Below are 72,089 nucleotides of genomic sequence, written 5' to 3' on the forward strand. Positions count from 1 at the left end.
ATGAAATGGTTAAAAATGCTGGTTGCCATCATAATGAAAAAGAGGGGACGAGGAGGGGGAGCCAAATATTGAGTTGAGCTTTTTTTTTTTTTTTTTCCCTTCTCCTTTCTCTGTAGCTTCTTAATTACACATTATGATACTGAACGTTACCTGGATCGATGCATTTGGGCTCTGCACTGAGCAGGAGGTTGGGAGCAGCGCTGGCTGCAGCACTGTGCTGGGGACAAGTTGGACCTTCACCATGTCCTTGTCCTGGGGCACAGAGAGACAGAGGCTGCCTGTTCTGTTTTCTGGGGGGGTTTATTCTTTCCAACCCCCAAATACAAGGCCACAAACCCACGGGATGGCCATAGAGGCTGGGCTCCTCTGCCAGTGATTTTGGGCAGCCAGGCATGACCTTGAGGGCAGCAATCTCTAAATTCCGCTCAGGGTGGAGCTGGGCACTGATGATGAGAAAGGATCTGACTGAAGGGCTGAAATGAAATGCAGTGTGATGCTGTAAAACTGAGTTTCAATTTTCTGGAGACATTCAGGATTCATTTCTAGGCCTTGCAGTTTATGAGATAATGGGCTGGGTACCAATTACTCATCTCTGTGACTAACGGCCCCTTTCCTGGCTTGCGTCCTGGAACTCAAAGCAGTGCAATTTTTAATTCTTTATATCACAACTAATTATACTATTACAACTAGATGTAATATTACAACTAACATTATTCATCTTAGCCTTGGTCGTCTTTTCCCTTTTATAAATCCTGCTTTTGCGTAGATTAAATTCTGAGGCTATTAACACTTTGATTACAGTTTAGTCACATTAAATTATCCCCTGGTAGTAAGGTTGTCCTGTCAACCCCTATGATACCTACAATTAATTCAGAAGATAACTAGTGGTTTTATGTGAAAGCTGTGTGGCGTTGGATAGCAATCTTTGTGGGAACCTTGTGCTGACTCTCATGTACCTTTCTCCTTCCTAGCAATGAGGCTGGACACAAAATGGGAATGCTGGGCTGTGAGTGGTGGTGAGATTCGGCTAATGCCTACCCTGCCCCTAGCAAGGTTGGGTGGCCATGTGTTAAAGCGTGCTTGGGTTCCTAGGGCTTCTTGGATGACTCATGAAGGAGAAATTTGGGGAACCAGGAGTCGCTTTACTGTCAGATTTCCTGTTCAAACCTTGGATAAACCTTCAAAAAATGCCAAAGGGCTTGATGATTAGAGGACTCTGTGAGCAGTGTTGAGTTGCTGAGGGCTGGAGTTGGTGAAATAAGCAAGGGGATGGCCATGCAGACAAGGATGGATGCACAAACCACCTGTAAGCCAGGACCAGTAGGACATGCAGTGGCCAGGACAGTCCCTCCATCCCCACAAGACATCTTGCAGTATTCGGGGAACAAGAGTCATCAACTTTGAGTGCTTCAGTGCTGGCATATGGTACCGCTGTCCACCCATACATGCATCTGGTAGGGCCCTACTTTACCAGGTGTTTAGGGGTGGCTGTTAATGTGCCACAGAACCTCTTATTAGGAGGAAGACACTGAAATGATTTCCAAATATCTGCCAATTCTTTCCTTAACAGCCTGAGGGAGAACAGTCAATGGATGCCTGAATTTGTCTGCTCTTTCTCTTGGGTTAGAGATGCTGTAGAAGGGCTGCTCACTGTAGGCATAGCAGGAACAATTCCTCTGGTGGTGATTTCCCTCCTCACTGGGATTTTTTTCCCATAATTATTGAAGCAATGGCTTGTAAATGTTTTGTTGCCTTAACACCAGTCTCAAGGTTACCTTGTTAACAAGGAGATTTTTCAGATATTCACCACCAGTGTTCCCCTTTGTCTTTTAATAGTTGCCTGATGCTGTTCACGTGGGCAGGCAGCAAGATAGCAGGGGAAATGCCTGTCTGCTTCACTGACCAGGGTTTGCAATAATCGCTTTGTGCTACACACTCAAGTCCTTATGAACCCAAAGGCGTTTGCCATTTTGTCTGGCACATGATGGTGTACATGTTGTATCTCTAAAGCAGTCAGGTATGGTATTTTGTGGTAATTGCAGATAAGCTTTTTTTCTTTTTTTTTCTTCTCTCTCCCTAGTATGGGAGGAATACCTTTCAGAGTGCCAGCAGCAGGCAGTGCAATTTTAAAGCACCTGGGAATGCCAATTATAGCTTATTTATGTCATGATTGAGCTGCCTTAGAAGCCAGTGCCCAGTAGAACACACTGTGCCCTTAAAAGATGGCAAATTTGTTTTCCTGGCTGCATCTGATGAGGGAGACTTACATGACATGTTTAGCTACAGAGAGCTGTGATCATCAACTCAAATCTTTGCACATGCAGAAAAACATTAGCAGGAAACCTAAATGGAGGTTGATGTAGACAAAAATCAAGAGAGAGATGTGTTTATTTTACATAAAGTATCAAAAAAGTGTCTCCAAAGGAATTACTATTTGATTTTACTAATATCAAAATATATCAGCATTAACTGAGGTTTCCTCTGGTTTATTTATTGATTCCACTAAAGAGGGCACAATGGATTTCTTTGCTTGCTTGTTATTTGTTTTACTAAAGGGTAGGATCCAGAGGCCCTCACTGCAGCATTAAATGTACGGTGTCTTGGTTGTGTGCTCCATTGCTCAGCCTGAGATGCCCTGTTGCCTCTTCTAATCCTCAAGTAGGGAGGGAATGTGTCACCTCTTCCCAAATCATGACATGTTTGCATAGAGCTGAAGTGCTTCTTCTGATGCACTGTGACCTTCCCCACACCACCTTTCTGCACGGTGAGCTGGAGAGCAGCCTCTTCTGCACAAAAACTCTGTGAGTCAACTCCTTTCCCCTAATCTGCCTACTGGTCAGGTGTCGTGGTGGGAACCCAACTCAGCTCTTCTGCAAGAGCTTGGCCCAGCAGGAGAAACAAGAGACTCGGTGCGTGGTAGGGAGGGGAGAACCTGCCAAGCTGGAGGTTGTCACAGCAGCTCTTCAAGCCCAGCAGCTCCTGGTTTCTAGCAGAGAGAGGGTCACATGGTCCAGGAGGTTTATGAGGGCACCCCACTTCTCGTGTATCTCTGGATGTGGAAGATGCTTTAGGATTGATAATAGCAGAAGACAAAGTCACTTTCCCTGTCCCTTGCCCATCTTAGGTGCAATAATCTGTAAAACAATGTTCCTGTTCCTGGAGTTTTGCAAGAACCTATTGCTTCATTGCATGTTGCATCTCTCTCTCAGATTTCCAATGCTTTTTATCCTTCTTGTTTGGTGTTTCCTGAAAGCTCTTTAATTTGGATGTACCTGGGTCCCATTGCCATCTTGGCACAGCAGGTGAGAAGAGCAAAAGTGCTGCTGCCTTCGTGCCTGGACACTGCGAGCACCTGCTGGCCATGCTGTGAAATGGAGTGAGATCTTATCCAGGAGAATTCAGTCCAACATATATGATGCTCGTTTTCTATAAATAAGTCGCCCACATATGGCAGGGCACGAAAGGAGGACAACAGTGTCAAAAGATATTTATTTGTTTCCTGAGGAGCAGTCAGTTTAAATAAAAGCTCAGCTTAAATGAAAGGCCACAACTTCCAGAAGAACTTGCTCTTTGGTGGAGATTGGCTCCCATTTGGCTGCTAAAATTAGTAGCTGGGCTTCCAGAGAGACTGACTATTTTGGGTTCTAAACAGCTTTGACAGTCTGGCCATAAAAGCACCAGTAAGGGTTGTGGGGCACTAAAAAAGGGAAATTGGCTGTTCACGTAGTTACTCTAATGGGAGGGGAAACGTGAACCTTATGTTGCAGTTCTTGAAAATCCGTTTCTGCCTTGTATGCAGTAGTGACAACTTGGTTTCACACATATATATGTATGTATGTATACACATATATTTTTGTATGGATATCTGTGAAGGAGCTGGTGGCATGGACCAGGAAACCAGGATACACCAGTCTGCCTGTCCCAGGTCCATGTGGCCAAAGATAAGGTGGTGAGCTATGAGAGCAGCAGCTATGGGAGATGCTGAGCACTTGGCAAAATAAAACTAAATAGAAGTAGTCAATACTGCGTGTCTGTTCCCTGTCATAAAATAACCAAGTGTGAGAGTACAGCACTGCTTTTTCTTTTTTTTTTTTTTTTTCTTTTTCCTTTCTCCAGGAACAGTAAGTTTATCTTGTCTTCTTACTCCCATTTTGTGTTTTTAAAACTTAAAATACATCTCACCCTTACCATTGTAAGGAAAGTTTTGGGCACTTAAGGCTACAGTAAAGGTCTTATGATGCTAAAGCTGCACCTAATAAAGGAAGGGCTAACTGGTAGCTGTCAAGAGCTGGATGATTGTGTTCTACAAAATATCCTGAAAATATCCCATGGAATGGAAGGAGAAACAGTTAGGACTAATAAAAAGGTCTCACTTTCATCTCGATTTCTTAAAGTCGATAGAACAAGAAATGTTTGTTTAGAAATGGAAAGCTAAAATAGTAATTTTATTGATTTCTTCTTTCCATATAAAACATTGAATTCATTATATGCCTGTAAAATATTTTATTTTCCTGAATGTTCTGAGGGAATCTAGTGCTTTAGAAAATACCTGTTTACTCTGTATTGATCTGTGTCAGATAATCTATGATACTTTACTGTAAAATTGCATGATTTGGCAACGCTGGCAGAAAATGAAACTGAAGACCTTCTCTGACATGCTGGTGGCAGGACAGCTGCACAAACAAACATAAACAACACTCCTCCATGCAGAATTCCATAAATAATAAGCTGGCCCTCCATCCGCCCATCGTGTGGGTGGGAGGGAGGTACCATTTCTACCCCTCATTTCCTGTGGCAACTCTGGGCTTTCCATCCAGCTAAGTCTTTGCAAGGTCTCTTAAGGTCAAAACTCATTTGCAAGGACAGCGTTTATCTAATGCATATTTCACCATTTGAATGAGTCAAATTTGTCAAGGCAGGATATGTATTTTGATTCACATCTGTCCCCATTCTCTCCATTAAATATATATATATATATATATATATATATATGAAATTAACTCTTTCTTGTGCAAACAATCAATAGGAGGAAAATTATTTGCAAGATTAATACTTTAACCTGCCATCTTCCTTCTCCTCTTTGGAGAGTGAAGAAAGCAAAAAATAGTTCCACATTTATAGAGTCCAGCCGATCCATCATATTTGTGCATTCAGGGCATTTACTGTAAGGGCTTCCTCATCGGCAGCCTCAAAATCATGTCCTTTAATAGGCTGCTGCTACAAACATGAAAAATGGTAATTTCCAGGCAAATTCAACATTTTGGAGCCATTTTGACTGGGAAAGCACAAGGAAAACCAAAGCAGTCCCTAATGTAGATGTATTGTGGATAAACTTGGAGTGGGCCTCAGCGGAAAGGCTGTTGACTATATCTGCAGGGGCATATGCACATTCATGCATGACTTATGCAAACAAATATTATTTCTATCATGAGCTAGAACAGATATTTGTAATTAAGAGAAATGCAGGAAACTGTTTCAGAACCTTTTTTCCTTTTTTAAGATAGCAATGGAAAAGCTTTTTTCAAGCTTTATACTCGCCCTCCAAGATGACCTGAAGTGGGCATTGAGTGATAAGACCAGGGATCATCTGTCAAAATTAAATCTTGCTGTGCTTCCTCACTGGGTGAAGTTCAGCACTCGGATACACTGGTAGTTCTTACTAGAAACATGTGCTTGGGAGTCGAACATGGCTATGGCAGTTCTAGTTCAAAATCCATTCAGAGCATAAAAGCAAATTTTCTCTATCTCTGGTGTGGAAGGGAGTGGTATAGTACCAATGAATGAAGTCCTGCAGAGCTGCTGATAAAAAATGATGTTTATGTGAACCATTAAATTGGGTTTGGTCATCTTGGGTGTGTTTATTTTACTATTATTTTTTATTAAATCTTTGTCAGCGATCAGCCTAAACAGGAAAGTTTTCAGACTTTTCAGGAAATTAACTGAAGATCAGTTACTCCGCTGTCTTCCAAATTTATGGCTCTGCAACTAACTACAGACATACTGCAATAAATAATCTCTTGCATCCTCCAGCCTTATCAAATAGAAATCTGCTTCCTTGAGAGTACTCGATGAAATTTGTGCATTACAAACACATTTATTAAAAGGTGTATTCAATCTTTCACGAAAAATGAGGAATCTTCAGTGCTTACTACGGCGTGAGGGTTTGGGGTGGTTCTTTGTTTGATGTTCTGTTTTTTTGTTTGTTTATTTTGTTGTTGTTGTTTGTTTTTTAATATAAATATGTCTAGGGAATTCAATAAGATAACTTGCACAGAGTCAGTTTACCTTCTGAATGTCAAAAGCAAAGGGCAACCTGGAGCTGATTAATGGCTTCATAATCTATCAGTTTAGAATTATAGCTAAATTATTTGCAAGGTAATTTGGCTTGATCTTAATGAGGAATAAGGTCCTTCAGCCCAAAGAAAAGTCTATTAATCTCTCTGGCACAGTGAGCACTTGAGGGTATCTCTTACTGTATCCCTGCAAATGCATTTGTCTTCTGCAAAGTCTTGGGAAGGAGAAAGTATAATAAATAAAAACATAGCGACAGAGGTGGCAAACACTAGCCTGGGGGTCTGGTTTCAATTTTCATCTTTTGTGCTTGGGCTATTGCACACCCCAGGTGAGGTGCTTTTTTGGCACACAGCTGAGCAAAGGTCCTCCAGGCTAACAGGGGCATCTGAGGATCTTAGCTGGGAGATGTTAGTGCTTAGCAGAGATCTGGAGCTTTCCAGGCTGATCGAGGATGTGGTCCAAGGTGAGGAAAACAACCATGTTTCTGGGAGCTCAGCAGCTATTCAGTCATGGTGGCTGCACTGGACCCTTTAAATAGTGGCAAAAGCAGTTTAATTGGCTAAAAGGTGGCTGGGGTATAAGGGTGTTTTCTACAAAGGCAGACTTATAAAATCCATGTATTTTCTTTGGTCTGCAAGAGGAGTGACGTGGGATGAGGATGCATGTTTATGACACTTCTGGAAATGAGGAGGCAATGGTATTGGATGTTACATGGTGGTTTCTCCTATAGTATCTGAGCTCTTATTTGTTTTCTTGCTTCATGCTAAGCGTGACTGCTGTATTGTCTTGCATTTGATCTGGAAGCAGAGGTCACACAGCAAAACCATCTAGTTGTAGCCTTTATAGTTGCTAATTGAAGCTTTGAAATATGAATCAACACTGGGCTGTCCTCTGGATTGTGCAAGCTAAGGACGGGCAGTGGATTGCCCCACTGGAGTCCTAGGGTCCTTCAGTCCTTCAGGATTTGAGAAAATAACAGGTTGCAGAGCTAGTTCGAAGTTCAGACTTGCATTGACTTTAAAAGGTTTTGAGTCTAAGAGTGTGGGAGTTTTGGTGTGTTACTTTTAATTCTGTTCTGGCTTTTTTATTATTATTATTTTAGCGGGAGCTATATTCCTTATTCTGAAAAAAAAATTAGCTGTTTCAATACCTCACTACTTCAGGGAGCTATCTTATTTCAGTAGGAAACTAATTAAGTTGTGTAAATCTATATTCGTTATATTTTGCAGACTGTTTTCAATGGGGAAATCAAAGATAAATTCAACACAGTGCAGGTCATAATAATATAGAGCACTTTCTTCAATCCCTTTTTTGGAGCAGACCCACCAGTCAGCATTGCCTAATGCTGTCTGATGGGAGAAGGACAAGCAGAAAATGCTACCATCCATCTTTGCCTGTACTTAGTTAGGCCCATTGATGTTCATGGAATATAATAGGAGAAAAGCTTTCCAAAGCTGTTTGATTCCAAGAACTTGAGTTGTTATTGTCCGTGTGACAGATAAAATGGTTCGTTGATCAAGGTTTGTTACTCTCCTCATGGAGACCTGAGGTTCACACCACCCACCTACTTGGGGCTACGCTGGCGCTGGGGCACCACTGTTCCCAGTCTAGAAGTTGTCCTTAATCCTTAATATCAGCATCAGCAGAGACCAGCCGGCCAGGGGAAATTTGCGAGCTCTTCTCCTGCATGATGTTGGTCAGAGATCAGAGCGGCCCTGCGTGGGCTGACGACAGCTTGCATCTTGTTCTGCGAGCACGTATGGGCTTGAGTAAATCTACTTGTGGCAATGGCCTTATTAAGCTCAAGCCAGTATATGCTACAAATCCACACAAAGAGAAATAAGTGCCCAGATTAGATTAGTCACTAAAGGCTCTGAACATACAGCTGTTTGCCAAATGGCACGCTGAATTTTTATTTTTGCATAGACTTTAACTGATAGCAATTTGAAGGCAGTCATTACAGCCATCAGCCTCTGAATGAGAAATTTCAAGGGACGTTTCAGTATAAATCAGTTCCTCTGCTATAAGAAATTATTCCTGATTTGCTCTGGGCTATGGGAAGCAATTACATGAATTTTGTACAATAACCTGTTTTTCCCAAATAGAGGTAGCTCTTTTGGCAACAAACACACACTTTTACTTCCAATTAAGTGTGTGGGTGGGTAAACAGAAGGAAAACTGCTTTTTCAAGTTCAGTGTAATAACTGGAAAATAGTAGGAAGAAGGAAATGCCATTTGCAGTTAAGAGTATGAGACTTTGACCATTCTTATTCCCTTCCTTTGCAACACAGGTGAGTTTGTGAAGACAGACACACGTTTCCCAATTAAGTCATAAGTATTACAGAATTAATTCCTTTCCTGCTGGTAGGCTCCTTAGGAAAGAATGTGTTTTCAGATGTAAACTTGCTGCAATTCATGCTTCTCCTGTTTTTAAAATCCAGCGGGTGGTTTTATTCTATCCTTGATACTCCAGGGACGCCTTGTAATCCCTGAACCGTGCTGAATTCATAACCTTGTGATAGATACATGTTAAAGGGATGCAATTGGTAATTCTTCCTGGCCATTAAACAGCCTTCTGTAAGCCTATTTCTAATGGCTGCTTTCAGTGTACGTGTACATTTGCCCCTCTTTCAAGCAACAGTGAAGATATTTTAATCTTGATTATTAGTATTATAAAAAGCAGTCATTACAAATATTTAAAAAGATAGTTATCTTTTCCCCCTTTCAGCCCACTGCATTACATTATTATCTCTTTTGTACATATGAGTCAGGTCTTTGGTGTCACTGAACTTATTTGAAAATCCTGAGAGCATTTTCTTGAATAAGAAATGGGTTTAGAAAGAAGAAGGTCCTTTTATTTACTTTCAATTTTTCATCCTTTAGGACTTTCTCAGTGGGTGTTCTTGGGTCGACTCTGCAATTAGAAGCCACTTAATTGATTTTTAAATGAAAGCTGAGATTCTTGCATTCCCCAGGAGCCAGAGTTTTAATGAAAACCACCACCCAGTACCAGGAGACTCACAATTAAGTTCCTGAGCTGGCAGCACAATTTCACAACAGTTTGAAAAACTGGTGTAGTACAAATATGGCAGGAGGACAGGCTGCTGGGTAGTGTAGGCTGCGGCATCTACATCTGCTTTATCCGAGCTCTGGTTATTTGCTTAAGGACATGGCACTGTCCAGATCTGACATTTAACTGGGTGTTCAGCCAGGCTGGGACCAGGCCAGCACATACCCATGCATGAAGGATTGCTTCTCTGGGCTATGAAGCGATGCTAAAGTTGGACATGGGGCTTTGAGCAATGTATGTTGGGTGGGTTGTGCTGGTCAAGGAAAGGTCTGGCTGTCAGCACAGTGTTGGGAAGGCCCCATGCTGAACTCTAGTTTTCCTTTAGTGGAAAGGAAAACTGAGGCAGAGGATCTGTGGAGAGCTAAATGGAGCAACAGGTGAGACCTGGGTTTGCAGGGCATGAGGACTCTTGCTAAACTGTGTCTAGGAGTTTGGCAAGGCAGGGAGAATGCACCATGAAAACATCAGTTGCATCATATGGGACTTCTGCAAAGGTTAAGCCTCCTGCAAAGCTCTTCATTCCAAGAAGCAGCAACGTTGCAAAGGCAAAAGTAATTAATATGTACTGCGTCCATGCCACCCTCTGAGCTCAGCTGAGGAGAAAGTGAATTGCATAAACTCTTCTCCTAGTTATATAGCTTAGTTCAATGGTGTTAATGCAGCATGGTTCAGAATTGTGCTTGGCAGATTAGTACATGGACTGATATGTAAAAAGTAGGAAAAACTCGGGCATTTTAGAGGAGAGGGTGCATTTTAGTTTCTCTGTTACTCTTGCATCTTGCATGAGATAGGATATCTGAGTCAAAAAAGGCTGGACCAGCAGGGAAGTGCTGGCTCTTTGAACACTGATACGTAGATACATGAGTCCTTGATCCAGATGCCTCTTAAATTGGGGTGCTGCGGAATGGTTCGAGGCACTCAGGAGGTCATTTGAAACTGTGACAGTGAAGTGAAGATCATTAGGAAGCTGGAAGGAGGAACCATTAAGAACTCATTGGAGGACTTGGCTTTGGGTTGGGTGTCAGCATTAACCCCAGAAAACCTATCATGATACCAGTTAATTGAGATATCATGGGAATGTGCAGTGATGTGAAACAGGCCAAGGTTTTATACGAAGAACCACCAGAATAGCAGCTGAGATTTTCTTTTTTTCCCTTTTTCTTCTTTTTTTCCTTCTTCCAGCAGTCATGCTACTTTTAAGACTTAAAAGAAAGACCTGTTCCTTTGCTCCACATTGTGCCAGTCTGCAGAAAGAGTCTACAGGGAGATGGGCAGGGGCTGGGAGCGCTTTCATCTTCACCGGGCTCTCTGCGCACGCCTCTCCGGGGGGGAATCCTCCCGCGGGAAGAGCTTCAGAGCAAGCGGCAGTGCGCGGCGCCGATAAGGAGATGAAACAACAGCAGCGACACCGAGAGCGTCGGCACGGCTGCTCGCTGAGGGGGTGACGGAGTCAAGTGCTTTGCGCGCTTGCTGCACGGAACGAATCCGCTCACTCCTTAGCGGTTAACTCCTTCCCTTCTCTCTCCTTGCTGTGTAACTTAAACTTATTAACTGATTGCTTGGCTTTTAAGTGCATCATTGTTTGTCTGTTCCTTGTGTATTTCTCCTGTGTGTTCCCTCTCCTTTTTTTTTCTTTTTTTTTTTTTTGAGAAAAGGAAAAAAGTAATTGGCTTTGATTTGAAAAGCGGGAGACTGTCATTTTTACATATGTGGCTATCCAAACAATGAGTCTCTGAAATGCTTATAGAAACATCTCAATCCCACTGACAAAACCTCTGATCCCTATTAAAAAAGGTAATTAAAACTCTGATTAGAAAAAAAAATCTCTGCATGCTAAAAAAACAGCACTTTGAGTATTTCTTGCTACCTGCAGTGTTTGATATTTCCCTGCGTCCAGGGCCACCACGACAACTCTAAAACATCTAAGTAGAGCGTAAGCCCCGTGTACACAGGGTTTAGTGAGGCACAAGCTGCGCTCTGGTGCACAGCTCAGACGAGAGCTGAGACAGAAATGGAGCCAAGGAGCCATTCCTAAGTGGCCCGTATTAATGCTGCCTTGTTTCCTCATTAATGCCAAGGGAATTCATGTGAAGGGACTCACGGTGCTAATGGAGTTACCTAACGAAATCTGCCCGCGCTGATGGCAGAGACTGCTCCAATTCACTGGCCCTCACATTAGTGCCAGGTGAGTAATTGAATTATTCATTAGCTAGCAAAAGAAAAAATCATCTCCTTTAGGTTTGTTTTGTGTGTGTGTGTTTTTTTTTTTTTTCTGTTGATAGTGTTAACTTGAGCTTCAATTATAATTTGAAACATCGGTTTTGGTCAATTGGCTTTTGTGGGTGTGTGGGGTAGCTAAAACATTGTTCTGCAACACTTCACCTAGCAGTGTTTAACTGCATTATATGGTTCTGAAGTATCTTTGAAATGAATTTGGTTCAGTTCCCATTAGTGCTAATATCAGTTACATGCCTGCACTGGTAGAATAAGACTTTGTGTCCTTAATCTGCTCTTCTGCAGAGCATGTCATTGGTTGAGTGCAAGGAAGACATTTGTTTCAGCAAATCGGAAACGAGCGGGGCCTCTTCCAAAGAGTGAGTGGAGAGAGGTCCAGCTATCTCAGCCCTCCGGATGAGGTGGCGGAAGGGTTGCTCAAGGCCATAGCAAAGATGAGGCATGGAAAGACCCTCCAAGCGAAGCCCTAGCGAAACGTGCATCTAAAAATGCAAGTTAGTTTTCCGAGATGCTCCGTGTTTGCTATTCAGGCCAATGAACTGGCTGCGCTGCCTTAAATCAAGGAGGATAAAAGGGACGGTGAAATTTAATAACCTCCAGCCTAGTAAAAATAGGGATAAATCTGAAAGAAGCAGCTTCTAAAACCAAGACTAGATGGTTCAGCTGGGGCAGGGTAACTACTTCTAATTTAAGTGTGCGAGGCAGCTGGAGGTGACTTGCTCATTGCAACGGGCCTAATCCTGTGCAGCTGCAAGTGTTACTGGTGCCCAGCTCAGCTTCTCCATGCAATAGAAGGAGAGCGCACGTCTACTAGAGGAAAAAAATACAGGTTCAGGAAGCTGGAAGTACGAGATTCTGGAGATTAATGACAGAAAAAGGTCATGTGCTTCAGCAAGAGGAAGGTAAGCAGGAAACAGAAGTCTGAAGTCTAAATTAGGAAGCAGAGGAGCCAGGGCATCAGCAGCCACGTTCTGTGGTGCTAGTGGGAGCTTTCTGGGCTGCTCTTTTTTGGGTCGGTGGGAGCTGCTGTGTGGCTAAACGCAGCAGCCCACTTAATGGCACAGCCTGTCCTTTAAAGCATCACAGCCAGGTGCTTTGGTGTGGGGAAACGAAAAGTGCAATCCAGCCGCTGGTTCAAATGACTGGTTTTTCTCTAATCAGGAATAGCTCCACCCTGGGACTTGCCTGAAGTGTGATACCAGCGCTTCCAGTGCTGGGGAGTACAGCAGGGTTTTCTTTTTTTCCTTTTTTCTCTCTCTCTCTTTTTTTTGGTGATGAAATAACTTTACTCAACTTTTAAAGATAGGAATACAAAAAGTTAACTAAGGCTGTGGTTTTAAAAGTTAAAAATACCAGTAACTCAGATGACAATGGTGAGATTTATATATATAAATGTATATATTTATATATATATGTGTATGTATTTTCTTTAAAGCTCCTCTCTGGGAATTAATTTCCCAGTCTCTCTGCCGTAGCTCCAGACTTAAGTAACATATTTGTATTCATGTTGGTCCCATGTATTCTTCCGTAAATATTGTGTGCAATTCAAGCTAAATGGACAGTTAAAGTAAAAATGACACTGAGCCAACCAGATTGCAAGTCATACCTATAGTCAGGAATATATCCCATTGCTACATCTCCTCCATGCCATCAATTCTGTTCTGTCTGGCTGCACTCTTTTTTGTGGATTGTTTATACAAGGAGGCTGATTGTTGTTGTTCTATTTCCATACATGAATCATTATGAGATCAGCACAGATATCCCCATGGTGTTAGTATAAGTTTTGCTTCTGCCTTGGCTGAAAGATGAGGCTGGTTATGTCATGCTTTGACCTGTAGGAAGGATATGTGTAGCTGATACATGGGGGCTTTTTAGCTCTAGGGTGGGAAGAGTTATTTGCAAAGAGGAGGCTATGAATAAGTTGCCTGTGTGCATATGAAGAGTTTGGGAGCTCTCTGGATTTTTTGTTTGTTTGTTTTAAACTTTGGTAAAGGAATCTACTGAATGGAGCAGCATTTTCTCCCACTACTTGATCTGAATCTCCCCCAATGAAGCAGCTTCCATTTAGGTCTTTCCATTTCACTTTCATTAATGTTGTTGGACAAAATTACAGAGAGTCCCAGGATTGAAGCAGAGACTCAAGTAGCATGCATGGGCCCTGGGATAGGTGATAGTTCAGACTCCTGCTTCCTGCAGGTTTGCTCAGAGCCATGTCTAAACAAGTTTTGAAATGTCTAGAGACAGACTCCCACATCACCCTGGACAACTTGTTTTACCACCTCCATAGTCTTTAAAAATATGTATGTATTATAGATTTCACAGAACTACAGAATGATTGAGATTGGAAGGGACCTCTAGAGATCAGCTAGTCCAATCTCCCTGCTCAAGGAGGAACACCTAGAACACGATTTGCCTTTATATCTTGTTGGACTTTTCCATGTCCCAGGTTGTATCCATTGCATCTTGTCCTTCTTGTTGATTTCCTATGGGAAGTTGTGAAAGGGCTGTCAGATGCCCAAATTAGAACAGAGGTGGCTACCTTATTGCTATTTGTATCTTCAAATTCCCCCTTCAGCTTATCAGCAGCTACAGAATCATAGAATCACAGAATCCTTAAGGGAAGGGACCTCTAGAGGTCATCTAGTCCAAGCCCCCCTGCACACGCAGGGTCACCTAGAGCACGTGGCACAGGACTGCGTCCAAGCGGGTTTTGAAGATTTGCAGAGAAGGAGACTCCACAACCTCTCTTGGCAACCTGTTCCAGTGCTCTGTCACCCTCACTGTCAAGAAAATTTTCCTTAAGTTCCTGGGGAGCTTTTGGTGCTTCAGTTTGTGGCCATTACCTCTAGTTCTGTTGGCCACCAGTGAAAAGAGGCCAGCACCATCCTCCTCACTCCCTCCCTTGAGGTACTTATAGACACTGATTAGATCCCCTCTCAGCCTTCTCTTCTCCAGGCTGAACAGGCCCAGCTCCCTCAGCCTCTCCTCATAGGGCAGATGTTCCAGGCCCCTGATCATCCTTGTAGCCCTGCGCTGGACTCTCTCCAGCAGCTCCACATCCCTCTTGTACTGTGGAGCCCAGAACTGGACACAATACTCCAGATGTGGCCTCACCAGGGCTGAGTAGAGGGGCAGGATCACCTCCCTCAACCTGCTGGAGACGCTCTTCTTGATGCACCCCAGGATCCCATTGGCCTTCTTGGCCACGAGGGCACACTGCTGCCTCATGGTCAACTTGTCGTCCACTGTGAAGCCCAGATCCTCCTTGATCGCTCTCCAGAAGGTCAGTCCCCAGCCTGTGGTGGTGTCTGTGGCTTATTCTTCCTATGCACCTAATGATAAAAATATGCAACAATATTAGACAATTTTCTAAAGCTGCCAACCACAGTGATTGAATAAAAGATGAAGTCACTGATGCGTTTTAGAATGAGATAGTATTGGTGGCCACGCAACTTCATCTGCTACTGACCCTACTTGTAAGGAAGAATGTCTTGTGTCTCTGTAGAGGATTGGGATATCAGGATAGCTAAGTAAAATTCACTGTCATGGAGAAAAACAGCACCAAACTTCTCTCTCCTCCCCGCCATACACACACATCTTTCAAATCTTATTTAAAAGTAATAATTTTAAGGTTAAAAAAAAGTCTGTGAGTTTGGACTTAGGAAAACACTAGCCTTTCTAGTAGCCAATATCCAGAATCAGTATCAATATTGTCCTTGCTTGGCCAACCAGGACTTTAAAGTAGGTCATTTCTGGAAAGGCTGGACCAGTGCTTTCTGGATGAGTCTCCCTGCAAATACAATACAGGAGCTGCTACGGCTACGGTTGAGTTGTGGTTATTTTCAGAGTTAGGGTCTGTGTTCAGAGAAAGCCTAGAGCTGCAGTTAGTGTGGGTCTGGGATGGGGCTGCCCAAAGAAAGGGTGGGCTGCAGAGACCTGGGCTGGGAGAAATTTGGGTAATATTGTAGTCATCATGGTGAGGACTAGGAAGAGCAACCAAAATGGGTACCTTGCTTCCTGCTTTGACCCACAACACCTCCCTTAATCACATTCAGTTCTTGGGGCTGAAGCATCCCTTTCTCTAAGCACAGCTTCCCAGTCCAATGCAACCATTAGCAATTCTACTTAGTGTACACTTTGAAATGTATCATCTATTCATTATTTTCTTATTTTGAGTAAAATGAGCTGTTTATGGATTTTGAAATTAGAAGCCTTAATAATTTCTCTCTCCACGAGAATCCATTAGGCTTTATTTGATCATCTACCTAATTCACTCTCTGATCTTTCCAATCAGCAGTTGTAATTGCAGATCAGGAAAAACAGGCTCCATGGACATGAGGAAAAATACCCTGGATAACAATCTAGACGCAGTTCTATTCTGTAAAATCAAAAATTGGATACAACAGTTTAGGTAAATTGAAGCTGAACAAAAGTAAAATCACTTTGCAGACCCAAGATAAATGAAAAGCCAATCTGAATATCAAATTGACCCTGCTCCAGGGGAGAATAATTTGGCATGATGTATTTGCCACCTCTAAATGCATAGCTTACAGACAGATTAAGTGGTGTGCTCGAAAGAAAGGAACAGTAGGTGAATATAAAGTCATGATGAAATGAGGGCCTTGATCCATATTCAACCCTAGTATTGTTTTGGAGCTGATGTGTTTCTGACTAAGGGAAAGCCACACTGTAAACCGTGAAATTTCTTCCTTGACAGGAGTTTCCCTTTACTCAGAAATTATACAGCTATCGACACCAATTTTAGCACAGCAGCTTGGGGAAAGCATTAATGAGCACAGGGGAAAAAGCATTGAGCACAGTGCAACAAACAACGAATACCCTGTGGAAGGGGGTGTTTCTTGGCCTCAGTGAAACTATTGGAAATTTTGCTATTAATGTCAAAAATATATATATATTATATACTCTAGCAATAGCATCATAAGTATAAATATATTGTTTATATAGTATATATAATATATATATTTAATAAATATATCTATATACATTTTTATAATGCTATGTCTAGAGTATTTGGGTAGCCTGAACTCCTCAAATACTTGGAGAGCTTGGATTCATCACCAAACCCACTACTCTAGAGCCCAAACAGGAGCTGCTTCACTCACGAAGGCCCATTGCCAGGTCTCTTTTACCTCTCTGATCTCTCGCTGTGTGCAGATATCCCTGCTGGTCTGTGCCTCCTGTGCTGCTCACAGTCCTCTTGAGCTAGGGACACCTTGATGAAAATCCAGCATTCTTCATGTGTCTTGCAGGGTGCAGAGCCATAGACAGGCTCAAGGCAGGAGTGTGACTGAGAGACTGAACCCGTTAGTTACCACTGGGTCTTGGGGGAGTTTTGTCACTGCATCCCATGGAAAGGAGAGCTTTGACTTTAAAAGTGCAATTCAGAGGCTTGTTTTGTTAAATAAGCCAGAAAGGATTGTATATTAGTCTCTGACAGGGCTACGTTTGGGTGAAAACCATGCTGAATTATTTATTTTGTCATTAATGTCACACAAACCACAGAAAGGAGAATTAAATAGTCTGCAAAAGTGAGCAGCGCTAAGGCAGAGTTAAACAAATGAATTTTTTTTCCTTCAATGCGAGTCACGGGTTGCAGCCTCCTAGTGCTCCCAGAAGAGGACACGAATTGAATGGTAAATCAGTGGGGAAGTTCACACCTAACTGACAACCTTTAAATAATGTAAAGGGTACCTCAGCACACAGCAGGGTTATATGATACTTTAGCATTTAAAACTAGTGGAAAGTCCTGCAGAGAAGCCTTTGGGAAGTTTGTCCTTGTAGCTGTGAAACTCAAGCGGAGAGAAACATACCTGGAAAATGGGGTGGTCAGTGCCAAGGGTGCCTGAGGAGCGACTGTCCTCCTGTAATAAATGGGGAAATAATATTAAAATATTAGGACTGCTACCTAGTAAAAGACCATCTTAGTTTCTAGTCAAGCTCCCCAGAGAGCCTGCAAGTGCTCCCTACTGCTAGATAGATTTCCCTGGATCTTGGACAAGTCTCCCTTGTTGTCAGCAAAGCCCTTTGCTCCTGTGCATGCAAAACTAGCTGTCCCAGGCTCAGGTGCTCTCCACTGCTTGCCCTCTGTGGACACCTTGTTCAGGGCATCCTGCTGTGTCCTTTCTGTCCCCAGCTGTACTCCTTCCCAAAGATGCCCTGATTCCCAGAATCAACACTTGCACGAGTACAAGCAGACTGAAGTCAAGCAGCTGGATGAATGGAATTGGGAGTTATGTTTAGCAAGCATGTTTATAGCTAGTAAACATGGCTATAGGTTTCCACTTGCATTCTCCCCTTGCTTTTGCAAATCTGTGGGTAGGTTGTATATCCTCTTCAGATACGTGCACATACACACACATTCATGTGCATGCTCTCTCTCTTAACAGACTATAAAAGGTCTGAATTTAGTATTTATGACTTCAGAAAATGGATGGTCTGAAATGGACCATTGATTTCCTTTATTTATGTTTTTTTTAGCTGTTTGATGTGCTTGAGGATGAGGGGAGAGGGACCAGCTGCAAAACTTCAGTTTATTAAATTCTTTCTGGCTTTAACACATATTTAAGGGAACAGTGTCAGATATATTTGGATTTTTAAGAAGCTGAGTCCTCATTTATGCTATATTGAAAAACAACAGGCATTTGGAAGACAAAAACAACTTCTCGTGATTTTGGTGAGGATATGCCTACCAGTTCATGAAGGTCAAAAGTGTGTGTCCTGGCAGAGCAGATAGCATGTATCGAACTGGTGATTTATATGGAAGACTTCACAGAATAAGCTATATGCACAAATGGCTATATGTAGCCTTTCAAGGGGCATATTAATCAGACAGTATTGATAGTCGGGAATGGGATAACGGAAGTTGTTGCACATATGTACATTCCTCATGAATTCTGTTTAAAAAAATAAATAAGAGGTGGGTAGAATTTAGTCCATAAAACCCCCTCGCCATTAATTTTGTTACTGATATCAGAATTAAAGTGAATTATGTTCTTAGAATTTTAACTGAGATTGCTAAGGAGATGAACAGACAACTTTCAGCCTTTTGTTTTCTCTGAATTCAGAATTTGTATAGAATTGCAGACAAATTCACCAAGCAACTTGCTACTCCTACAGTCCCTTAATCTGATAGCACCATTTCCTCTCTTCTCCTTAGGCAGTCCTCTGACTTTCTAATGGAGTTATCTTGATTTTGATGCCTTTAGGCCATGGGATAGATAGTCAGCAAAGCACCCATGGTGGAGAACAGAGATTCATGACCTTCTCAGCAGCCCCTGCTTGATGAGAACATCCAGCAGATGGAAATAGCAGGCAGATCCCTTCAAACTACCTGTCTGGAAACTGAGAGCAGCTGCATTTACTTTAGCAATGAATTTAATGCAGTAATGTGGAAGTCTCACCACTAGCAGCTGTCTCTTACTGGATTTAATTGAGTGGATCTCATTGTTACTTATTGTGCTGTTAATTTATGTGTCATTTACAAATATTGCTAGTACTTACTTTTATGGGCTTAATTTTTTTCCCCCTAAATCATTGATGAAGATATTGAGTAGCACTGGACCAAGGTACAGCCTATAGGGACCTGTCAATGAGGATTTCATAATTTACTATTATAGTTTAAGAGCTGCCATTCACTTATTTTTGCTGAGAAATATGGCATGTGCTGATTAGGTTTTGCTGCACAAATCTGCGAGCAGAATAGTGGCATGACAAAATCATCCGGTTTTTGAATAAGGTGCCATGAAGGGACATGCTCCAAAATAAAGAGCAGAAGGCTTATTCCATGTCCTGGTCTATATACACCAAACCAGTTATGAGCCTCAGCAGTTAATGCTCCCGGGTCGACAGCAAAGTGGGGGCATGTGCCCTGGTCTAGTAAAGTCTATGGAAGCGGTGAACTCACCGCTGCAGAGGGGTGGCATGAGGTGAAGCTTCAAAGCAAGAGTATTATCATAGTCCAGCTTAAAGAAATCAAGACGACATCACTGAGGTCAGTCAGATTATTTTGTTTTTACATACATATAAATGGAAAGCAGTTTGAAGTACATTCTATGCTGTACTTAGTGATCTCTGTTAAGTGTGGAGGGAGCTGCTGGCTGCGTTACAGAGGGTGGAACAACTGCAGGCTTTAATCTCAATAAGGCATCGTTACTTTTCCGAGTAATTATGTGGTATTTATGCAGCAATTTATTTTCCTGTCCAATAGAAAAGCCTGTTTGCCATAGCAACCTCAGTGGTGACATTCTGCTTCAGAGCTGCAAAGCATCTTCTAGCAGATGAACATCGATACGTAAGGTGAACTTTGGAAATTGTTAGCGTTTTATTGGGAGGAAAAATGTGCTGTGCAATAAGATACCAAACGGAGACAACACGGTGTACTGTGAGCTCATTAACCAAGGCTCCTTTGTAATTGTCTCCAGTAACTCTTCAGTCTCCTGTGTTGTTTTCTCTTTCTTTTGTCTATGAACGCACTTTTGTTCCAAAAAATAAAAAGATTTTCTTGAGAGAAAGAATGCAGACACATGTGGGCAGCTATAAGGGTATTTTTAGACTAGTGTGTGAGGAAGACATCATTACCACAGCTTAAAAGAACCTAAGGCAAGAATGAATCCATATATTCCCTAAGGGGAAAGCAGGATCATGGACAGAAATTGGGGATGTTCTGCACCAGTACTTACATTGAGTCACTTGCCCCAAAGCCTTTGAAGAAAATTTTAACCTTTCACTTGCAATTCATTTGCACTTGTCCACGTTTCAACAAGGATAGCTGACAGTGGCTCTTGTGTTGATTTTTCCAGCAGCTCTTTTGTGATAGAAAATGCAATTTATTTATTCATTTATTTACTTTTTGCACAGCCACAAGATTCTGTTACCTCTTCTGGCCCTATAAAATGAGCTGGGGTTTCCTGGTGGTTTCGCTGGAGGTCCCTGAACATCCCTTCCCCTAGAAAGCTCCCGAGCAGCTCCTAGGGGGACTTGCAGCTGCAGCAGGTTAGTGGCAGCATGGATGGTTTTACATTGGTCTCGCTGGGCAAAGTGCCACATCCAAAAGCTCTTAGATGTGCTACAAACTGCCACAGTGCTTGGAGAGCTCTGGATCAAGCCTGAGAAATACTGATAGGCAGCTGAAACTGGAAGCAAACCCAGCTCATAAAACTCTCAACCCAGTGCGTTTTGCCTAAAACTTCAACAATGCCAATGACATGACCGGACAGAGACTTCTGTGGTTGTAAGAGAAAGTTCTTGTTCCTTTGCGGTTAACTAAGGACAAAACCGACATGATTTTTTAAAATAAATTTTCAGATAAGAGAATAGGAGACAGAACAGTATCTTTTTTTTTTCTTTTTTTAAAAAAAAGAAGCTCTGAGTATCAATGTCTTTGTGGAAGGCTTGGTCAGAAAAGCTCCAAAGCAAATTATAACCTAGTAATTGGTGGCTTTCCGCACCAGCGGTTCTGTTTCTTCAAGCAGTAAATTTGCCTTTTCCTCTCAGTTTGGAGAACCTCGTGGTCCTGCCTGCGGCTGGTGAGCATGAGTAACCACAACGGGGGATGGCAGTGCGCCCCATCTCCCTGGGCAGCCCGGGCAATGGTTCTTACTGCGAGCCTTCCTGGGCACTGTGCTAAAAAAGAAAAAGAAAAATCCATTCTTTTCCATTTCATTTGTTGCCAGCATATAAAGATAACAGAATGTAAGGCAGTGTTCACAAGGGGTTAGAGAGCCTGTTAGCACGTTCAGTTATGTTCTAGGAATCAAAGCTAAGGTTAGGGTATGGTTTAAGTAGAGATTGGATGGAAATTAGGTACAGGTAAGTCCTGCTTAGTGGAGACCTTTACTGTTGTGGAGACTGGCAATGGTACATTTCATTTTATAGCTATAGGGAATCATGACAGTAAAGTCAAGGCTCGGGGCAAGGTATGACAACCTGGAATTGCAGACCTAGTTCAGGACCGATCTTGAGAAGGGCATCCTAGCTTTAATAGGCCAGGCACCAGTAGAGTTATTTGGCTATGTTCTATGTTACAGCTATTTGAGATGGCAGGAATGAGTTTGGGCTAGGCTGAAAAAGGTTGGATGACACCAGTTTCTGCTATGTATGTTTTTTGTTTTCATGAAAGGCAAGAGGAAGCAGGGTATGAGAAAATGTTAGGAATGATAATAAAAAAAACATGTGTGTGAAAAAGAGAAACAAAACAAGCACGGTGTTACATTTGCACAGTGAATCTGCCAAATCAATTTTAGATTGAATAGTTTCATCTCGTAGTTGAAACTATTTTGCAATCTGCTCTCTCCTCTCTGATACTGCCTGGGACCCAACTGTGTAATGATGGCTGATTTTCATCTGCATGATTTGGGGAGGTGAAGGGACTCGTGCACTCCACAGCTTACTGCTGGTGGGATGACTAGGTAAAGTGTTCTTCATTTGTATTCTGAAATTGGTTTTCCCAGCTGTGATTCTCTGCCCTGGAGCTGACATCTGTGAAATAAAAAGCTTTTGATTTATCCATTGATTTAATAATTGCTTTCTCCATGCAGTGGTGGTCCCTAGAAGAGATGCAAGGTGTTCTCTTGGTCTTTTCTGCATTTCTGCCTTGTTATAATTTAAAGAGAAGTTGTCTAATACGAGAAATCTGCACCCATCCAAGCTCCTCTGCCTCGGCTCCTGCAGGTCCCTCCTCAGCCTCCTGTGCACTTTGCTGTCCTTTTGGGAAAAGTGATGTTTGATGACAAAGGGAGAGCTTTGTGCACAGAAATTGCTCTCCTTTCAGACTATTCTTTCAAGGAAAATCCTTCAGATCTAACCCTCCCAGGGCTGAAATCAATGCCAGAGTTAAGCCACGTGCCTTCGCTATTTGGATAAAACGGCCTAGTTTTGATGAGGTGGGGATGGGAGGATAAAGGGATTTCTTTCTCTCAGAACTGGGCACAGAAGAGCAATACAAAAGGACAGATCAAATAGCTAACGCCAATATCTCCTCCCTGTGGCTTTCTTCCCCTTTCTCTGTAGCACATCAACTTAAAAGAGACTTAAACTTGGATTCCTCAAGGTTGCTGAGTTGGCAAGGGGAGAAGAGGAACAGGGAGCTGGAGCAGCACAGGGAGCTGTGGCAGGAACCTGTCATCCTCTGGAGTCGTAGCAGAGAGAGCTCCTGCCTCCTTACGCTCACTGGCCTGCACTGGAATTGTCTGCCAGTGTGTCAGAAACCTGGCAGTGACACACAGGGCAATAGTCCCTCCTACAGCAAGAGCCAGAGCCTGATACAGGTAATTGCATACACTGCATACATACGTGTGCTTCCTTTGACAATTTATAGCATGCAGCGTGCTGGGAGAGTCAATCTTGTATCTTAGGAAAAGACAAAGCTGCTCTAGAGGAGGGGTTGGTCATGGAGAGGTGGCCCTGAGCCTGTTGTGGCAGTCCCGGCACCCAGCATCCCACTTGGGGCTGTGGGAACTTTGGGCAAAAGCTTTGCCTCTCTGGGCTTGATATACGGCCTGCAGGCTACCTGAAATGTGTTGGAAGAAACACAGCTATCCTCACGGTGCAACAAGAAAAGAGAAAAAAATAAAGAATTCCCTTAAAGGGGGAAAAGAAAAGAAAAAAGAAAAAGGATGACTCAGTTTTTTGTCAACTATGTTTGGTCAATTTTGTTCAAAGATCTTGAAATGATTTCTTAAGCTGTTTTATTAAAAGATTAGTAAAAAATTAACATTTGCCCCCTGAAGACATATATTCTAATTTGTATGCTACTCTGGACTGCATATTTGCTCTCCCCTTTAACTTCTGTGAAAGTCTAGACCCTCTGGGCTCCCATTAAATTCTATTATACTTGGGTCCTCCCCATCCAAAGATGAATTTGAAGAAGGAACCTGCAAGCTACTGTGGAGTTTCTGCTTGGAGGTTTCCAAAATATTGCATGCAATAAGTAATTTAGAGAGAAAAAAAGGGGGAAAAGGTAAGTTGTACTTCCTCCCTTTTTCCACAGAAAAGCAAGAATGTGGAAATCCTAAAGGCAACAGTAGGAGAAGATGCATAAGGATAAGCAACCCTTAACATCTTGGATGGGCGATAGCAGAGTGTGGTCATGCTGGAGAGACATAGCGGGTAGGAAGGCACCCACCACGGCACGGGGTGTTGGAGCACCCCAGGACGGCACGGGCACCCTATTTACTGGGCTTGGGTTTTTCCATCGGGGTGCGATTCCTCTCCCTGGGATGCAACAGCCTCACTGGCTGGATTTGCACTGGTGGTGACATTGGGTTGGAATCAAAGTCAAGAAAAATGGAGAAGTCTCTGCCATTGCTTTGCACAGGAGTGATTTCTCTCACCCGTGTAGCTGTCCCACACTGCGGCAAAGCTCTTTCTGCGCAAATAGGCAACTGCTCTGTCACTAGCATAATGTATTTTTAATGAGCGCTGCTACAAAGACCACAAAGTAGCTCTAAAGCCTTAAGCAGGGCCCAGGATTTTTTTATTATTATATCAGTAATTTTTTTTCACAGCATGGAAAGAAATGTGTTACAGCTCAGAGCAATAGTGACAGGATGATCCTGGGTGAACAGAAGATGAATCAGTGTGTAAGCAGTTCCTTTAAGAGTAAAAAAGGTGTTAAATTAGTCAAGCCTTGTGCTGCTTTGAAGCTTGCAGGCATGACATTTTCAGTGTTTTTATTACATTTTTTTTGTGTTTGAGTTACTGCTTAGTCAAGTAGATAGCGTCAAGTCCTGATAAAGCACGCTCTTTACATCCTGAAGTCAAATGATGATATAATGCAACATGTACAGCCGATGAGCTGCCTTTTTTCTTTTTTTTCTTTTTATTTGCTTAGGAGGTGTTTTAATATATTTGAGAATCCAGCCACAAGGTTATTTACTGAAGTTTAAAAACAAGCTTAAGTAGTTACTTAGTTAATTCAAAATGATTGCAGAAGATGAAGACAACTCATGATTTCTCTGCAAGCAAGACAGGCAGTATTTCAAGTTGAAGAAATTTTGCTGTAATATGCTTCATCTTTTTCCCATTCTGATGAAAAATCAAATGATTTTGATAGTGTTTCAGATGAGATATTGCCTTTTCAGGTAGTATAATTTCAGCTGTATATCACAGAGTATAACATTTTATCATGCTGTCTTGCTTAGGAAAATCTATTCTTCCTAAATTATTTCTGTGCCACATCATCTTGAAGTATTTCAAAACAGAGTGATGCGAAAAGCTCATGCAGAAATGTTTGGCTTCTGTGCTATGGACTTCTAAGCTCTCCTCTCAATAGGATGCAAGTACCTTCCAGTAGCACATTAAAAGGTATGACTAACATCTGTCATGTTTTGTTTGCTTTCTTGTTTTGCGCTCAGGGAAAAATCATGTGTGGTAGCATGCCTGGTTTGGGTTAGGTTTTCCTCACTGGGATTGGTTTGTTTTCAAGATGGTTCTGTTCTCCCAAATTTAAGGGAGCAAAGACAAGACCCAGGACATGTACACATGCAGAAGGGCCTGGGGACATCCCTGTAAGTGCAAGGGGTCTCCATCAGCTTTCTCAGACCAGTCTTGAGGAACTTCAGACTGCCCAGGGACTTACTGAGCCAGAGGCAGTGGAGAAAGCGGGCAGAGGTGGCCCAACCGGGTGCCCTGGGAAAGGGGGTGCCCAAGCCACGCTGGACCCTGAGGAGCATCACAGGAGAGACTTTGGTTTCAGGCACCAAAAACATGGGCTCTGATGCACGAACTCCAGTCCCCTCTGTGAACTCAGATGTCACCAGTTATGCTTCATTCACATTGCTCACTGTTTTGATTGCTCATCATTAAGTCATCAAATGGGATGGGAGGTGCTCTTTAGAGAGCTGCACCACTATTATGAATGCCACTGTTCTGCATTGGAATTTAACACCCCCAAATAGACTGACTGGGGGCACAAGTGGTCTAATTGCCCTCACAGTAAACTCAATTTGCCAGAGGTCCAAGGAGCTCTGATGGAATCGATGCTGAATCCTTGTCCCTGTTTGTCGTGGTGGCTGGTTCTCCAACCGTGTGTGAGCAAGTTGATGCTTCACCTCTACAGTCAAAATCTGCTCTTGTACAGAAGTCACAGTTCAGTCCCTTATAGAAATGACAACCCTCCCCGGCCCCGAGATTACATTGTCATTTTTGTACTGTAAAATGGCATAATGCACAAATAGGGGCTCATTATGATGCTGTCCTACCAAATGCAATGCTGCTTTACTAAATAAGCTGGACTAAAATTACAAGAATCCTTTGTCCTTTTCAGTATTTCGGGCACAGCTGCCAACACTTACTATTCATGTAATAGTGTACAGATGTTTAGATGAGTATTTTCTGATCAGTTCTGCAAGTGAAATGGCGTATTTGGAATTAGGAAACTGATTTACCTCAAACCAGGAAATCCCAACCTTCTAAAACCTCTGTGCTGTTTACAAAGCCAGCATTTCCTCAGGACTAAGAGCTTGGTTAGCATCTTTAATGTGAGTTCTTTCTCAAAGACCGTGTATCGAGTGGACAGCTGGAGTTGACTGATGTGACAGAAGACTGTTTCAACACAATTATGAGGAAGAATGTGAACATTTTAGATGGAACGTTTTAGTGGAAGGAGGAGACTGCCAAAAACATACAATCTTTAAAGAAAGGAAGAAGAGGAAGATAGGAGCGATTAAAAAGGCTCACAAAGCCAGAATTTGGGATGAAATTTACTATAAAATGAGCCATTGTGGGTGCATTTGCCTCACGTAAGATCCAGATCAATGCTCTGGCTGTGAAACCTCTTATTTTTAAAACATTTCAAAATGATACTGAGTTAGACAGCTCCACAGACTTCCCCTTTCTGCCTCATCAAACTATTCCTTTAGAAGCAGCAAACTCTTAGCCACCTGTGATGAGCACCAAATTCTCTTTCAAACCCTCCCAGAGCTTTAAGTGTTTCTCATGTTCCCTTCTCTACAGCATTTTCATGTATGAGTTGTTTCTGCTGCTATTCGCTACTGAAGAGCCAGGTTCTTTGAGCCAGGGGGAGTTTTGTCATTGACTACAGCAGGGGCAGGCAGAGGCTTCAAAATGTGCTTTTTTTGTTTCTTTTTCCAGATAATCCTTATTTGCAGAAAAGGCAGCTGAAATTGGCAAACAGCAAATAGTAAGAAGAGAATTGCATGTGTCCTTTGATCGTGATTATGCTATCAGAAGTACACTGGTGTAATGAAAGGATAATTACTAACTGTGCCGAGTTCTGTTTTCACAGATTCATGATGGGTAGGCATGGAAGCACGCAGGTTGTCACTGATTTTAGAGAAAGATCTTTAGCAGGCACAAATCTTAAATGCTAATAGAAACACGACAGCATAACTTCAGTTTTCTGAGTCTAAGTTTGTGTTTCGTGCAGGACTAAATTTTCTGACCAGTAGCAAACATACAATATGGGGCTTCACACGCAGTGCCCCGTTGCTGTAATCCATCATGGTAGTGAAGAGGCAAGATGGTAGGTACTAAAATACCAGGGACTCAAATCAAGCTGTTGCAAAATCAGGAAGTTCATGCTGCCACTGAACAGATTAGAAGCCCAGGGACCTGGGACCCCTCCTCTCTGCATGACCAAAGCCTGTCATTAGCACTGGACCACCCCTTGGCACTCAACTCGAAATGCTGATTGCTCTCTTTATGCAGGTCAAAATCACTGAGGCTGACTCTTCTCAATGATTCAAGCGTGTTCATCCATGGATTACAGATTTTCTCCAGGTTTTGTGGCTGTTAATTGCTGTTCCAGGTGGCTATGAGTTGATTAATAAGCTATGCGTTTAAGGCTGCACCATAGCTGTACATAAACAAATAATTGCTGAGTAGATAGAGCACAGATATAATCTATTTGATGATGTGGCAAAAATGCTTTTGCTTTCAGAGGGCAAATAAAACTTTTGTATCGTTAATGAACTTAGATGGTTCTTTACATTAATTGCCTCACCTGGCTTTGAGTGGCATGTGGCAGACTGAGGTCTTGTGTCACTGCTATGCAGGATGCCAAGCATGAATCCTTTGCAGCCATCACCCAACCTGCAAGTCCATGCAATGCTGATCACTGCAGGCAGGCTCTGTTGGACAGTCAACACTTCTTGAATAAACCCAGTCTTCTTATAAAGGCTAGTGTGCAGGCATGTGACAAAATGTTCACGTAACCTTCTCATGTTCATGTGTCTTAGTGCTCTCCTTCTTACCTATTGCTTCAAGAGCATGAAGTGAGTGTGCTGGTGCCCTGTGGTTCCTGCATGGATCTTGGTCTCCTCACATGGGACCCTTCCAGAGCCGTGCCTGTATTTCATGAGGTGGTAAGTGGAACAGGCTGTGTGACATCTCCCTAGGACTTGTCGCCCCGAGCTCTTCTTGCTTTCAGATGCTTCATGCCACAGAGCATCACAAAGCTCCAGGCATAGTCCTGTCCCTCTTTTGACATGATGGGGAAGTTTCCTACCACCTCTGAGGCTTCAGGACTTCCCTGCTGGTGGGCAGCTTTGTGCCATATTAGCAGACTTGATTCATTCTCTGCAGCCAGGGTCATGTAGCACCAGAAAGTACCTCTCAGAAGTGAAATAGAGGATTTTAGGGTGCTAAATTCCATTCTGTCCGATGTATTTATTGGATCAGTGCTCCACTCAGCATCCAGAAACACAGTTAGGGAGTATTAGCACAGTTGATAATTTCAGCAGTGCTTATGAGCCTTCAGTTTGAGTCTTTTCTGTCACTGGAATCAACAGTTTACTTCACCCAGTCTTTTTTTTTATTCATGCATTCCCCCCACCACAAGCAGAGACCTCACAGGGATTTTCAATCATTTAAATGAAAAAGCAGAACAGTTCCTTTTTCCCTTTCTTTTTTTTTGTGTGTGTTCGCATTATGCAGCATTGCCCTTGTCTGTACTTTATCCTATTTCAGATCTGTCATGCAAACAAACTCAGCTAAAAAAAAAATCATTAAAGAAGTGTGCATCCTATCTGCCTTCTGTCTTGGCTCCTTTTCTTACTGTATGTGTAGAGAGAAATTCTTTTTCCTGCCTGCCCTCCTCCTTCAGGTCATTTCACTTCTTTCCTAACTGTTATCCAGGATATCTGTAGCTCCCCAGAGTGCTTTGATCTGCTTCAGGGGTCCAGTGAACTGGTACTGCCTTCTTACCCACACGTGTGAGGTTCTAGGACTACTATTTTCTAAAGCATTTTTGTGTTTACTTCAACTGTTCCAGAAGTGGAATTTCTCCTTTTCTGTAAAATCTGTCCTGTAGAGCACCCTATGCTGCTAGGACACCCCCTTTTCTAAATCCACCTGAGTACGCTTGGATGAAATAGGTATTGCATCTGTTTCCTTCATTGCTGCAGTAGCTGATAGTTTTTTTAAATTATTCCTTACTGTCTCTTTCACATCATTTGAGCAGCTTTTGAGAAAGGCTTAGCTGCAGGTCTTCAATATGGCAGGAGGATTAGAAGCACACACATTTATTTATGTATTTATTTAGCAAGTCCAACAGCTAGAACATAGGACACACTGATGTCTAACTTATTTTTGCCCTCGTCAATGTGCTAAGAAGTTGCACTCTGGTCAGCCCGACCTTTTTCATACTAGTGCTGGGCAGGGACAAGTCTAGTGAAGACCAGCGGGGTGCAAATATAAAAGAGAGAAGCTGAGAAACTTCCTTTGCTTCCTTGGTATGTCTCCAGTTCTGTGTGTTCTCTGAGCCAGCTGCAGACCTAGAGTTGGCCACGAAATTCCTGGCACTTCCAGGAGTGCCTGTAAAGCTGCAGGGTTTGTTACCACTGTAACACAACCAACTTGTGACTTCTGTTTATATGGAACAGCAGCTCTTAGATTATGCTGGGCAGTTGTCTTTTTGCCAAGGGAGCAACATAGGCTGTCATGGGATTGTCATGCTGGCCATAGAAGTCTTCTTTAGCAGAGACTAAACATGGAGAAAGTGCCTTCAGCTGAAGGAGTTCCTGGATGAAAATCACTAGAAGTAGAAGAAATGTCAGCAGGAAGTACTCTTTGTGCTTGCTCTTGGTGTGTGCATCTGACTCTTGTTATTGGCTCACCTGATGGACAACTAGACCATCAATCCATGACAAACATCCATAAAAACTCTCCTTGAAAGGGGAAACCACAGTAAAAGGAGGGAAAAGAGAGGAGGGGGGAAAAAAACCTAATGACTATGATGAACATCAGGTGTAAATATGATGGGTAAGACTAGGAGAACAAAATGCAAATTGCTCCTGCAGAACAAGTGCAAATAGCTGAAGCTCTTTGTGGGAACATGCAGACATCAGGGTATGTCTGACTGGGAATTTGGACCAACTGGGGGTGGAAGGAGAGTGAGAGACCCCAGAGTAGGTGTGGGACAACAGGTCAAGGCATTCACCTGTAATCTCTGGTCTTCAATATCATGCATCAACCTCCTGAGCTCTAGGAGACTGCCCTTCTATAGAAAGGGATCCACTTTGCAGTGAAAAAAAGGACCTAATAAGTACTTAATACCTATTCCACAGAACCATGAAGAAGCACCTACGAGGACTGCAAGAAACCAGAAAATTTTAAGTTCAAAGGCAGGTCTGCCAACTTGTGTGCAGAATGTCCAACAGTTAATTTAGCCTGTGCTGTTGCCTCACTTTTGGAAAACCTTTGGATGCTCTTGATTTTTATTCATATGTGGAAGGTGAAGGAATGTTAATCTTGATGAGTTGTGGGATGGAAACTGCTTCTCAACTCTGATAAATACTTTAATCTCTTTGTCAGTGAGGAACAAAGAGCTGTTTTGAATTTGTGGGGCATTTTTAAACTTTCCTTCAAATGTTACTTATTTTTTAATTCCTCTCATGTATCTCAGAAGAAACCAGCCTGCCAAATGACTTCAGGAAGTTCTTCTGAGACGGAGACATCCATCTCTGTGTACGGTCTGTACTTGTGAAACACAGCACAAAGCCCTTTTTCCATTCCACTCCACACTAATTATGCAGCTCTTCTGTATTTTCCACTCAGCCCAGGCGCCAAAACATGTGCAGCTGCAACTTGAACAAACCCAAGTCTTTCACTGCACACCTGGTAAGTCAACACTGAAGTAATAAAAATAAATAAAAATGTTTACTCCTGAAGAACTGAGGCTCTCCATGCCTGAAAACTGAATGTCTTGAGATTGTGGACTAAGGCAGATATTTTTAGTGCCATCAATATCTCCTGGAGTTGATATCTCCCAAGACAGATGGTTGTTTCCCACAGAACGTTGTCAAATGTTTGCTCAGCCAAGATGAGTTTTGTTCCAAGTCCTTTCCCACCTTCTGGTGAAATATATTTCACTTGCCAGACAAAAAATTAAAGTAACAGCGTGAAACCATCTCACTCTAGAGGGCTCTTTCCCATAGATCTTCAAAGTCCATTAACTGCTCAGCCCACATTTCTTTTGGTGCTACAAGGTAGCTGATGCCCTCATGGTGGAAGTACAAATGCTGAAAACTTAGAGTTTGGCTCCTACAGCAGAGGCTGATTTCCTTGGAGAACCTGGACAAGTCCCTTTTTAGCCTCTTGAAGGGTCTCAACAGCCATGCTCAATGTTTATGTCTTTGAAAAAACAACACCCCATCCTTTGGCAAACTAGATACTGCCATTTCTCTACCCAAATTACTAATAAATTGTCAACTCAATGAGGGATAAAACCCTTTCTGTTACCTGGCAGTCATGTGCAAAGCTCTGTGGGAAGCCTTTTCACATCCTGAAGTAGTAGTTCATATAATTTTTTTTTAATGGAAGCATAGCAATGGAAGCAAATTGTCCTGTGTCAGAAGTCTCCTAGGAGAACGTGGGCCCGATGGTGATCAATGGCTTTAGCTCAGAGATAAGTCTGGGATGACCAACCTTGTTTTAAGAGATATTCCCATGTAAGCACTAGCAGAAATGGGGGAAATGTAAGCAATTCCATCTAGATAAACTGCAGAGAGGAAAACACACACACATAAATTACAAGGTTAATTAGAAAGCCTTTTTTTTTCTCTCTCTCTTTTTTTCCAACTTTCTTTCCAGCTCTTTCTGGGATCTTTCTCAGCTACTTCAACTTAGAAGTTTATAGTTCTTGCTTTCTCCTTAAGAATATTCATGTGGAAAGGCTAAGCTCTCAATTTTACATCTTTGCTCATGGGTTAGTCTCCCAGATGCAATCAATTCATGGAACAGAAGGGGAACATCTTCATCATTAAGATCCGAATCAAGTTACCTATCCTGTAAAGGATCCCCACTGCCTGAAGCAAAACAGAACTGTTAATGATGTTAAAGATGCATGAAAGATGAGTTGTAAATATTAAAGTGGAACTATCACTCTTTTTTCTTTTCTTTCTTTTCATTTTTCGGGGGAATGGGGTGGATGGTGGAGAGTATACTACACAAGACATAGCACAAAATCTCCTGATCAAATTCCTTCTGATGTAAAGTAAGCCAGATCCTTCAATTTCAAAAGAGTTTTGCCCATTTACATTAGTACAGCATTACTGTTTCTGCAAGAGCTCTAAAACCACCTTGATAGGCTGTTGGTAAATATGGCAAGTTTAATTATAGAATTATGCAACAGCCAAGTTATAAAAGCACTTGAATGTGAGCAGAATAATTAGAGAGAACACTTACAAATATTTGAAGTGCTCCTTTAGTCTCCTAAATCTGCTTCCTGACCAAGGTGTTGCAGTTTTACCATGCAGCATGGTGCTTGCTTACCAATGGCTTGTAACTGATGCTGGCCAAAGGATGGGTGCTGGATCTTCCCTGCAGCTATCTATCAATCAGCCACTTTGCCCGCTATGCTGTTATCCCACCTAGTGGCAGCAGCCTGCATGCTCTCATGTGGCTCAAGACTATTTTTTATTTTCTATGATATTGGTGAAACAATTCAATGCACGAGGAGTTTGAAATATTAGTTCACTTCGCTGTACGTACTCCTTCAGATGGCTTATTTGGATGGTCAAATGCTATGCCCTTGCCTCAGCTGCATGACATTAGGGAGAGGTTTCGCTCTAGTAGGTATTCACGTCATCTAAATTCATACATCAAATATAGATGGCTGCCTAATATAGTCAGCCTTCTGGGGTAAGTGCTTTGTATCATTCCCTCTATTTCTGTATGCTTGTGGGACCAGCTAAAAGGTGATCTAACTTCCCCCCAGGCCATAACGCCAGTCAGAAGAGTGAATTTTATCTTTTTTGCTGTCCTTTCACTTCACAATCAGCCTAGATCCTCTCTGATTAAAGCCAACAGTAAAATTGCAATTACCTTCCAGAGGAGCAGGTGACATTTTTGACTTCAGTGGAAATGGATTTTTACTAAAATAGAGTCCTTTTTGAAAAATATCTACTGATAGAGCTCATTAAATCATTTGTAAAAAACCATTGAAATGTATTTTAATGAGAACAAGAGAAAAAAAGGACTTGGCAAAACACTGCAGGGAACTTCCCATTATTCTCCCAGGAATAACATTTAGGGATCCTAAATGATGGAGTTCTCCTGTGAAATCATTTATTGCCTCCTTACAGTCTTGCTCTTTTCACCCTATTTCTATGCCAAACTTTGCCCTGTAACAACTTGTCAAGAATTGTTTTGTTGCCAAATGGTGGGATTTCTCCCCTCTTAATTCTTTAAGTCCCTGAAGTCTTTAAAGTTACTCACACCAAGAGTATGGTCCAACTCTTCAGATTGTCTTCTGCACATGCATTCACCTCTTGTTTCCTTTCAAGAGTTTTTTCCCTTTTGATGCTGGTCTAGCTCTGTAAGACTAAAGTGTAACTCAAGGGTGAAGGCAGGGGTGAAGTCCCTGCCTGTACCTGAAAGGCCTACAGCTGCTCTCTGCAGAGCAGATTTAATAACAGGTCACCCCTATAAATTAAGGATTAGTCTTTAATTTTTGTATAGATGAGTGCCTTTTATCCAATATGCAGAACAGGGAGAACTGTTTTGATGTAGATCCAAAAAAGTTATTTCATTGGAAAAAAAAAAAAAGATGAACAGTGCCCTAGGCATCATTTTTACAAACAAAAAAATAAGAGTTGTTTCAGTCTAGTGATATTTATTACAGTGAAAAAAATCCCACCTATCCTATTTCTCGCTGTGTAACGGAAAAGAATTTTCCCTGGAAAAGTGAAAAATTACAAAGAAAGCCGATATCTACTTTGTTTTTCTTTCTCTTTTTTTTTTTTAAATTCTGCGCTGAAATGTGTTTATTATCAATACCCTACCCGGCTGTCAGCTTCTCCATGCAGCAAACACACAGCTCCTCCCTACATGAGCTGCTTGTTGCGTGCAAGCAACGTGCCCATTTCCCTAGGCTCCCAATTAACTGCCCACCCATCCTTTTCCACCTGGATCACAGGTCCGTAATTCCCTTCGTCCATCTCCCTTGTTTCCCCCTCTCTGCCTGCTGCAGTTTCCTTGACATTTCCAGCAGCATTCGTTGCAATGGTCCAGGCAGGTCCTCTCAAGCTTGTGGTGGGGATGCAGGTTTCTTTGCAGCAGATAGCTGCTTAACCAAAACCTGGCATAATGCACAGTTCTGCAGGGAGAAATTCTCTTACAAGTTCCCCACAAAATCAGTGCTGTTCTGGGCGTGCTTCTGGAATCCCTCTGGGATGCTGCTGCCCCAGGCCTGGCTGCAGGAGAGCATATGAGGCTCCCGCTTTGGGGAGGAAGGATTTATTTTGGAGGGAGGCAGCAATGTCATCCTGCTCAGTGCATGTCAGCATGCCATAATATTCTATGGCCAAAAAGATCACAGAAAATAATTTCTCAGTTTCTGCTGCTGTATATTTTTTGTGTAAGTCTTTTAGATAGTTGCTTAATCTCTAAAGTTATTTCTAGACAGAGTTGCAGAATGAACTCCCACTTAGCTGATGATCAGCTTCTAAAATAATTGTTCTGGAATTAATGACGCAGGTTTGGTTTTGTTTTGTTTTTTTCTAATCTAACTTATCAAACCACTTCTTACAGAATCGTGTTGCCTCCCAGTAATATTCTAGTCTGAGATCATAATCCTGAGACTAAAACTAATGTACCACCTTAAACATAGTGCAAACCTACTGCAAAGAGGAACTGTTGCAGCTGCACTGTCTGTGCACTAGCATATTTGGCCCCGAATTTTCCAACATATGAACTCTTACAGGTGACCAAACCTCAAAGAAATACGCAGCAAAGCCTCGGTGGAAAGAAGAGCAACTCTCCCAAGGGCTAGGAGAGGGCTGCGTGCTCATCTGCAGTCCAGAGAAGCCACAGGACTGCTGGACTTGCAGCAAGACTGGAGAAAAGGGGGCCACCCTGGGAACTAGAAAAGACAAGGGGAGAGTGTTTATTTCTCTCTAAGCTCAGGATTTTCCTGTGCTATAACATGTTCATTGTTCTAGCTTCTCTCTCATAAAGAATATGGACTACAAAAAGTTTTTTTGGTATTTTTGATGTGCTTGCTTTGGGCACAAGGAAATTACAGACTGATCCATTTTCAAGTTCTAGCCAATGCGGAGTCCAGACATAAAGAGACTTATGCACATGTATGTATATAACAAAGATACTCACACTTTCAAAACAGTCAAGCAAGGCCTTTGCAGTTGTGATATACCCTGCTTCATCTTTTGCATGGACCACGTAGCTGAAGATAACTAGGGAGATGCCTGAGAAAAGGCACAATTACAGTTAATCAATAACACTCAAATGGTAGCAATTAAAATTTTGATAAATAAAATTAAAAAGAGAGCAGGTAGGGTAATGGCAAATGATCCATTAGCCATTCAAGACATTTCACAAATCTCAACTTGAAGAAAGGAGGAATTTTTAATTAAATCATCATCTGAGGACACCATTGATCCTTCACGTGAGACAATTTAGAGTGCAAGAAACAGCTCTGAATGGCCATAACCTTAAAAGATGTGTTTGTTTTCCGCACAAATGAGCCCCTTGTCTCGGTATATAAAAAAGATGATTCTGCTGCAACAGTATGGGAGAGCTCTCTGCTTTTAAATGATCTAATTTCCATCTCCTTAGCAGAGCTAATTTAGTGCAATGTAGTAACATATGTATTTGTTTCCAAATAAAGATGTTTGTAGATATCATTTCCTGTATAACTTTGTCCCTGCCCCAAGAAGATAAAAGCAGAGCCAGCTATGGTTACACTCTGTTCTCTCGACATTTCTATAACACGAGAAACTTTGATAGCTTGACTTTCACAAACTACAACCACGGCACAAATTTCATTTTTAACGATTCTCCAAACCCACTTAAGGGCTCAGCTCTTAGGGTTCCCTTAGTGTTTTCAGAAAGGATGATTAATTTGGAGGTTTCCATTTGAAGCTGCCCAACTTCCTGCTCCCAATTAGGGATCATGGGGAAGAGGGAACTCGGATTCATCCAACCATGGCCAAAGGCTGAGCAGAGGAGGTGGAAACAGGTCCCCAACCAGCTGGCCAGGCTGGGGAGGCTCCATCAGCCTCCTCAGGCGGGGTAAGTGGTCCCACAGGTGAGGCATAAACAGGGTGTCTGCAAGGGCTGGAGACTCATGGGTGGGTCACAGAATCACACAGAGGTTGAGGTTGGAAGGGACCTCTAGAGATCATCTAGTCCAACCCCCCTGCTCCAGCAGGGACACCCAGAGCACATGGCACAGGGTGGCATCCAGGCGGGTTTAGAAGATCTCCAGAGAAGGAGACTCCACAGCTTCTCTGAGCAGCCTGTTCCAGGGCCCTGGGCCAGGGGAGCACAAGGGGCTGAGAGCTTCCTGTGGGTTGTTGCCCCGTGTAACTGCTGCAGGTGGAGAGTTCGAGTGGGGCTTTGAAAAGGAGACCAAGGGGGCAGGTGCTTTGGGCTGAGTATGTTCTGGTACCTTCTGTAGTTGGGCTTGGGTAGGAGGTGGTGGTTGCTTCAGCTGTGTACAGTCTTCACCACAGTTGGGAGCATTGCTGTTTACTGCAAAGAGTAAGGGTTTTGTTTTATTTTTTTAAATTTTGGGGGGGAGGACAGGTTTTAAAATCTTTTGTCTGGCAACAGTATGGTTGGGCTGATGGTTTACTAACTCAAAGAAGTGTTATTGCAATGTCCGTGAGGGAGATTGCTGCAAGTGTGTGCATAAAACTGGAGGAGTTCATCTCTGATAGGGCCTTATAATTAAAAATGTTAAATTTTTAGCATTATACTTGTTGCTGGAGTTATGCTCCAGACAGCTGGTGAAAATTGGAGCGTTGCTTCAGGCTAAGGACTGGGATCTCAGCTCCCCTCTTCCCTGAGTCACGTCCTAGGTACTGAGCAGATTAAAAAATCTCCTTCTTTATAAAGTATTTACAACTCTATCAAACTTAGTGAGACAGATCAGAGAGATATTAAGCATTCATGGCTGCATTAGCAAGGTCGGGTGTTTGACCTTTCTCTGACTGATTTCCCTGCCCAGCTGTACAGTGGAGCAGTTAACAAGACCCACTTGTGTCAGAAGGGAGGGGTATTTGGTGTGTCTAGCTGACTTGGGACATCAAAGATGGGCACCTTCAGGGACACATATGTTCTTTTTTCTTCCAATTTGCACCTGCTTTAGGTGCCTAGGGCAGTCTGAAAGCTGTGTTGTGAATTACCACATCTGTCTCCCCCCTCTCCAGTGACCTAAATTAGTAGCTCCCAGTCTGTGGCCAGGGAAGAATTTCTGCTGTCACAGAGCTAGTGGAGATTATAAATGAAGAATTTGAATTCTTTTTTTTTTTCCCTTTTCCCCCAGCTGCTAAGTAGCTTCAGCAGCTTCTCTTGGGGTACTCTTTTTGCTCAGGGGGCTTGTGCAAGGGAGCTGGGTCATCTACTTCAAGGTGTGAACTTCAAATGTAAATTGGCACACCTGGCACTCTCATTTCACTAGCCAAATAGCATGCATGGAATAAATGCACTGGGACAAGGTCCAAATACTGTTTTGCTCTTAATTTTCTACTTTTCAAGGTGGGGAAAAAAGTGAATAATTTCTTAGTCTGAAAGAATGAGGTGTTCTATTTCTGTCTGGGTGAGAAAAATGGCAATTTACTGTTTAGTCTTGTCTTCTGTAGTGTGTTCCTCCACTCCTGTGGAGGGCTTCTACATACACCCTGTGACAACAGAAAAATGAACTAAGCCTCAACGTGTAATGAAGATTGCTTAATTGGGGTGATATAAAGGCATCCTTTTATCAGGATGATACTCCTGTAGTGGACATCCTGTTCTCCCTGGTGTCTTGTCTCCTGTAAGCTACCTGACCTAGGGAAGGCTACTGTGAGTGGATTTCCTTTCCTTGTGAGTAACAGATAAAGCAACTTCCAACTTGTGCCCCACAAGTTCCCCTGCACTGCTAAGGAAAAGAGCTGCCAGGTGCAGATGAGCAGTGGTTTATTCCTCCAGTTGCTGATGAAAGATCATTTTCTGACCCAGGTCCCAGTGAAGAACAGGTCCTGGCATGATCCCCATGGCTGGGGTGTGCAGCCCTCTGACAGCTAATGTCCTTGTTACCCAGACTAATTAGACTAGCAATTGGAGGACAACTTTCTTTGTCCTCCTTCTCACCAAAAAGATGGTGTCAGTGTCATCACTGTGAAGAAGCAATAGCTGAAGCCTGTCTTGTTTGGCCCTAAGCTCCAAAAGCACACAGCATGCATACAGCATTCAAGAAACAGAATGTAATCCCCGAGATTTGGGTTTTAAATGTGTTCAAGTGCTTGACTATCAGTCGCTAGCAGCAGTGAATTGGAGACAGGTGTAATGTGTGCCTGGGGTTGGCCTCATAGAGGAGCAGAAACTTGGAGGCAGTAACTATGTGCAATGGTAGATCCCAAATGGGGGCAAATGAAGCCAAGCAAACCATGGCCTGAGGGTACTGTCCAGGGAATCTCTGGTGCCAACAGACATCTATTTGGAGCCCTTTAAATGCCAGTCCTTGAGGCCCTAAATCATCAAACCACAGGAAATGGCGAGACAGGAGTTGCTGGCAAAACCAGAGGGTAGAGTACCACCCATGCGTTTGATACCGCCCAGGACTTTCTCTTGCTCATATAAAACAGAAATGTGTTCTTTTGTTTCTAATTTTGCACTGAACAGATGTGGGGCTATTAAAGGTAAAATGCCCATTAAAATTACTATGTGTCTAGCAATTCACTAGAACAAGATTATTTCCCTTCTTTCAGAAATGCACTTAAAGATGCTGTAATAACCACACTATATCAAAGAGTTCACAGATATGTCAGTGTTGACAGAATCAGCATGTTTAAGACCTCCATTGGCGATGTTTCTGAATTCTGCTGGGTTGAAAGCAGACTGCTAAATCCAATACAATTTCCTCCACTCTTTCTTCTGCCCCTTTCCTCTTGGAAAAGAGGAATGTTTGGTTTGATGAACAACCAGGTGACTTCAGTTTGACTGCTTTGGAGAAAGGGAGTTAGGAGGGCAAGTCCCCTTTCTTGCAAATCCTTCCCTCCACAGAAGGTGGGAAGAGCAGGTAGGGAGACCTTAACACTTCAGGACTAAGGGATCCTCCAGGGAAGTTTCCAGTGTAAAATAAGCCTCTTTCCCCACATCTGTGTCTCTTGTTCTGGTCTGCTGACTCTGGTTCTCTCTGATTTTGCCCTGTTCACAATGATCCTGGGTTTCTCTTTTCCTTTCTATTTGGGTACAAAGGTAAAGGGAAGTGCCTGTTAGCCTGTAGCAGATTTTAAAAGGAGAAAACCTCAAAGGGAGCCTTCCCAGCAATCTCTGCTTTTCCACCCCGCAGGGATGATCCGTGTGGCAAATTGTTTGTTAAATTGAATCTTGCATTCTGCACTCCAGCAGAAGCAAAACAAGAGGTGCCACAATTACAACTTCATTCCCTGATTACCTGTCTCAGCGTGGCAGCAATAAGCATGCACAATTTGTTGCTGCATGGCCAATTCATCTTTAAACTGAAACAGCATCTTAATTGTATCCATTAATAGTCAGCTTCAATCAAAACTCACTCGGAGTTCTTGCAGCTAGACTAGCTGGGACTCCTACAACTTGCTTTTGCTTTTTAAGAGATGTGAGATCACTGTGTTTTATTTATGTATATGATCAGCAAGGGTGGGAAGGCTGGCAGCTGTATAAACTGAGGCATGTTTATCATCCAGGATTAATCTGGGGGGAAAGGATGGCTAGGACTTGTGGCTCGGTGTTTGCAGTTCCTCTTTATGGCTTTTGCACAGCTTAGTCATGTGGATGGCAAAACTGACTGAGGCTGTGTTGGAGTCTTTGTTCTTAATTTTGTGGTTCCCATTGATGATAGTCATAAATTTCAAGGTGTTTTGCAGTTTGGTTTAAAAGTCTCTTGTTGGTTGAGCAAATCAAGCTTCCAAGATAAACATTTGGGTGAGGGAGAGCTGGAAGGAATAGCCTGAATCTATGATGATTAAAGCTATTCCTAGTTTGTGACAGTCACAGATTAAGCCTGAAAACTCCTTCAGGTTTCGAGGCTGAGCCCAGGACTGAAGGGTTTTCCCACCTCTTAAGTCTCTGCAGCAGAAACCATCTTTCTCTTCTGAGCAGAGGAGCAGCTCTTTGGTTGGAAGTTCGACAGGAACAGCTACAACTCTGTGGTACTTTCTGTTTATTTATTGCCACTTAGGTTTGATTCAAATGCATCTCTTCATGTCATGCCTTTTGATGAGGCCATTTGAACGTTCCCATTATAAAATTCCCCTATTCAGGACAAATATGCCATCAAGTCTAAGCATTTTGACCCTTATGCAGGACCTTGCTTCCCTGGTGAATAGGGCCAGTGGCAGAGGGGACACAGTAGGTCTGGGCCGCCTCTCATAGAATCATTATGGTTGGAAAAGACCTTCAAAATCATAGACTTCAACCATAATATCATGTTGGGCGTAGAGCCTGTATGGGGGCACATCAGCACAGCAGTGGTACTGGTGGATTGGGCGCTTTAGGCTCTTTGGTCTAACTCAAACACCTGCCAGCACAACTTGTGTTTTCATGACTAAATAGTGAAATTCAGCAGCTGAAGCCCCATGGGGATGGCTGAGAGTGGGCATTGGCACTTGCTGGAGGTGATGGTGATGCTGTGGAGGAGGTGTCTGACACTAAGGCTCTGCCAGGGCCATGGAGCCTGTGCAGAGCCTGTCCTTCATAAACTGCAGGGCTTTCCTCATCTGCAGAGAGGAACAAAAGGCTCTCTGTACCTGCTTTTCCACACCATTAAATTACACTGCAGATCAATAACAGACAAATGACCCTGGTGGCTAGTGGTGAGTTTATGAGATTCTCGTTTATTACCACTTCAGCTGAAGTACAACCACTGAGAGGGAGAAATGAGGCTAACTTAATTTCTCTCCTGGACAATAATTACCTAGATATGTAAACCCTGCTGCCAGATGTGCCTCTCAAAATGCACCAGTGTGGAAAAACCATGGCTTTTCAGTTTAGCTTCTCCTACCAGAGCACTTCAACTCCTGTTCCAATAGCCTAACTGTAAGTACAGCTCAAAGACTTTAAAATTACAATAGCAGTAACGAGTGAGGGCTTGGTGAAGGAGATATGCTGGCTGTTGTAAGTCACTGTGAATCATATAAGAAAATATCAAGTGCTGTTGGAAGAACAGAGAGAAATGGGGTGTTCAGATGCCAAGGATATCTGGCATTAACCCCATTTGCTTCACTTTGATCCTAAGGTGATGCCCTCACCATTCAGTTGGTCCTTAGGAGCTGAAAAGAGAATGTTCCTTTACCATGAAGAAATCCAAAAATTTTTAATTCTGGTCTGCACATACCAGCCTGCACCTCCCCTCTTTGCTGTTTGTGCTGTACCTCTTACACAACTCAAAAGTAAAACTGTACTTCTACAAAAATAAAACAGCACTTCCACAAAATAAATAATACTGTCCAAGATTTCTTTTTTCCTCTCTGTGTGTCCTGGGAACAGATGATATTTGACAGTTGTGGTTAAGTTCTCTTCCCACTGTGTTCCACTGCCATTATAGGAAAATGTGTTCCTGCTTGTGTTGCCACTTACAACACAACTTCCTCAGCCCTGACAACCTGTATCCCCTGCTCTACCTATCCTTCTTTCTCAACTGATGAATTGCCTTATATAGCTCCCCTCTCACCACTGTCTCTGACCTGAACTATGACCACAGATCTTCAGCCTGTGACTCTTGCTTCTTGCCTCATCCATACTTCCTTTTCTACTTCCTGCTTTTCTTTACTATGCATAAAACTTGGTCATTTATCCATCTGTTAGTAAGAAAAGCTGTACACCAAGCCAGTGAAACTTAATAGACATGTTTTCTATCAAATGACTGTAAATACTAACATTGGCACAGATTCTGATCTCTTCTGCAGCTGTAATGTCACTCAAGTACCTTCAAGTAGCATCAACAATTTTCTGAGTCTTATGACTTGGGTGTCTTATTACCCAAGTTTTATATCTTGGATGTCAAGTCTTATCACTGAGAGGTGTGATTTAGGTTCTGATTTAACATGAAAAGCAATGTTACTTTTTTCAATTTGCCAAACCAAAAACAAGGGCAGACAAGTGTATGCTTCCTTTAATGTCATTTGCTCAAGGCCTGTTGAGGTTGTACTAAGCTCAGATGAAGGCAGCATGTGTGTTGCACAAGGAATGTGGTAGCTTGTATGCCTTTTTAAAGCTGCCTTTTTTTTTTTTTTCCAAAAGATGGGAAGGATCAGAGCCTGAACAGCCTAATGCTGGGGAGCAGAAGGCAGGAGCAAGGACTGTTGAACACTTGCATGGTGTTTTGCCCTTCCCTGCTCTCTGATTCACCACCCTGAGCCTTAGGGATGTGAACCCTGCAAGTACTACTGAGATCTCTCTCCTGTGACCATTTCACCCACTGTGTTAAGCAGAGTAGGTTTTACTTGTGTACATTAGCAATATCCATGGTTTTGCAGAATCAGGACTGAGATTCAACCATTGGTCCTTAGAGTAGATAAAGACACAAAGATGCTCAAACGGCAAAATAATTCAGTCACCTTATTTGCATGCTTCTGATGCCAGTAAACCGAGAAACATGTTGGATGAAGACCAGAGGAGTTTGCAATTAACACATTAAACACATCTACTGACTGCAGGATCAAACGCATCGCAGTCAAAAGCAGACTTAGAAAACGAAACACCCATGCAGTGTGACCATGGCTCTGTTGATGATTTGATTTATGGTAATGTTAAAGGCCTATAGGAAAATGATGTTGCCTTGTAAACTCCACTCTTTTCATGTAAACTACTTCCCACAGTCTGGCACTGAACAGATAACTTCTCTCTCTTTCTTGTCTTTTTATAACTGCAAAATCTTCAGAATCTGATTCCTGCCTTTACTGTGTACTCACTCCCTGCTAAATAATTTTGTTGTACACATGCCAAGCTGTATTTTGTTGACAAAAAATCACTTTGTCACCAGAATTATATGCATATGCCTGATGAAATGCATTTAACTGGCAGAATGCTTTTAGTCAAATGAGTTTAGTCAAGTAAATGATATTAGGTGGATTAGACCAAGAATTTTGTCAAATTCTTTCCTCTAAGGAAATAATTTCATTGATTCTCTGTTGAAGTTGGAGAGACTGTGTAGTCAAACAGATGTATTTATTCAATAAACAAGTCTGCCATGGACTTTAAATTGCTACAGCACTGTATGAGGGCGCAAAGAAACAAGGGAAAATTGGATTAGGGCTTAACAAATTCACTCAAACAGTAAGAATCAGAATTGAAGTTTTTCATGAGACATGGCATCACATGTGGTTTGGTTTCTGTGCACCAATCCACTGTGATTCTCACTAGCAAGGTTTCAAATTTTCCCAGTATGATTTTCATGACAGAAAACTAGAGTTTAGTGAAAAAGTGTATCTTTTCAGACTTGGTAGGGGGAAGGCAACCTTAACAAAACACAAATGCCAGAGTAACCAAATATTGCAAAGACTATTTACCGCTTGGAGATTTTTCTGTTTCCTGACCAACTCTTCAAAACCCCTTCCTGATACAGGTAGAGCTGCCACTTTGTAGGTAGACCTCCTAAAGCAAATATGTTCTCTGTCTGATCTCTTTTGTGGTGCATTTATTTTTCTCTTTTTCAGTGGTAGAAGAGGCTGGGGTTTAGGGAAGGAAGGAAAGTGGTGTTATGCTGAAAACTGCCATGTTGTCTGACAGTGCTGCTCACTGGTGTATGGAGATACTCAATGCTAAGCTATTTGTTGTGCCTTCAGAAATGCTTCACCTCTTTGGTCCTTCTACAGATGGGTCCAAATCATGGATGAAAAGGTTCTCCCATCACTACTCTCAGCTGGGACTGTACATACTACTATAACATATAACAATAGCAATCTGTAATAATAACAGTAGGCAAGTTATTACTTATAATGTCTCAGATGAGCTCAAAAAATTCTTGGACAGTAGGATAAGAAATTATCACATCCCTCTACCATATTCCATCCCTGTTCTCACTAAGTCTGTCTTATATCAATGTAATTCAACTGATTTGAGGCATTATTGGAGCGTTCTTCCCAGTGCACTAAGTTCAGAGAAGTCAAGGTCTATGTGCCTGTTATTCCAGGCATAAGTGGAATAACCCCAGTGCAATAACTGGTGCACTGGTTAGTGCACTGACTGGAATAATGTAAAAACACCAGTATTTTATCTAGGCAAATTATGGTCCTGCTGCCCGTGAGAAGTATGCATGAAGACTTAGATAAGAAGCTTTCCAAAACTGAAGCTTAATGTGTGTATTTATCTCCTGCTTTATGGCCAAACTGAGATTTCCTGGCTACTTTTGAGGAAGGCTCATATCGGTGCTTACTGTGGGTTGTTAGCAAGGTGTAGTGCTGCAGCAGGACAGAGGATGCACCTTCACATCCATGAAATACTTAAGAAACGAATGCTAAATGTGGTAGCGGCTCCCTCTCTGAGCTGCGAGTCCCTGTTTGTATAATTAATATGTGGAAAATGCTTCTGGGTGCTGGCAACGTAAAAAAAAAATGTGCAGACTGCTTTGGAGTTATGGCAGATAGGTCTGGTGTTAGAGCTGGGGCCACTTTCTTTTAGTGTGTTTTTTTTTTTTAACCTATTGATTTATCTCTAAAATGAACAACTAGTGTTGAAATTAAAGCACATTAATATAGCTGGTTTGTAAATAAAAAGGAAAGTTAGCCAGACAGAGTGGGAAACATAAATAGAGACTAAATGTTATATTATAATGAGAGGCTGCTCTTGTTGCAAGAAAAGCTCCTCTATATTTTCGTAATGCCAGGTCAGTAGGCTGGTGGTATATCAGAAATGTCATTGCCTAATATTGTAAGCCTTGAAGTAAAATCTATTGATTTTATTTCAAAATTAAAACTTTCTACTCCTCAGATAAAAAGTGTTTAAAAGGTGGTAAAGATCTGTACTGATTACTCACTTTAATTGTTGTCCTAGAAAATCTTGGACAGATTGTGAGAGAAAACAAATCACGGAAGAGGTTTTGTTTTGGTTTGCTGTGGTTTTAATTGCACTACAAGTCTCTTATCGGGACACGAGAGGGACAGGAGGGAGTCAAAATCTCATCTGAAAAAGGTGATGGGAGAGGGTTTGTTTTTTCTCCACTTCCTCATGCTGCTAGAAGAAAAGCCCCTAAATCAAGATGATAGGGGTCCATAAAAGGTAAATCCCCAGTTTACTTGAGCTGTTTCCTAACAACTAAATACACAGCCGGAGAAGATATGGTCACAGTCACATAATGCAGGGGATGTGGCTGAGAATTGTTGTTTTCCTATAACGAGAGCTTTGGAGTAGATACTAAGATGGAGATTACCCAGTACAGTGCATTTGAGGCATACAGGGAAATGAGGGAAGAATTAATTGGCACCTAGATGTATTGGGGATAGGGATGGTGACAACAGATGACAAATGAAGCAAGCAGCGGTGAGAGCAGACGTGTGCTGGAAAGACAACATGATGAATGTGCGTCTTGATATTTACAATGCCTGAGAAAATGTTCCCTATCTCACAGAGGTTCAGTAACCACAGTAATGTTGGAGTAAGATGGTGACTTGATTGATTTAATTAGCTCTCATTAATGACATCGAAGGTAGTTCAGCAGCAAGCAGAGGAAAGTCTCCCTAAATTGTTGCATGTTAATTGCATGATGATTTGTGGTACGGGAGGGCTTTTATCCATAAGTACAAATTAGATGGAGTCGTTCAGAAATACAGCTGCACTCCATCCCCAAAACTGGCTCTCTGCAAGCCCTGTGAAGGCTCAGACCTCAGTGCTCCAGCCAGAGGGCCCTTTTTGCCTTCTCTGCCCTCCCCTTCAGTGTGTACAAGAATAAAAGGATCCCTTGAAAACAAATATCCTCATTAACGCTTAAAATTATTCTTTTGGTTTGCATTGACAATAAGCAGTGAGCGAGTCAGCTTGGGTAAAATTACAATTGACCTTATTGTTAAAATTAAATCTTGTCTTAACTTTCTCAGATAGCTTTTTAATATTCAGTTTGGTGCTTTCAGACCAATAGCAGAGCAACAGCTTGTGGTCAAACAAGCAAACTTACTTCTCAGGCTTTTCCTTCCATGTGAGAAGTATCTAAACTTGATGCTGCCCACCTTGGATGGGATTTATCTGCCTTTATCCTCAACTTCACCGCTATTTGCCATGCAGGGTGAGCGCTCTGCAAGGGGTGCCTTGTTAGACAGCCACAAATTGGAGCAAGTGCTTGTGGAGATGGTATATTTATCTTCTAAAGGTCTTGAGGAGGTCTTGCTGGTCTTGAGGATTCAGAAGAACAGGAATTAATGAATCTCCTCTGGGCTTACTGTTTCTACATGCAAAGCAATACATCGTGTCTGTGCATGTGGAGAGGAGAGATGACACCTCTGTCCTCTTCCAAGCTGTAATGTGTACCTGACAGCACTGCAAGCCGATCTAATTTCACAAGTGAATTGCTCCTGCCCTCCATTCTCCCAAGCGTGCATGGCAGGACCTCTGTCCAAGGGCCAGCCTCTCGAGCTGTGTTGTTGTAATCTGAAGGACAGCATGATTGACCCATCTCTGCCAATGCTCTTGGATCACAGAAGGCACCGACAGACATTTTTCAAATGCTTGAAAGGCCTGAAAAGTGCTTGTCACATACAGGGGTTCAAACCTGTCTGCAAGCACAGTGGCAGGGCAGAAATGTGGTAGCTGATTGTGCTCGTATTTCATAATAGGATGGAGCCCAAAGGTGCTGTATTTCAGTGCTCGGGAGTGGGGGTTTCACTTTGGAAAGCAGTTTGATATATCATCCTCTGCCAGAAAGATTGGAAATGGTCCTGCTTCGGTGCTCGCACTCACTTGCAGTGATGTTCTGGGTGCTCGTTTCACCCACACCATCCTGTGCCAGGTCCTCCCCTCCCCGTGCAAGCCAGAAATCACCCCCAGAGACTCACCTGCACCTGCAGGTCAGCGTCAAACGTGTATATGGAAATGATTCATGTGGAAAATTAGCCGTACAGCTGTCCTGACTGACAGGGGGTGCTTTTATCTAATGAAAAGCAGTGTTTGGGAGCTGGCTCCGCAGTCTCTTGGCAAAGCCGCAGCCTGTGATCTGCCGGCAGCGCCGCTCGCTGCCGCGCGCTGAGCTGCGGCCGCATGTGTGAGCCAGCGGGCATGCAGAAGAGGGGACCGTGCACACTGCTGCAGATCCCGAGGCAAAAAAAGTAGCTGTGCAACCCACAACTGCCACCTGCGGACACTTTTATTTTTTTTTTCTTTTGTCCCTTTATAAATGCCAAATCAGAGATCTGTTTTTCCCCTAAGCGCTCTCCAGGCTCCACAGTAGGCACCTAACGTGTGCTCAGAGACAGTGTGAGAAGGAGGCAGGTGCACTAGTTTACTCCCTGTACCCCAGCAAGCTGCAGTTTTCTGGGCTGGAGCTTGTGTTGTGTTTAAGTCTAACCCTTTTTGCGTGTTTTAGCCTTACAGCTTTCCACAGCAAAAAAAAAAAAATCCACCTTTTTTCATGGGAAATACTTTTTCTTGTTTGATTAAAGCCTAGCACCTGAAAGTTTTATTGGCTGCCTCCCAGTTTTTGCATGGTGAGGTGACTTGTTGTTTAGTTGTGTTTCCAAGTCCAGACTAAAGGGATGTTGTCTTCATATCCAATGTATGGCTGAAGACATAGCTGAAATCAAATGTTTGGGTAGCTATCTGAAGGGAGACAACCTTTGGACACAACCGAGCAGTCTCCTATGCTTTTCTAGTCGACAAATTTATCTGAGTTGCCCTGTTGTGCTGGCTTGCAGGCCCACATGGCTCTGCCAGGGATCCTCCCACACTGGCAGAGTCCATGGCTCCAGGTAAGAGACTTGTCCAGCTCTGTCCTGCCTGTTGGATGGTGGATGAAATGGCCACGGCAGAGTTTCCAGCCCTAAGATTGCAGTGTGAAGTTGAAATGTCTGTTAAGCAGATGAGCAGTAACAGGGCACGTGTCACCCAAATCCCCAGCTGGGGCCCTGCTTGGTGACAGGTGCCGTAGGCAAAGCCAGGAAACCTCGGGTATCATGATAGAATCCCTCTGTGCTGGTGAGGGGCTGGAGTTCAGCCTCTCCAGGGAAAAAGGGCTGTTGCTTCCAGCTCTGCTGCTGTTTTCCTTGAGAGGCTTAGGAGGAAGCTCATGTGCTACGTCCACGAGACTGAGAGAACATCATTATTTCCACAGCTGAGCGAAGATGCAAAGTGGCACTTGTCTCCATGGCAGAGAGGAATGAAGTTCTTCATTTATGGATGCAATGTGAGGTAGACATTTTTTCTGTGAGTTATGACTTTTGATCACCTGGGTTGCTGAACTTCATTTAACCTGGAGCTTGGGGAATTTGCCAGCATTAAAGCAGGCTGAGAAAAGAGTTTCTCTCCTTTAAGAAATTCTAAGATGTTGACCTTCTGGTTTGCCCTTGAATTGAATCAGAAAAGATGAAAACTACATGTTTGCAAAGGAAAATATTTTCTCTTCTCTGTATTGTACCATTTTTACTCCAACAGGTTGTTCTAATATTAAGATTAAAGGGATCACTCTGGTTAAAAATAATTTTGACAATTATTTCGCAAAGACGATTTCTGGGAAATGTCCTTGTAAATCATTCTCGTTTTTGTTAAGTGCATGTTTTCCGAGGAGAAACCCATTTTACCCTGAAATCCCTGGCTCTGGAGACAAATCAGGTTTATCCATGCTGGAAGGAACAGTAAGGCCCTGGGGCTGTCTCGTGGGGCATTGACACCTGCAGCTGCTCTTTACAGCGCTGCTTTGCAGCATTCCTAGGTATTCGTGAGTTCAGCCAAGGCTTGCAGGAGAGGAAAGCGGTGGGAATGTGATGCAAGTAATGCAGGCAGACTCTGGATCTGTTGGTCTTTGCCCTGAAGGTTGTTGTTGGTGGTGGTTGCCCTCCAGGATAAGCTGTACTAGTTCTGTGCTAGCCCTGGAAGTGCCTGCTCTGCTTGTGTAGGTGCCAGATCTTAAGTTTGGAGGCTGGGGTGCTTGGGGCAAGACTCCAAAATCCCCTTGGCTTTCCTTGGACCATTTCTGCTTTGCAGGGCAAAGGGTTCCTGAAGCATTGGGGGTGTCCCTCACTTTGTGCCTCCTGCAGAGCAAGAGCCCTTGTTACTGCTTGGTCCAAACTGTTGATTTAAAAAAAAAAAAGGTGCTGGGAATCACTTTACTATTTGGAAGACTAAGTTAAGGCTTTCTGTGCACTTTTTCTTGTTCCAGAGAGTTCTGAGTTGCAGGAATATATTTGCATTTGGGTTTCGTTTGGGGATTGTTGTGTATTTTACCACTGTGCCCTTTTCTGTGCATAGCAATGGGATTTTTGCACTCAGATTATGAGTAACATTGTTTCCTGAGATGCAACCCATTCTCAAACAATTAGGTTCTAAAATACAGTCTCTCCGTTTACAGATTTGATGAGGAGATAAAAGCAGACTGCAGAGGGTTTCTTTACATGCTGTGCCCTTTCAACAGGCAGCATGAATACTGTGCTTTTCCTGAAATTGTCTTCTGTACTGTTTAAATTCCATAAGAGCTTGTTTTAATAATAGCTGTTCTAAAGAAGCTAATTTCATTACCTTAGAACAAAAGGCAGGCTGTCTTTCAAAATACACAACCTGCCTGCATGACATGCAGACACCCTCTTCAAGCAGGAAGGGTATAAATCCTGTTGCTCTTAAGTTAGAGAAGGCATTTGAGAGAGACCTTGGCCTTTAACACTATTCAACTACTGTCATTAAAAACCCTGAGTTGTCCCTAGGTTGCCAAAATTCTTGCTAAACTGTTTGATATGTGTGAATCTAGGTAAGGATTTCACAAATATGTTTATCTGCACTTTTTCAAACAAAATCTTTTTTCTTCACTCCAGTTCCTAAATGTAGGTGAGGATGATGATGCACTTTAATCTTTATATTCCATTTCCCATGTGACGGTTTTTCTAACCACTTCACAGAATTAATAGCTAAGCATGGAAGCATAGACGGGGAGCAGCACACAGGGAGACCAATTGAAGGTAGAAGAAAAGATAAGAGCTGCAATTCTGCAGAATAGCTTCTCTCTTTACACTGGGCCCGGTTTTCTTCTCTGGGCAGATCTTTCCCTTTGCTCTATTCACAAATCTCAGCTGATTCGTGCTGCCGCGCTGCCTGTTTTGCTGTGGCTGCAGTCCTGATGGAGATGCTCAGCAGCAGGGTGCTCAGCTTCCCCCATCCCTCCTGCCACAGCTGTCAAACAGCTTCCCCCTTCAGCCCAGCCCCAAGCTGCTTCACACGGGCTCCAAGGAAATTCACGTGGAGCTGAGCTTAATAGCACCGAGGCTGCTGTGCACGCGTGGTATTTTTCTGGTGTAAAAGAGCCCTTGGCAATTGTGGAAACTACTTTTAGCCTCACTCTGATTCCCAGTTTTAGCATCTGATCCATAGTTTCTAAGCAGAAGTATTTAGGGGTACCCAGTGATCCAGCAAGAGTTTCACCGTGGTCCAGCGTGCTCCTCTGGACTGAAGACCACTTAGCAGAAGTCAGGGCATCTGTGACAGTAGGTTGGACCAGTCTGTCTGAACTGACTTAGCTCCCTGATGCCAAATGAGCAACAACTCACAAGCTGGATTGATATCTTCTGTCTTGATATCTTCTCAGCCTTGATTGAGCCCATCTCTACAGAGCTCTGGCTCTGCAGGCCTAGCCCTGAAGGGCCGAGTTCAGTTTGAACATGGAGATTTTTCACAGCTTCATCCTGTCTCTCTAATACACCAGAAAACCCGTACCCTAAATCAGGTCATTGTACAAAGTCCTCACATCTGCCCAGCTCCAAGTGACAGAGCCTGCATGGCTCTGCAGTCTTTCTTCAGAGATCTCCTCAGGTTTAAATGTGGCCCTCAGCAAGCTTGGAAGATAAAATATAACACCAAACTTAGGCCACTGCTTGCAAGTAAGTCTCTTAAGAGAGTTTTCAGTCCCTTCTACAAAGCCTTATTCCAGTGTCCCCTGTACATAGATCAGAGCTGCTTGGCCCCTAGTTATTTCCTGCGGAGCTCTAGGCAGAAGTGCTCGATCAGTGAGAAAAGCGGTTGGTGTCACAGATCCTGACAGGTAGAAGCATCATGCTGTCATCCAATTTTTGACTAAGGAGAGCTCTAGGAGAGCTCAGCGAGAGTACTTATGTACTCATAGCCCACTGTCAAGAAGCTGGCTTCCAAATTAAAGAGGTGACAAAAAGCCCATTGAAAATCACCACAGGGCTAGCCTGCAGTGGGGAATTTCTTCTTCCTTTCTGTGCTTCAAAACTGCATTAAGTGAGCCATCAGAAAAAGAACTTGCTCTTGCATTCACATTGTGCTCTCTTCCATTTTTTTGTGCCCAGAGTGTGCCAGAGCTCCTGGTTTTTGTGGTAAGTGATGTGTCATTAGCCTGTTGTTACCCAGCTTCTGTATGTCTGACTGTCTTACTGCTTCTACCCTCTCTGGCTGAGAGGAACCTCTGAGGAACCCAGGTGATTTGAGGTGTGTGTAAGAGATGGAGCGATTTTCTCTTCCTGGGAAAATATATGCTCAGATCTGCTTATTTATTTATTTATGCTTAAACAAAAAAGGCAAATACGAAGGTTTTACAAGTTGATTATTACCCTGAAAAAAATTTTGGCCTTGCTAAATGTAACGTAGCCTCGTAAGACAGATGGTTGTTTGCAGGTCACGTGGCAAAATATGTAGGCAGAGGGAACAGAGAGGACTCTGCCTGATCTGGCATGGAAAGAAAACTCAGTGACTCAATGCCAGGGCATGCAGCTGAAGCCTAAGAATTTTTCAAGGGTCTTCTAAAACTTGGCTGTGGGAATTGGCTCTGTTTGTTTATGAGGATAGTGTCAGAAGCATGTAAACTCTTCCAGCATAATTGAAATCTAGGATAAAATACAAATTAACAGAGGGAAAGTGCTCTTTCTTGTTCCAGCTGAGGTATTTGCTTAAGCTTTATCAGCCAAGGCGTTGGTGGGCAGCAGTCATGCTACTTGAGCATCCTTCTTGTACACGAAGCAAGGCGGAGGGATCACCGAATCCCTTGCACAAATAAATAGGAACTTAGGATGTCTTAAAGTCATAAGGATGTTTTCTAAAATGGAAAACAATTTTAATAATTATGTGCATGTGCCTATATGTATTCTTTTAAAGAAAGTGGTAATAATCTGTTGGCATAAAACATTCAAAAAAACTTCAACAAATGGTGGACAATATCTGCCTCAACTTGCTTATACTTAAGGCACCCAGTGCTCATAATTGGACATACGGGGCCTATGAGGCCCTGATTCAATAGCACCCTTGTGAATTCCAATGTGTGAAACGATCCCATGAAGCCAAAATGAGGATGTTTCCCTGCTACAGGGGGATAGACTTAAGTGCTTTTCTGGATAGAGGCCATCACAAGCCTAATGTAAGGGCTCAAAGAAGCAGAGCTATTAGAGCAGTAAAGCTTCTTAGCTAATGGTCTTACAGAATGAGATCCTAATTTCATGAATAAAAATAAGGAGGGGAAGCAGAATTTGTGTGGTCTAAGGAATATGACTGTGCCTTTTCCCAGCTGAGATACAGGCCCAGTGCAATGGCACAGTTCTTTAATTAAATTTTTTAGCTTGCTACACATCTTCATCTTGTGGGATAAAAACATCTTGCTCAGATGACTGCTGGTGAATTTGTGGTAGAAGTGAGAATTAAGCCTGCTCCTCGTTATTTATGGGAGCATCAGAAATTTGTATTCTATTATTTTGTCTTCCTGCTATGACTCTCAGACTGTAAACTGCATTCCAAAAAAGCGGGCTCTAAAAAGGGCTGTATAATTTTATTGTTCCCATTTGAAAAATTACATTTCCCCCTCTACTCCTCCAAAAAAAGCAGAGATCTCTTCCCACTCGTCATTTGCAATATGGCCAGAATTGTACAGCATGTAATTACCTGAGCAATAATACCTGAGCAATAATAATTTATTTGGACTCGCAATGGGCCTCCAGTTCCCCAGAAGAGCAAGGGAACTGTAGTCAGAGCTTTTCAATCTTCAGCAATGTGTGAAGATCCCGTGCTGTGAATCCTCTGGGGGTCAGAGGATTTCAGCCCATCTGCTGAAGTCTTTTTTTTTTTTTTTTTCTTTCTCCACCCTGCAGGCTGGAAAAAAATGGCATCCATAACCAGGTATCCCTAGGGAGTGGGGGACAGAAAGCTGCAGAATGGAGACAGGCATGTGTGTCACTAAATTAATGTACCCGCAGCACTATGGGATAGTCACATCGTGTCACCGCTGTCACACGGCACCACTGCGGGCATTAAGTGAGAAAAAGGTTGTCACGCTTCATTTGCTGGTCTTTGATGATGGATTTGGTGCAGTCTTTGCTTAGGATGATGGACTGTTCTTCTCCGTAAATTACATGGGAGCAGTAATGGATCCTGCAGGCGCATGGGGTTGGTGTTGAGGTAGAGATGACAGCTTTAACTCCATTGTGAAGGGCCCAGAAACATGGAGATGTGCCCATTGCCACTGACCTGTTTCAAGGCAAGTTCAAAAAAGAAAGAGACCCCAGGAAGTGGGTCCTACAAGTGTTAACTTTGTAGCTCATGGATGAACTTTCCTGCCAGGGAGGAAGTAGTCTTTAAATGTGGGTATACCGAATATACAGGAGGTATAAATAAATGTGTGATGTTGGTGTACAGGGGAGTATAAATAAATGCATACTGCTGGTGTACAGGTGAGGACCTGACAAATAGGATCTGATCCTGCAAACTTTGCAATGTGTGTAGAGAGGGATGGTGAAAGGGGGCCAGGCTTTGGCAGGGCCTTCCCTTCTACAGGGTGATATGGGGTGTCCCTGCTCACCCTAATCATGGTGCTTCCTCATCTGTAGAAATTCAGGTAGCCTGGGGCCTTTGGGAACAGAGCGATTCAGTGAGCTTTGGCTAAACAACTGGGTTTTCATGCATTTGGATCCCCAGCATCCCTGGAAATTAATATCAAATATACCCTTTGGCAACTGAAATACTTCTTAAGTCTGGTCCTAAATGTATTTATCCAGCAGAAAATGTGTGAGTAACAATCAAAATGTGAATTTATGACAGAGTCTGTCCTGTGGCAAAGCATTAAATGCTTCTCACCCTGAAATTAATAGCAAATACACTGGTTATACTGCAGATAGAGCTAGATAAAAAATATATTGAGAGTCGAGTGTGGTTTTTTTTTCCCCCTTCCCCTGAATAAAACAGATAAATATACAAATCTCCTGCACTGTGTTAACAATAGAGTACAGGCGCTTGGAAAATCAGTAATCATGAAGCAGTATTGGTTAGTACATGTGCTTGGTGAGACTTTATGCATCCATTGCAAGGGCACTTCTGGATATCTGACCTTTTTTTGTTACCCACTGTACTACGAGTGTTTCCTGGAATCCCACGCAAGCTGTGGCAGAGGAGGGCGACTTCATGATGCCCTGGGTGTTTTTTGCAAAACCTACAACCCGACCAGGGCAGTGTCACCCTGCGAGAGCCGCTCGCTGCTCCGTCTGCCTCAGCAGAACCGTGTCACCCACCACTTCACCTTATTTCTAGTGTAACCCTAGCAAAAACAACACTATTAAAACTAATTAGATAAATATACATGGGTTTCATAATCAGGCAGTTAATTATGGCTTAGAGAGCAGATGGCAGTCCCTGCCATTTACTTTATGTTCATAGCTATTTTAAAATGAAGTGTATACATTGCAGCTAATTATGACTTAACATAAAACATGGAGGTATCTGAACTTACCTCTTGTGTTATCATACGTTACTCTCTGCAAAAAAGTAATTAAAAATATTTTCCTAAAAACTGTGTAAATTGATATATTTCATCTCAACATTCTGCCCTTCCACCTATTCCTGGTCCTGTAAACCCTGCACATCAGAAAGCTGGAGGAGCACATGGCTGAGGGAGCAGAAGGGAAAATGATTAAGGGCAGGACCTTGCCTTCCTTTATTGACCCTTGCTTGTAATACAGTAAGGAGGAAGATGGTCCTTCTAGCTCAGTTTGCAAGGAAGAGAAATGTCTTTGACATTGAAAAATTTTGAGCGTTTTGAACTGAGTTCAGAGCTGAGAACTTTTATTGAGCAAACCACGCGATGCTGAAGATGTTTAAGCCTGAGATAAGCTTGGTGGCTAAATTACATCCACATTGACATTATGTATGTCTGTATATGTGCACACATGGGCACATGACTTTTTCCAGTTGTATATCCCTGAAATTGTATCAGTTCAGGAGCTGCTGTGTGACAGTCATGGCCCTTTACTCCAGGTCCTTCAGGCACTGAAAGTGTTTTCAGTTGTGTGATTTCCTTAATACTTTGAGGATGCATTCTGACACTTGCAAGCGGCTGATGAACTATGTGAATTTAAGACCATTTATGCTTAAATATTCAGAAAACAATCCAAAAATGCTAGCAAAATCTGCTTTGTGTCGCATGATCTGCAAGAGTTTTGGTCTCCCCCCCTCCTTAGCTTCACAGAGGGAAGCAAGGATGGGGTGAAACATGAGGTTGGCAGGTGCAGGCAAGGCTAGAGGAGCCATGTCTGTGTGGCCCTGAGTGTGGAAGTGAGCACCTGGGATTTCAGAGCAGATTTTTGGGGTGCTGAAGTCCTCAGGGCAGTGGGTGCCCAAGTCCTGCCTGCCTTGTTCCCTCAGGCCCTTGCATCAGTAGAAGATGAGAGACATTCCTCCACAGAGCAACGTGGAGGCCAGCTCCCAAGGTCTGCTCTTGAGAAGCCTGCCACACTCTTGCCCTCTGCAGACTAGCTGATAGGAGTACCCTCCAAAAATTCACATGGAGGGATAATCTGCAGCCATCTGTGCTGCAGGTAAAATGCCTTAAGCCTTTTGAATCGTGGCACTGAACAGCTAAAAAGAACAACTGTGGAAACCCTTCATGATGTCTCAGTTTGCACTACTATTGATGACATTATTCACGCTATACATGCCAGTGTCAGCAGTATTTCTGTTTTTCATTACTCACTACATTTGTCAAATGCTTTTTTTCCTATCAGAAAGCTTTAGAAACTTTATATGTGCATACCTAAAATTCTGTGATAGCAAGTGATGCTTTGTTTTCTGTTCTAACACTGTGACTGAATAAGCAAGATAGATGGCTACACACATGCCTATACATACAGTGGATTAGGTCCATTCATATTATGATGACAGGCTCCCTTTCTTATGAGATAATTAATATTTAGCTAGGAGATGGTGTTTTGTCCCAGACACAGTAAAATGCTGAAATTTTAAACAGTGAGACAAAACAATGTTCTTTTATCAAAGTGATTCAGTACAGCACGATCTTTTTCTTTCCAGAGAACAGTAGTATTAAATATAAAATGCCTCATTTCAAAACATGGACTTGAAAATGGTATTTTTCATTTAGATTATCTGGATAGAGAAATGAAAATAATCAAAAGCAATGTTTTCCTAAAGCTTAGGATTTTCTAGCGAATCTATTAGTTCTCATGGTAAAGTTATATTAAAGGAAGAAAATGTTCATTGTTTCCAGTAAGGAAGGTAAAAACAGAAGGATCCTGGCTCCAACAGGAGTTCTTTGTGGTTTAGGAGCATCAAACAGAGGGAGGCAGGAAGCAGGTTCTTAAGAAGTCCTGTTTCGTATGAAAAGGAGGAAAAGTGCTTTTTTAGCATTTGTCCAAAGCAGTTAGGCAAACTGGATGATGAGTCCTTGGTTACCTCAGATATCAAGGATACCCTTGCAAAATTTCAGCTACTGTAACTTACAATCATTACGCAGTGTGCTAATTAAACAATGAAGTATAAGGCATAAGAAATCACCATTCTTCTAAATGGGCAAAGATTGCTCAACTTAAACACGCTTTCACTTTGCATTACTGTTCTTAAGAGTTTTAAGAAGATAGATCCTTGCAGTCTCCAGCCTCCAGGGACCTCCGGGTTGGAGCAACTCGAGTTTCTCCCCACTCACAGCGTTTTCAGAGCTCCACGGGGAGGATGTTGCTCTCTCTCATTTTTGCCCAGCTTTGTCCCTTGTAACCTTCTCGGAGGCACAGAAAGAATCAATCGAATTATACTCATTTGCAGGGACTGGAGAATAATGGAAGTAGCTCTTATGGATGTGACACAGAGGCTGCATCCATTCATCCCCGGGGCGCGATGAATGCAGGTGTGAATTGATTCTGACTACCCCACCTCCAGCGCCCGGACTTCAGCAGGAGCCTTGCAAAATAAGACAAATTGCATTCCCCATTGTATAGAATGATATTCTTTGTTCTTTAAACGCATCTTATGCTAAATAACATCCAGGCAAGTTATATGATTAGAGAACTCCTTGGGAATCTGGTAGTTTCTCTCTAGTGCTTCGGAAGGGCATCAGGGAAATTGCAGTCTAAGGCACACTGCCAAATTTGCCTGTTGGCTGGTTTAACAACAAGTCCAATGAGGCTAGCCTTGTTAAATTAACTGTGTTGTGTAACATTTCTGGTTTTGTGATTTATCTTTATTTTTAATCAATTCTTTTTATTAAATTAAATTTTATTTTTATTAAACCAGAACATGTCTGCTGTCACTTACAAAAATACAACTGACAATACTATTACAATATAACCATACAGCTATGCTGGAGGCTAGTAGTGCCTTTACCTTTACAGAGCTGCTCTAAATTCTGATATAAAGAATAGTTACTTCCAGTCTTCCCAACTTTGTGCTTAATTATTGCATACGTATTGAAAACACTAGCCTACTTTGCTCAAAGTTTTTTTGCTGTCAGTTACTTTACATTCTTTAGCCCTTCTCTCATCATTGGTGTCTTAGAAATATCATATATGTGCATAAAAATGAATGGAAATTTATATTGAATGTGTATTCCATTTATGAGCATTAGTAATGCACATTTTATCAAACATAAAAAAAATCTAGGTTAAAATATCCAGATAAGCAAGTAATCAATGATTACAATCAATAGTATGCTTTAATTTTAACATTACTGCTAACCTTGCTTTCCTGGGGAAGACTGATAGCTGTTAAATCAAGGGCACATTCAGGCTGGATGTGGGTGTTTAGTGTGAGGTTGCCTTTGTTCTCTGTATCTGAGGTGTTATTGCATGTTCCACAAAATACGTAATAGAAAGAAGTGACAGAAAGCAAAATCTGGGATAACATTAATTAACTCCTAGCATAATACAGCAGTTCATTAGGAAATATAAATAATTTTCTATTAAAAACTTGTTTATTGACAAAATTATCATGTTTATTTCTCACCCTGGGCCCCACTGAAGTTGTGTCCTGCATACAGAAATCAACAGATGGGATATAGGCAGTGTTGGCCCATTCTCTGCAGCTAGCAAGGATGGGAACAGCCTGCTTAGCTCCATGTGGAAAAATCTTTTTTTTTTTTTTTTTTTTTTATCCTTTTAGTGCTCTGGGTGGGTGGGCGGAGGTGTTTCAACAGAAGAGCATCTCAAAAGCAGATAAGCTGTTTGCATAAAGCTGCAGACAAGGTTGCAACACCTTTCTCAGCCATGAGTCTGGAACTGAAATCAGGATCCAAATCCTTGAGGAACCTAGCAAACACACAAGACAGACAAAAACTGTCTTGTCTGAACAGACAGGAGAAATGGGGGTCTGGGGCAGGGTATTGCCCTCTTCTTTAAGAGGAGGTATTGAGAGCAGAGTGATAGGGCAAAGCCAGAGGTCACCACTCACAGCCAAGGAGCGAGGACGTGCACAGCTCCAGTTTCCCTTCCTGGGAAGTGCATCCACTGGAGCCTTCCGCCACTCTTCCTCCTCCAAAAAAAACCTTGGCCACGCTAATTGGACACAGTCATTTGTTGTTCATTCATAAGCGGAACTTTTAATTGCCATGACAGTGCAAATAATATTATTTTACTGTAATAATTAATGTTGTAAACTCTTTGGAGGAAGAAGCACTTAGGAAGGAAGAGCTCTTTAGAGCCTCGTGCTAATCAAAATTGCTGTTGAATTTAGTGCTTCTGCAGCATTGTTAATAAATGCAAAATGATGTGTCTTGCTTCAGCAGGTAATTATACTTGACCAGGCTGAATTGATTTGCTTTGTGTTCAGTTGAGCTGAACTGACATACAAGGGATATCTACTAAGTTTATGGCACCTGTCACTCATCCTGAATAAATGACCTTTTCAGAGATACAGAGATAATTTTCTGTTTAAAGTAAAATGTTTCTGCTGTGGAAGAAAATAACCTTAAGATTATTAGTTCAAGGAATGCAGTTTATCTTTTCTTTAATTTAGACAGATAAAAGAATACATAAACAGTATTTAATAGAAATTAAATATTGAATCTCTGAAAATTTAAATGGTTTCATGAATTTCTGGAGAAAGCCTGCCCTCATAATTATGGTTGGTGAGATTTTTTTTATTCCATATCTTTAATATTGAGCTGTTCAATACTTCTGAATGCTTCCTGAAAGCTCCCTCTCATTTGTGTGGCTCACAAAAACTTTAAAACGGGAACTTGCAGCTATGATGTATCTAAATTTCCCTTTTATCACTACCAGCTTCTGGCTGGAAAGGCAACGAGTTCTTTAATAGCAATCTGCTCCAATCATTTTCCATCCAAATGCAGTTGGAGTTTGTGCTCAGTATAGAGGGCTATTGCAAGACTAAAATGCTGGTCGTTTCAGGTAGCTTAATTGTATTTACCCAGGTAATTTCTGTGCTCGTCATTTGGACAACACTTAAAAGTTATCCTGTAAAGTTCCAGGGTCTAAGCAACTAGAGATGATATCAATCCATCCTTGGTATGTGTGCTATGAATACCTTGTGCTGTAACCTTCCACTAATAAGAAAATCAATATTTAAGTACCATCCTGTTATGGTGTTCAAGTTCCCTCTGTTTGGATGTAAATTCTTTAATCTCTTCTGGCACTAAAAGCAAAGGAAGAAACCCTAGTGATTTTGCAAATGAATTTCAGTCTTAAAGGATATGACTTAAAGGACAACACAACTTGCCTATATGCATAATATCCTGTTTGGCACTGAAGTGACACAGACAGAAAGGGCAAATTGTCATGAACCATAGTCCCGTTTTCTCCGTGCTGGAAGGAGGCAGCCCCTTTGGATTTTCTGTAATGCTGCTGCCATGTGGTTTGCTTTCTGCATGAGAAAAATCAATAGAAAATGAGGGAGGACTGTGGCAGCTATTTGGGCAGCTTTTGTAGGCATTGATTCATGCAGCTAGAGATTGTTTCTAACAGCTTGTTCTTGGTGATGGAGCTCTCCAGAGGGCTGTACCACAGTCCTGCTGCGCCGCGGTCAGCCCTCCCGGTCTCTGTCCTCCTCTTCCATGCACCATTCTCATGGACCATGTGGAGGGAGGAAGCTCCATGGGTCAATGGATTAATATGCTGGCACCAGAGACTGACAGTACTTTTTATCCAGAAATAAAGCATAAAAAAATATGCTGGTATTGTACTGGTCTTCAGCATGGCTTGTTCCTTGCTGAAGTCTTGGCATTTTCTGTAGTGGATCTGTCCTTAACCTCTGTGGGCAGGGGAATATAGCCCTGAATGAGGCTGGAATTACACGATCAGTTCCCCCATCTGCCACTGGTGTCATCTTCTTGAACCAAGCATTCAGTTTCTCTGTTAGCTGAGGGGAGGTAACAATACTTCTTTCCCCTTTTCTCAAATGTTTTTGACGTATTTTGAGGTGCTGGATGTTATAGTGATGGAAACACTTGTGTGGGTGAGAGCGCTGTGGTTTTGATACGTGAGCTGAGTTAGTACAGAAGACAAGTTGCCGTTCTTAGCTGACCTGTGTAAATGCAGAGGGGCCCTCTCTGTTTCTCTTCATGCTCATACAAAGAAGTATTTTTCTCTGCTCTTTGACCCTTTGCTCCTGAGCTACTCCCATAAGTTCAGACTTCCTTTTTCTGCCCTGTTTGTGTTTTAGGGCTACTTAGATCACAAGGGATTGGTACCTAATAAAAGCATAGAGATGACCTAGCATCCAGGCAATCTTAGTTGTACCCTCTACATAATGCACCATCTGAATAATTAGGTTATGCATTGCCACTGTAAACCCAACAGACTACCTGGCTAAATTCTCTGGACTTGAGCTTTGAAATACCTGTTGTGACTGATGTGACTGAAAATATGCACAGTTTTCAAGGAGAAAATCATGAAGGTACCATTTATGAAAGTATAATTTGTGTGTAACTGAAAATACAATTTTGATGCATTACTAAGAAATAGGTCATTTATTGACTACTCTGTAACTCTCCAAGCTTATATCTTTCTCCAGACAGCTCTTGATGCTATAAGCTATGTAATTAATAACCTATTGCCATGTTCTGTGACAGCCATCTACTTTAAGATCATTTGAAATTTTCTCCAGGGAGCAACTCAAATAATGTTGCAAAGGAGTCACCCTTCAGTCTCCCCAATCTTTTAAATTGATCTTCAACAGAAAATTACCTTAGCAGTATGATTTAACACTTTTGTGGAGGGAGGGGGACTGAAAAATGCTTCAGATAACAGAACTAACATTTTCTTTTTTTTTATTTCCTTCACATGGCACACAAAAATCCTATCTGTACAACCTCCCTAATAGGAATGATGGAGAAAAAACAAGAGGGAACAAGTCCTGGGACAAATCTTGCCATGAGCATTACGTTTCCAAATCAATAGTGTGGAATAGCTAATAACTGTGAGGAAAGTAATTCAGTGGAAATTTCCATGAAGCCAGCAGTCCCTGCCTCAGTGCCGGTTTAACTTAGCACGGTAGGGATCCTGAAAACACAGACAGTAAAATTCTCTGTTCATAATGGGTGAATTAATTTAGCCAGCCTGGTTAATTCACATGCAAATTATGTGTTGAAAGTGTCCATTATTTATTGCCTCATCTAAGACTGTTTCTCTGTTTCTCTCCTTAATTTTTGAAGTGCAGCAGAGAAGTGCTGAGCTACTAAACGCTCTCTTAGATGCCAGCCAGTTTTAGTATGCTTTCAAGCAATGCCTGATTTCTGTTCATTGGTTTAAACCCAATTTAGGGGTTGTTTGTTTGCTTTGCCTCGTTTGTGTTTTCCAGCTGTGGAAGGTTTCGCTGCCAAGTGGTTGGTTTACAACTGAGCCGTCGGTATCAGCAGGAGGAGCACCTATTCCCAGCTGGATGACTGTTTCCAACTGCAATCCCTATCTTTCTTTAGGTCAGCCTGGAAAGTGACTGTACGGCCCTACCATGTGCGCGTGTGTGCTTGCACGTGTATTTGCACACGTGTGTATGCACATATGCATTAGCATGTGTAGGAGCCCAAATGAAATTTGTCATCTGTACAGTAATATATGGTGATCCTTCCTTCCAACCCGTGATACACACACACTGCTGAAGTGTATTTTGAGCAAACCTCACCACCATGTGAGATTTCCTGGCTTTACAGAAGGTGCTGTCCTTCCCCAGAATGCAAGAACCTGAGGCCTTGTAGCTCCTCAACTCTTTGTATGGCGTGAGCCTCTACCTCTGCTTCCCCCAGGCAATGTACAGGCACGAAGGCCATCCAGGGTCACAAACACTGTACTTGAGAAAAGCCTGGCAGTAAGAAAATGAAGGCAAGGACAAAACAAAATAGCAGGATATACAGAGAAATCTATCTTACTGGTGTATTTTTAGGTATCTGTTTATTAATACCGTGCATCAAAGTTTATTTCTTTGGGAATATTCTACTTAATAATTTAGGTGACAGTAGCTCTATTCTTCCAATGTCCTCCTCAGAGAGGAGGGTTTCATATGTGTGGTAGGAAGGTGGCATTGCTTGAACCATGTAGCCACCTGTACTTCCAGGGCACAGTTCATTGTAGACTTCTAATAAGAAATGCTACTGGACGTACCCCCCAAAATAGGGGGCAGCCAATTAGGAAATTGGGCTGCAATTTTGTAGAGAGCAAATGATGAAAGTGTTTTGTATTCGACAGCAAGGAAGGTCCATTTACATTGCAATGGCAATCTTTTCTCTGTGTAAGGGGAAAACTGCTGCTAGGTTTTATCATATATGCAAACATAATCAGACACCAGGATAATCAGCTTACAAGGATAGCCAAACTGTGCCTTTTCATGGCACTTTATAAATGTATAAACTTTTATAAACTTTCATGGCATTTTATAAATAAAATAAATTTTATTTATTTGACTAGAGATGCCCCTCTATCTAACATTTCATTTCAACATCCTTTCATCCTCTGAGGTCTATGCTTAATAGGAGAGAGGGAAATGCAGTGCTCCTTTCCCTCACACAGACAATGATTCCTCATTTCAGATCTTGAATGAAATTCCAGATCTCACTGTCTGCCTGCCAGGAGATGAAAAAAAAAAAAAAAGAAAAAAGAAATGCTAAAGGCCAACCTGGATCTATGCCCTGTAAGTCTTCTACAAAGCAAACAAGGCAAGGGCACTTTACTTTTCCCATCTTAAATTCCTTGGGGTAAAGAGAGCCTTCTCTTTCAAACAGTATCTCTTAATCCCGTGGATATCATTAGAAATTGGTTTCTAGGGATAAAACTGTGCATGTCACGTGGCTTTGCTCCAAGCCTTCTCTGGCCCTAGCCTAGATAGGGTTCCCTGATGTTGGGCTGGGAAGGCTGCTATTTCTACTCACTAGCAAGCGTGACGAAGCACGCAGTCCCTAACACACAGCTGGGAGAGCAGGATGTGAAAGGAAGTAAGAGCAAACACTTTGTTTCGTGCTTTTCAGGTGCATTGACAGTTCAAAATGACTTGGATACTGTGATCTTGTGGAATTTCATTCCAAACTTTCCTTGATGGTAACAGAATTAGAATTTGTTATACTCATTAGTGTTAATTTTCTAGTCATTCCTTAAACTGGTTCATAATTATGTTCCCAAAATACACATAAAGAAAAGTCATCCAAAATGTTCAGTCTTCTAGCTCTATTCTGAAGCTGTTTATAAAATATTTAAGAAGTATTACTTAGGAAGAAGTGTGTATTCATGGTTTAGTGAAGGTTTAAATTTTCTTATTTACTCTTTCCACTCCTAACAGCAGCCTTGCTGAAACACTACAGGTCCTTAAAAATTTAATAACTATAATCTGTATCAATTTAATTTAGCACATTGTTTGTAGAAATGTATCATTTGCAGCTTTAGCTCAGCTGGTGAAGCCCAGGACAAAGAGAAGTGCATAAAAAGGAAATCTGCTATCGTTTAGCATCTGAGGGCTTGCTTATGCATGGGGATACTTTGCAAAAGGTTTGCCTGAATCAACCCACAGGCAGAGACCTCTTATTTTAGGACTGAGGAAAGAAGTCACTGCCCTATCCCTTGTGGTTTGCTCCAAATTCCAAGTCACCCTTATTCCAAAATAAATATATTAATTTATGGGTTTGGGTGGAGAACTGCCACATTTTAGATTTATATGGTACCTTAAATCGAATTAATTTTCAAGTGTAGACAAGCTCTATGCACTTGGAGGCTGACTTTTAATTAGTATGGCTGACAGCATCAGCACCAAGCGGGTTTATCTTAATGACAGAAGCTAAACTTCATTAAGTTTTCTAGGCAGCATAAGAAAATGCAAATAAGACAGAGCCCCGGAAAGGGCTTGTGACTACCCCTGTCATTTTTATTACCAATGTGATTTTTCAGGCACAATCCCATTGGCTTCCTCTCGTTTTTGTGTGTCAGGCTCGTTCACGGCTTGGAAGCCTCCCCAAACATGTCAGCGGTGCTTCTGCGCCTCGCTGCGACGGTGGCAGAAGGTGACACTGTTGCTGTGAACAACGTACAGCCGCGGCCCCCGGCGACCTCGAAGCTCCCTGGGACGAACGCAGTTGGAGAGCGCCAAATGCCTCTGCTAGCAGGGAATTTTAAGGCCTACAATTTGAAGCTGCAGCCTCCCGGGATTAGGGTCCTGGTGCTCAGGACACCTCAGTCTTCCCAGGCTTCAGAGAGGGCCAGGTGTCAAACAGAAGGAACCGAAGCCTTTAAGCAGGAGGTGTTTGCTAAACTGTTATAGCTGAAGAAACTGGAAAAATGGGCTCGCTCAGGCTTTGCAGCACGGCTAGGCAGGATGGTTCAGGCAGAGGGGAGTCTGCACGCCCCATTCTGCCCCTTCCAACCAAACACCAATGTGCAGCTGCGGCTGGTGCAGCTCTGACCATGAAATAATGTGTATTTCTGAGAGATAAGGATGCTGGCTTGGGATCAGGGTTATGTTAACGTACTCCCTTCAGCTTGGAAATTAGCTTGTCTTCGACCGCAAAGACAAAAAGAAGATGGTCGTGTCTTCTTTTTTTGTTGTTGTTTTTCTGTGTTAACCAGTACTGACTTATTCAGAAAGCCGAAAACGAGAGTGGCTGTGGTGACATGGGGAAGTGCAGAGCTGTAGAGCACTCGCAGCTGCCACAAGAGCAGGGCATCGCCCTTGCTTTGAATATAGAAGCTGCTGCACCTGCAGCCAGGCAAAGTTCTTCCTTTTAATTCCTTATCTGGGCTGTGACTTATTTTTCCTTATGCTACTAGGCAACAGTTGTTGGGGAGGAAAAATCTATCAAGAAATCTGGTGCCAGTTATTTTTTGATTCAGTGGGAAGGGGTAGATTCTTCCTGACATTTCCCCACCTCCCCTGTGCTCCTCTGCACTCTCAGGACTGCTGTAAAAGCCAGCGTCAAAACTTCTGCAATGGCCCCGCTCCAGGGAATATCAGAGCCAGAAGGAAAATCTACTTTGAGGGGTGAAAAGTCGGTATGTTGTTAAAAAAAAAAAAAAAAAGGAGGTAGAAGGGGATAATGTGTTTAACAATCATTTTATTACAAATGTGATTTACAATGACAGTATGTTAAATTTCCTAGTCAACAGGGCACAATTCAGTACAATTTGTGGCAAAAGAAAACAGATGCAATTCTCTCTGCAGCTTCACACATCTGCTCTGCAAGCCCCTGTTCCTCCTATAATTCTCCGGGAGGGATCCAATAAAAATGATATAAAATTTTATTGTGTTAGTGGCAGTAGTTATTAGAGTGAGGAGACAGAAAGCTTACCCAGAGGCTGGACCTCTCCTGTTTTTTAGAGCAGAGTAAGTGGCTAAGCTGTTGCAGGTAACAGCAATTCTAGAGTGGGAAAAGGAAAGGCAGAATTCATTTTGGAGGGCTTAGCATGCTGAAGTGGATGACAAAATCAGATGGTGAGAAAGCTAATAAAAGCAATAGACAAAAAAGCACAAGAGCAAGGATAGAAACAAAATGTTGAGATATATTCAGAGAGAAAGAGGAAGGGGGGGAAAAGGGAAAAAAATATGGAAGAAATGTGTGTGCGCAATCTATTTATTTTTGCTCTTTTGCTTGATAGTGTCAAGGTTTAGATCAGCATTTAAGTTGCTCCAAGCCATTCTGGGGAGGCTGGTGTAAAACCAGATTCCTTTCACTTTATCTGATAAACAGACCTCTGGCACAGGAAAATAAAATAGAGCTTGAAACCCAGAAGCTTGTCTGGACAGGAGCACACAGGAAACCATAGTAGTGTGTAAAGTAGATGAAATTAAAATAATGTGCCTTACAGAAGTTTCATTTAGAATTCAAATGGCTGAAACTTGGAAGCTAGAGCAAAACTAAGTAAAGTAAAATGAAATGCTACAGTCAAGAGAGTGGAGTGAGGTGCGTAGCACCAGGATGCTGGGCCTGGCTGGTGGTTTCTGTTTCATCATGAGCCACAGCTCCAGATTATTTCACAATATACTAATCTGCAAACTGCAGTCTAGCCTGAATGCAGAAAAAACAAACAAACAAAATGTATTTCCCGGTAGAAATGCAGTGTAACAATTCCATACTTAATCCACAAAAAACAGTACTTTGGAGAGACTAACATCAAAGAACAATTACAGCACATAGGAACTGAAAGGTGGATGTTCAATTGCATTAGTAAACCAAGGGGGATGCAGATACCTACTTACTAGGCAGGCTTCTAAATTTGTTCCTGGAGAGAAGAAAAAGATTTAGCTGTTTGTCTCATTTTTACTAAAAAAAAAAAAAAACAAAGATAATGTGTCATTATGGTTTCAAGTTCACCAGACACAATACTTTACATCTGAATTTTAATAGTATAGGCAGTGCGGTATGCGACTTGTTTTTGGGTGCTCTCAGGATACTCCTTAAAAAAATGAGTGGGATGAATAGCAAGGGACACCATTCTGGCTTGAGTCAGTTATCTACCATGAGGTCTGTGAGGACATGCTTATATTAAGGCAATTATTTAAATAAAACCATCACTACCCATATGAGATTACTGGCCCTGTAAGTTTAGGAGAAAATGCAATCACATCATCTGTCCATTTGAGACCCTATTTTTTTGCAAAGTTTTTTTTTTTTTTTTAATTGTGATTGTCTAACTTTCCTAGCCCCTCACTCAAGATCAGTTTTAAAAATCCTGTTGTTTCTGAAAACCCAGCCCTTCTACAGTCAAACCTGACAGCTCACAAAATCCTTGTGTTGCTTGGAAGTCTTGGCTTCACATTCCAGCCTCTGAGGTAAGGCATTGAATTCAAACACCAGGAAAGCCCAGCTCATGTTTCTAGGTCTCTGTCAGTGAAGGAGCTGGGCTGGAGACCTCTGCTTGTAACATTGCTCATCTGTAGTTTCACAGGGGAAGAGAGTGTGAGGTGATGATGTGATCCCAGGAAGTATTTTTTTTCTCTTGTTTCTTGTTTACACTAATTTTATGCTTTGAAGAAAGGGAACAGAGATGGGGATGGTGGAAACTGTCTATCATAAATTTAATATTCACAGTACCAAAATTCCTTCTCTTTTTCATGATAGCTAAAAATGTTCAGACAATGCCCAGCACCTCCCTGACAGCCTCAGTGAGGCTCTGGCTCCTATAAATGCCCTGCATTACATAGGTTACACAATCTCTGAGGATGAGCTGTTACTGGCACCGGGGCAGGCATGAAGTTCAAACTCACTACATCTCCCAGTGAATCTGGAGATCTGATCCAGCTAATCACTCTTTAAAGGTGATGTGTTCTCCAGGTGCTGAGGGACATCCTTCTGCAGGTGAGGAGAACAGAGAAGCATTTTTCTGCAGAGATGCAATCGCTGAAGCAGTTTAAAAGAGTTTTGGGGAGGGTTGTACAGATGTGGGCTCTTTAGTGCTGAATCCTGGAGCAACTCTATTCTCCAACTGCTGAGTATGAAATAAATTGCTACAAAGGAGTAGGCTGGATCACATCTGGAGTCCCTGAAAAAGGCGCTGGCTGCAGTGAGAGTCCTGGCTGCCAAGGCCCTTGGTGTTAGTCGCTCAGGCACAGATACCCTGTGATTAATTAGCTCCTATCCAGACCCTGTGCAGATAACAGGTTTTAGCAGCGCTGCTAACACTAATGACTGCGGAAATCCCGACTTGACGGGTGTAGACGCGCTCACAGATGTGTGGATGCATGGAGTCAGCTGGCCTCACTGCTCTGCTCTCTCTCCTGCCCCAGCACCTTGAGCAAGATGGCCAACAGACCTACTCAAAATGGCTGACAGACCCATTCGAAATGGCTGCTGCCACCTTGCCTCACCATCCCTGGAACACCGCCTGGGTCTTCACTCTGGCTCTAACAACGTGGTGACTCTGGGGGCTTTTGTGCCCTTGCAGTCACTGGGCTGTCAAATCTGCGTGAAGGGTCTGAGGGCATCTCCCTGCTGCATTCTGACTCCTTAGGAATAACCAGGGCGCGTGCATGTGCCCTGCTGGGGCTTTTTCTAGTGTCACATAATCAGGGAATCCTAGGCCATGCTTTTCCCAAGGTTTTGGTCTGAAGCTTGGGAGCAACAACCAACAGTCCTTCTCCTCTGCTGCTCCAAGGTGGTTGTAGGCCTGAAGCACTCTGTGAAAGCCTCTCCCACTACCTAAGCCCAGGGCTTGGCTCTGTCTTTTCACATGGTGTTTTGTTAGCAGGCTTCTTCATTGGCAGAAAGGAATTTCCAAGCAGGGATTAGAGTCCAGCTCACATAGATAAGGAAGCTGCAGCAAGGAAAGCACATCTTCCTCCCTGTTCCTGCTTCCTCCACGACATGTAAATAAGTACTAGGCTGTGGAGCATGGATTTGGCAGAATACAGTATTATTTAGGAATGGAAAGGCTCTTTCCGCATAAAATCTCTCTAACAAGGTGGTGGTGGGAAGAAAAACCCTGCATTTAACCCCACAGATTTGTTAAAGCAGCCTGAGTACGTAGTGGAGATCAGCAGATCAGTTTACTTTGTGTTTAAGTTAGTTTACTTAATTGGATTAAGATAAATTGATTCAGAAGTGATGAGAAATTAGAATGGCTTTTAGTGTGGGAAATGGCTGCATGTGAAAATAAATCCACACTGAAATATGACAAAATTTAAGCCTACCTAAATGAAAGGTTTTGAAATGACCATATGCTGCCTTTAAAATCTTTCACTTGAAATGATTTCATGTAATGGTTTTCAAAATGAAGTTACCCCTGTTCATGAGAACACATTAAAATACTGTATTTTGGCTTAAGCAGGCTGTGCTTCTGCATCTGTGGGAATGGTGGCAGTGACTTTTGGGAATTGTAGTTCCTTTCTATAAGCACAGGAGCATAGCCAGACAGGCAAGGATTACTGTTGTAATATACATTAATATAATATGCCTTGGGTTTGCCTCGCAAACCAAAATAGTGCAATACCCACACGAGCAGAGTCAAAATATGTTGATCTCACTTCCCAAAACAAACGCAGATGTTTTGAAAGAGCATACCCTTTGATTACATTTTTTTTTGCATTATAAATGTATTTCAGTAGAAAATTGCTGAGCCTTTTCAGCTTTCATCCAAAATTTCAAAAAGCACAAAATAAAGGCTCCAAAACATCACTCACTAGATAAGACCACAGCTTTTCAGTATTCTTGTGAATAAATAAGCCATCAGGTAGAGCTGTTATGCAGAAAACAAACCTTTCAACATTCATCTTCTGCTGTCAAGTTAGAAAATATTTGAGAAAATGTTCTGCCAGACAAATAAAGCCCTATATATATTTTAGAATAAAGTGATGCAAAAGGATAAACAGACAAATAAAATGGGTAAATATTGAAGAACAATGTTATGAATTCTGTACAAATGTACAAGAAAAAGCCAAGAGCAATGATATTATGGTGGCAAATATAGTTTAAAAAAGCAGTGTTCCTGATAATGTTGTGACCTAATCCCGTACTTTCTCAGTATATTGTGCAATGCAATAAGATAAATTGAAGGATAGTATAGCCCCTGGAAACCAGCTGCTTGGACAGGCTACATGAAGAAACATAGAGCTTGCACAAGAAATACAGAGTAAAGGGCCCAAATCCTTACAGTTTAAGATTTTGAACCCTAAAATGCCAAAGAGATTGACTACTGGCAACTTCATTTTTTAAACTCTGCAGTTCAACATTTCAGACATTTTATATATTAACAACACTGAGAGCTGAAACTGGGATTTGGCCTTCTCTGAAGAAAAGTCTATTTGCTAATCACTGAGGATGATCCAACTGGAGCATTTGGATGCCCTCAGCATGCCTGTGTATTCCTACGCAGAAATCTGGAATAGATTTTTGGAAGACTATAACTTCAGATAAACATAGCAGGTGTCATTTTAAGCTAGTCTCAACTTCTGTAACCCTACTCAAGTGAGAAGAACAGAGTCCATGGATTTATATGAGGTGATGATTGTTTATTTTCACTTTGTGTTAGAAAATAAGCTGAAAATCAGGTTAATAATTCTAAATGTTTTTTCCCCCTTCACTTCCCATTCATTCATTCATGGCTGAGCAAATGTTTTTCTTGATTAAAAGACCTCACTATGTGTCAGAATGAATTGTACTTTTTGCATATTTACCTATAATGCTGAATTCACTCTTGTGTCAATTTTCTCATATTTTTCACAGTTCAGAGACCTAAAAAACATTCAAAAGGAGCATCTTGTAGAAATCCTGTTAGCAGGAAATAATGTAAAGAACAAGACTGTTCTGGAGACCATGAAGTGCTATCTTCCATAAGAATAATGCTTCATAAACTGTCTGATAGCCTGAAGCCCAGACTCTATGGACATGTGAATAATTGCCACAGTGAAGAACATGCATATATTAAATTAAAGGTGTGATTTTTTTAGTTTTATTTTTACTCAGTAATGCATTAAATCCAATACTTACTTCACTTACTGTCAGCAAATGCTTTAGGCACCCTTGTAGCATGGTAACCAATGGAGTTAAACACACAGCCGCTGTTCTGTGGTAGGTGACAGCACAGCTTTGCATTAATATCCAACTATTATTAATAACGCTAATCGAATCCCTCAGTGAGATGGTGAGTTTTACAAAAGGGTTATTGCTTTTGAATAATGTAGGCTGGGTGTTTTCTATACTTTGTAGTCTAATGCAGCGTTTGGAGATAGTTAGCCATAGGTGCGTCACCAGTAATAATAAACATCTTAAGACTATATCAAATTCAACCCTTGTTGCTCTGTGCTTGGGTTCTGAGTCATAGCTGCTACAGACAGATAAATAATTGTGGGATTAACAGTAAATGCATTCTGCATGTGTGCTGTAGACAGTACAACTGGTCTCTAGGAGAGAGCAAAATAACCTGGTTTATGGTTCAGGACTAGAAGGGAGTTTCATAATACTGAGGAACACCAAATCCTAGAACTTCGCCATTTTCCTACAAAAACGACTAGACATATTTTATTGTAAATTTATCTTTGTCTTTTGGAACCACAGTCTAGAATTCATTTCTTCCATCCTTTTTCTGTCTGAAATCTTCCACGTACTGTCATAGAAGTTTTAGTGATGTGCTTAGCATCTCCGAGAGGTGCAAAAGTTACATGAAACTGCAGAGTAATACAGGAAAACCATATGTTTGGAAGCACCCTCATCTGCAGACCCTCCTGCACATAGTGTGTTATTTTCTGCTGTGCATATCATGCACTCCAT

Source organism: Tinamus guttatus, unplaced genomic scaffold, assembly GCF_059628265.1.
Source record: "Tinamus guttatus ecotype Peru unplaced genomic scaffold, ASM5962826v1 Tinamus_guttatus_pri_ptg000403l, whole genome shotgun sequence".
NCBI classification, from domain to species: domain Eukaryota; kingdom Metazoa; phylum Chordata; class Aves; order Tinamiformes; family Tinamidae; genus Tinamus; species Tinamus guttatus.